This window comes from Gobio gobio (genome assembly GCF_949357685.1).
Source record: "Gobio gobio genome assembly, chromosome: 8".
Taxonomy (NCBI): domain Eukaryota; kingdom Metazoa; phylum Chordata; class Actinopteri; order Cypriniformes; family Gobionidae; genus Gobio; species Gobio gobio.
The window spans coordinates 28,117,735-28,189,823 of record NC_137114.1 but is presented as its reverse complement, the minus strand read 5'-3'; the positions used below and the strand labels follow the sequence as shown (position 1 = coordinate 28,189,823).

At 39.5% G+C, this 72,089-nt stretch overlaps 1 protein-coding gene across 1 annotated transcript; it reads right to left on the bottom strand.

The window, feature by feature from the left end:
• Positions 1-24,789: 24,789 nt before the first annotated feature.
• Positions 24,790-60,278, bottom strand: wscd1a (WSC domain containing 1a; the record flags this gene model as incomplete). Its single annotated transcript, XM_079823110.1, has 9 exons — positions 59,982-60,278; positions 41,979-42,707; positions 41,684-41,798; positions 38,903-39,087; positions 35,046-35,167; positions 34,459-34,630; positions 33,374-33,538; positions 28,476-28,676; positions 24,790-25,142 (listed from the first exon to the last, which is right to left on the bottom strand). Exons 2-9 carry the CDS (start codon positions 42,394-42,396, stop codon positions 24,790-24,792), a joined length of 1,731 nt encoding a protein of 576 aa, XP_079679236.1. The 5' UTR covers positions 42,397-42,707; positions 59,982-60,278.
• Between the last annotated feature and the right edge of the window lie 11,811 nt (positions 60,279-72,089).

Genomic DNA, 72,089 nt, shown 5'->3' with positions numbered 1-72,089 from the left:
GACGATGAAATCATATTTTGCAGATATGCTTTATAAATTAAATCTTTACAACGGAACTGAATCAACACTGAACTGACTTCAGCTGAACAACAGCCGAATTGCATCATTTTCCTGTTATCACTGAAAAGCTGCTTTGAAACAATCTGTATTGTATAAAGCACTATATAAATAAAGGTGGCTTGACTTGACTTGTAGAGTGATGAATCACAACGAAACATGAGTTGCATGGTGATGCACCAAAGTGGTGTCTATGGAAATCTGGTCAGAAATATAATAATACATTCAACCATAGTTGAAGCATAAAGGAAGAGGTATCGTTGTGTGGGGAGCCTTCTTGTATTGGTGAGCTGCTGGTATTGGTGAGGTACTTCACAGTGAAAAGTCATTTAATGCTTTGGAGTGCAGGAGAATATTGCAGAATGCCTTGATTCCCACAAGTGAAAAGTTGTTATCTAAAGAGGAATGATCATTATTTTTCAAAAAGACAATGTTCCTTCCCAAATTGCGAAGACAACCAAGTGGCTTGAGAACAAGTCCATCAGGCTCATGTTTTGGCCTGATTTAAACCCTATAGTGAATATTCAGTCTCACATTAAACTCATACTAACTGGGAGACATTTTTCAACTACGAATAAGTAAAAATAAGGTCTTATCTAGCCAAACGATCAGTTTCTGCGAGAAACCGAGCAGTATTAATGCTATTATTTTACCTTGTTTCAGGCGAGCGTTATCATCTCTGAGCTCAGCCATAACTTCCGCCAAGTGAGGTCAAATATGATTGTGGTCATAGATGTATACGTAGATGCCTCATTAGCGCCTGCACGGATCAGTAGAATGAGGCATCTACGGTCGATATACAGTGGCATGAAAAAGTATGTGAACCGCTTGCAGAATCTGTGAAAATGGGAATAATTTAAACTAAATAAGAGGGATCATAAAAAATGCATGTTATTTTTTATTTAGTACTGTCCTGAATAGGATATTTTACATACATTTTTTTTTACATATAGTCCACAAGACAAAAAAATTGCTGAATTTATTAAAATAACCCTGATAAAAAGTTTCTGAACCATTGATTCTCAGTGCTGTGTGTCGTTCCCTGGATGATCCACGGCTGTTTTTTTGTTTTGTGATGGTTGTTCATGAGTCCCTTGTTTGTCCTGAGCAGTTAAACTACCCAATGTTCTTCAGAAAAATCCTCCAGGTCCTGTACATTCTTCAGTTTTCCAGCATCTTTTTCATATTTGAACCCTCTCCAGCAGGGACTGTATGATTTTAAGATCCATCTTTTCACACTGAGGACAATTGAAGGAACTCAAACACAACTACTAAAAAAGGTTCAAACATTCACTGATGCTCCAGAAAGAAACACAATGCATTAAGAGCCGGGGGGTGAAAACTTTTGAACAGGATGAAGATGTCCAATTTTTTCTTATTTTGTTATATATTTTGCATAATTTGATATAAATTGTTTTCATTTACAACCCCAAATCAGAAAAAGTTGGGACAGTATGGAAAACGCAAAAAAAAAAAAGAGAAGAAATTATTTCTAAATTTACTTTGACTTGTATTTCATTGCAGACAATATAAAATACAAAATATTTAATGTTTTGTCTGGTCAACTTCATGTCATTTGTAAATGTGCATCCTTTCCTGTCATTCAGACCTGCAACACATTTAAAAAAAAAGTTGGGACAGGAGCAATTTAGGGTTAGTAATGAGGTAAAATGGTTAAATAATGATGTGATTTGAAACAGGTGATGTCAACAGGTGATTGTAATTATGATTTGGTACAAAAGCAGCATCCAAGAAAGGTCTAATCCTTTAGGAGCAAAGATGGGCAGAGGATCGCCAGTTTGCCAACAAATACGTGAGAAAATTGTTGAAATGTTTAAAAACAATGTTCCTCAAAGAAAGATAGGAAGAGATTTGGATATTTCACATTCAACAGTGTATAACATTGTAGTAACGTTTGTTCGTGTGGGAAGAAGGAGGCGGGAACTGGCGAACAATACAACAAACTTTAATCAAATAATACAAACAAACAAAGTGAAAGTAAAAGCGGCAGCGGCAGCGGAGAGAAAAAAAAAAAAATGGCCCGGTTCCCTGACACACTGCCGCTCGGTCCTCACCTGTCGAGGGCAGCCGGCAGCGAGTCCCGCGCGCTCCCTGCTCCTCCCCTACACGGCGGATGGACACAGGCTCCGGCCCACGGCGAACGCCGGCAACTCCTCCGCTCCCTCTAGGACGGCAGCCACCCCACCTCGACCCAGGGGCACGGCAGCGAGCTCTCCGTCCCACCGGATCTGCACTCGCTCCAGCACCACCGCCTCGGGCAGCCTCTCGCGGTCTTCTCTCTCCCGCACTGCCCGAACTCCTCAGCACCGCGATCCCCCTCAGCAGCGAGGGCTCTTCGACAGCATGTCTCTCCTTCCTCCCGGGCTTCGGCACCAATGTAGTAATGTTTGTTCGTGTGGGAAGAAGGAGGCGGGAACCGGCGAACAATACAACAACCTTTAATCAAATAATACAAACCCCCTCATGGACGACTGCCGCACACATACATAAACAAAACATAAATAAAATACAAATCATAGTCCAGGCCTGGTCCTCTCTCGTCCTTCACTGTCGTCGCTCCTCCTTTATACTCCCGTCACTCCTCCGTGAGACACGAGGCCGACGGCACGCAGCTGGCGATCATCATCACTAATGACCGCGGCCTCGTCCCGTTCTCACGGTCCCTCAGCCTCGCTGCTCGCCACAAACATAATTAAAAGATTCAAGGAATCTGGAGGAATTTCAGTGCGTACAGGACAAGGGCGCAAGCCTAAACTGAACAACCGTGATCTCCGATCCCTCAGGCGGCACTGCATCAAGAATCGTCATTCATCTATAAGCGATATCACCACATGGGCTCAGGACTACTTTGGAAAACCTTTGTCAAGTACCACAATACGTAGTTACATCCACAAATGCCAGTTAAAACTGTACTGTGCCAAAAGGAAGCCCTATGTTAACAGTGTCCAGAAGCGCCGTCGACTTCTCTGGGCTCGGAGGCATCTGGGATGGACCATCACACAGTGGAAACGTGTACTGTGGTCAGATGAATCAGTATTTCAGGTATTTTTTGGGAGGAATGGACGCCATGTGCTCCGGACCAAAGAAGAAAAGGATCATCCAGACTGTTACCAGCAACAAGTCAGTGCAGAGTAATCTCTGACGTTAATCACGCCATAAGTTTTAATGAAGTCTATGGAGACAGACAAAAAGGGAGTACACTTTAGAATAAACAATAAACAAATTAATAGCACAGGTAGGGCACCAACAGATAACAGAAACCCTTAACGAAACCTATCGTTGCAGGAGAGATCTTACCCGACAAAACAACAAACAGGTGAGTCTTCCGGGCCACTGCTTCCCTACGCTATTCTAAATAAATAACAAAAGTGAACAAAGAAAATGACCACTACCTGGCTTTAAAATAATAAAACAAAACTCAGGACATAACCAAAAAGGTCGCTCCAGCATGGTGAAGTGAAGCGAAGCCCAGCGCGTTCTCGCCACGAGGCAAGAAACCCCAGCTGACTCTGATCAGGAACAGAGGCGGAGACCGAGGCAGCCCGAGAGTCAGGAGATAACAGGAAGACCAGCGAGAGACCCGCCCTCACCACCGGACCGGCTTAAATGCAAGGATTCCCATGACGTCACTCATTCCGCAAATCAGGGAGAGCCTCATAACTCCACCTAAGAACTCAGATACAAGCAATCAATAACACACTCAACAGTTCAATACACACCCACGTAACACCTCACTTGGAGGAAGTTATGAGCTCAGAGATGATCATGCTCGTCTGAAAAGAGATAAAATAATAGCATAAATACTGCTCGGTTTCTTGCAGAAACTGATCGTTTGGCTAGATAAGACCCTTATTCATCGTTTGGTATCGTTTAAAGCCCTTTGAAGCTGTACTGAAACGGTCATTTGGACCTTGAACCGTTTGTGGCCCATTGAAGTGCATCATATGGAGGAAACCCCTGGAATGTTTTCCTCCAAAACCTTAATTTCTTTTCGACTGCAGAAAGAAAGACATGGACATCTTGGATGACATGGGGGTGAGTAAATTATCAGCAAAAGTTTATTTAAAAGTGAACTAATCCTTTAAGACCCTTAAAAGACCATCTAATATTTTGCCAATTTTGGCTTGCCACCGCCCCCTGGAATGTTTTTCACCACATAATTATATTAACTCAGTGTGTAGGATGTGTAGATTTAATAATTTTGTTGTCAGCAGTTCTTCTCATCAGGGTATTTGCACTTACCGCCTCTGCATATTTTTTATGTTACAGATAATTATCTTACTTCATCATTTTGTTTACTTAGAATGGCAATTTTCAGTTTATTATAGCATGAATTGATTTAAGTTAGGTGTGATATTGCTTTCCACTAAAAATACTGTAGTGTTTCAAAGAAGCACTCAGGCAAAAAGAAAATCACAGTTCATTTTGCTGGAATTTGAAAAGGAATTGAAGTAGAATTTACTGCATTACAATTCAGAGAGACTGAACAGGTAATGGAATTGTGGGAAATTAAGTGTGTATATATAAATTATGTACAAATGTGTGACATTTCAGACAAATATTTTTTTGTTTGTCTATAAGACTTTTGTCATGCCATCTTTTAAAGATTGTCTCGACAAACATCTTGTTAAAAAAGACATTTATTGCAGTTATGTAGGTCTTTTTATGTTTATTTTATTATAATTGTTCAACTTCATAATACTCTGATTGAATTTGTATTTAAAAGCATTCCCCATTCGATTCCGAATAGCACACAACCCCTTACCCTAATCCTGTGACAAAATTTTTTAAAAACTTGACACAAATTCAGATGCAACTTGAAAGAACTGGAAGGTAGTGAAACCATGTCTTAGTGTTTCAAAAAATATATATAAAAATCTTTCAATTCCAAACCAATGACTGTAGCACAAGTAAAAATCATCAAGACTTTTCTTTTTCAGTGTAGCTTTTTTCCACATGTAGCTTGTTTTTGACTTGTTTGGTCAATTCATGCTGAGGCCAAAAGGCAGTGGCATCTTTCCTGACCTCTGGGTTATAGCGTGGATCACATCTTCCAAACTGGCATAGGATAATACACCAAAATGCATGACTTCCACAACAATCTATGACTTATGTTCTTCATCTCTGCCATTAGCCTCACTGCTTCTATCCTCCTTGATCTTGAACTTTTCCTTTCTTACCATGACCTTATTTTCTGATTCAATGCCATCACTATCATCAATAAAACTTCATCAACAAAAAGGCTATTGTACTTCATGCTAGTAATGAACAATAGTGCCAGCTACACAGAAAATATGTATCCCCTAATGCCATGTTCACACACTAACGGATTTTAAGCCAGATTGGCCGACTCGGCATCATGTGGTGTCAAGTGTCACGATGAAGAAAAGTGTGGACACAAGAAATGGAGCAAAATTGAATTGAACTGTGGCAGGAGCCTTTATGTTGCAGCGCTAATTTATTCCAGACGTCCATTTTCAAATAAAAAACTTTCATCCGTTTTCGCATGTTTTTTTTTCGCAACGTTGTTGCGCGTCATTTCCCGTTCCACTTCTCGTGTGTATTTTCATGACAAACCGTGGTTTAGGGACCGGATAGAGTCATTGGGTGACAGTTTAGCATAGGGTGACCCTCTGTTGCGGATAATTTAGGCAGTGTCACATAGTGTGAACACCACAACGACTTCAAGACTCTTTATTACAGACAGCAAGTCATGTAGTCTGAACAGCACAGCGATCTGCAGATGTTTAAAGTCGTGTAAAAGGACTTTGTCATTTATGCATAACACACAGATTTTTTGGTCTTTGAGTTTTTTTTGAGATTTTACAAATTTTTTTAAAAAGTCTTTAAAAATGACCAAAAACTTCAGAAAACACATTTGGATGCACAATATTTTTTAAAACTGGAATTTATGAGTTTAAAATGAACTCACAATGGAGCCTTGACAGCATGTGACAGCTGAAGGGGATGTCATACTAAATTGTCATTTTTTTGGTTGAATATTATTAAAAAAATGTAAACGCAATTTTCTCTGCATTATTTATAAATTACGATACACCATAGAGAGCTAATATATAAATATCTACTTATTATTATCTATTTATGATCTAAGATATTCAATGCAGTTGTATTTCTGACATTTTGCCATGAAAAAAGCCAGAGGCCTTCCACCTATTAACTGTATTATATAGAATCTTTGTAACTGAAATCTTATCCAGCATTTGTGGTATGATTCATATCTGTAAGATCACCCAGGATCGCTTTGACCCCTTAAGCATAAATAACCTACCACACAGTAAAAAGAAACAGTCCCCATTGGGTTTCATCTGTTATCTACTTTGGAACTGAAACACGCACCACTTTTTTCTTCGCAGAGACGGTTGTGGCTGTATGCTTTGCTTAGGTGCCTTTGGGCGCCCGTGCTTGATCTTTAGTGGTTCACTGAGAACTTGTTATGACTGCACTTTGTTCCCCTGCCTCTCATTTGCCACATTTTCCCTCGGCAGCCTCGAAACTCACAGTAACGGCGGTGAAGGGCAAAGCCTCTTCACGAGATTTCCAATTCAAACCAATCCTATGTATTATGTTACCACTACCTCTCAAGCACTCTCTGAATTTAAATAAAGTTTCTAGGCAATTATTATTCATTGGATTGCAGGACATTTAAACATCTTATTAGAATGTGCATAAAATCAGACTCAAGGGAGAGTGCGGAAACGGTGTTATTTTACAGATTATGGAGCTGATTTAGCAGTTGTTGCAGGTATTGTGGTTAGACATGTCGGAGCATTTTGAACAATGCTCAATGATAGCATGCAGCTATTTCCATAACAATGACACATAAAACCTTCCTCCTGAGAAATCAGTTCATTTGTTCATCACTGTCTGACTTGATGCACGTTATGGGAGTGTTTTTCTGAAAGAAAGCAATGAAAGTGTCCCTTAACAAACCATAATAACACAATAAATAGAGACATTGGCTTATTACTTATGAAAAGTAGAACAAAAGACCTTTTAATTCCATAGGATTTTATTCATTGACCTTAAATGTTAATGTTGAATAAAAAACATCACCCATAGTATACATACATTTTTTTATTTAATTTAACATCAACATTTTAGATCAAAATTTCTGATTTCTGTATAGCTTAACTTTTAAAGCATTCAAAAGAATGTGATAGATTCTTAAAGCTGCAGTCCATAACTTTTTTTTGGTAAAAAATTATCCAATATAAATGTTTGAGCAAGTACATAACCAGCCAGTGTTCAAAACTATCTCCTTACCTTAACCCGATTCACAAAGGTAAGCTTGTAATAATGTGTTAAAATTTGTGGTACTGGTGGATTTCCACTGGAAATTTGAGCATGTCTTTGCGTCATTACGTCCCATCTGTATATATAAGAAGGAGTCCGGCTAGTAGTAGTATCGCATGTGAGGATGCTGCAGGTGGCGGATCATTTATAGCCTTTTCTCACAGCAGCTGGAATAATTAAATTTATCATTTTGATGGCAGATTTTAATCCAGAAAGGTCCAAATGACAGTCATCAGTGGAGATTCACCCATAGTCAAAAGTCACCGACGAATTGGGATCACTTCGGAAAACGCCACAGTTACTACCACTTCCAGCGCCCAGCGAAGAGCCCCTCAGACCCCATCTGTTCCGAGCGGGAAAACCCCAGCAGGGAGAGTCACTGCTGCTTTTCCGCAAGACCCACTCAGCAGACTATTGCGCTGGGAAAGAGTGCCCAGAGGGGCCGCTGAGGAACCCACATCATGCCCAGAGGGAGTTACCATGTGGAGAATACATGTATGGACTGGCTTTGGGCAGTACAACATACGGAAGTCCCAAGGGTGGCCCCGGCCTTGTACGCGGGGGAGCAACACCGCACTGAGACGGCAGAGGAAGCTCTGCCGAGGGAAAGACACGGGCTCGGCGTAGGGAGCCGTACCGTGGAAGAATACACATATGGGACCGCTGTGGGGGTCACAACATATGAAACCCAGTCTAACACAAGTTCCACCAATGCACACGTCCGACTGCCGCGGGTTGCGGGGGACTCGACAGGGTTTGCCGCCGCGGGTTGCGGGGGACTCGACAGGGTTCGCCGTTCTGGGGATCTCAACTGGAGCTGGTATCCGTTCCAAGTGGAAGGGAATGGCGCAGCAAGCCGACACTTAGAACGGGCACTTTGGTGTTACTGACTATGGGAAGTGAGCACATAGGAAGATACCGGCTCTACACAGAGGCTATAAACTATATCTAGCGAACGTGTTAGGTGTCGCCCAGCCCGCAGCTCTACAAATATCTGTCAGCGAGGCGCCACGAGCCAGTGCCCAGGAAGAAGCTACACCCCTGGTGGAGTGGGATCTTAACCAAAGCGGGCAGGGCACGTCTTGGGTTTCATACGCCAAGACGATGGCATCCACTATCCAGTGGGCCATCCTCTGCTTGGAGACAGCCTTTCCCTTCTGCTGGCCTCCGTAACAGACGAAGAGCTGCTCTGAGGTCCTGAAGCTTTGTGTTCTGTCCACGTAAGTCCACAGGGCACAGACGGGGCAGAGAAAAGCTAGGGCTGGGTCTGCCTCCTCTGAAGGCAGTGCTTGCAGGCTCACCACCTGGTCCCGGAAGGGAGTGATGGGAACCTTGGGCACATATCCAGGCCGGGGTCTCAGGATTACATGAGAGTTACCAGGCCCGAATTCCAGGCACAATTCGTCGACCAAAAATGCCTGCAGGTCCCCTACCCTCTTGATAGAGGCCAATGCAGTCAAGAGTACTGCCTTCAGAGACAGAATTTTTAACTCCGCTGACTGCAAAGGCTCAAAGGGCGCTCTCTGTAGTGCAGTTAGCACCAGAGTTAAGTCCTAAGAGGGTATAGAGGGGGGGTGAGGCGGATTTAGTCTCCTCACCCCCCTCAGGAACCTGACGATCAGAACGTGCTTACCTGAGAACATCTACCATGTCATGATTAGCAGCGATAGCGGCAACATAAACTTTGAGGGAGGAGGGAGACAGCCTTCGCTCCAACCCATCTTGTAGGAAGGAAAGCACAGAACTGATCGAACATCTTCGGGGTTCTTCTCGGCGAGAAGAGCACCAATCGACGAACAGGTTCCACTTCAACACATAGAGGCGCTTCGTAGAAGGGAGCTCTAGCGGAGGTGATGGTGTCTACCAGAACCTCTGCGTCCCATCAGGGACCAGACATGGAGTTTCCAGAGGTCCAGACGCAGGTGCCATAGGGTGCCCCAGGAGCCAAGAGGTCCTTCCTCAGAGGAATGGGCCAAGGAGGTGCTGTCGCGAGGAGCACTAGTGTCGGGAACCAAGTCTGGTTGGGCCAATACAGAACAACCAACAGGACTTGCTCCTCGTCCTCCCTGACGTTGCACAGTGTCTGTGCAAAAAGGCTCACTGGGGGAAAACGCACATCTGCATAGGTCCCGGGGCCAGCTGAGTGCCAGGGAATAAAACAACTGGCAACGGGTCGTATCCGGGGCGGCAAACAGGTCTACCTGTGCGGTCCCGAAACAACTCCAGATCAGCTGGACCACTTGGGGATGGAGTCTCCACTCTCCCGGGAGCACTGACTGTCGTGAGAGCTCGTCGGCTGCACGATTGAGCAGCCCCGGAGTGTGAATGGCACGAAGCGACCATCTCCAGAGGAGGAGATGGCGGGTGAGTTGTGACATGCGACAGAAGCGTAGACCATCCTGTTTGACGAACGCAACGGCCGCAGTGTTGTCCGTACGGACCAGAACGTGCTTGCCTAGTAGTAGCGTTTTGAAGCGGCCCAGCGCAAGACGAACTGCTAACAACTCCAGGCAATGATATGACGAATTGGGATCCCTTTGGAAAACGCCACAGTTACTACCACTTCCAGCGCCCAGCGAAGAGCCCCTCAGACCCCGTCTGTTCTGAGCGGGAAAATTCACGCAGGGAGAGTCACTGCTGGTTTTCCGCAAGACCCACTCAGCAGACTATTGCGCTGGGAAAGCGTGCCCAGAGGGGCCGCTGCGGAAGCCACATCATGCCCAGAGGGAGTTACCATGTGGAGAATACACGTATGGACTGGCTTTGGGCAGTACAACCCGTGTGTTTCTGGATGCCGTCGGTATCTATCTCCAGTTGACGGGCACGATCGCTGTCTCACGTGTTTGGGCGTTCAGCAAGCTGAAGCGGCTTTCGTGGATGACTCATGTTCGCACTGCGTGAACATGACCATCGCAGTATTATGGTCTAGGCTCCAATACCTCAAAAGGGGTGGAGTCCCATTGCGTATCCCCCGACCTAGTGGTCCTCCAGCTGCAAAGCAGAGGGCTGCTACTTTGGCTGATGCCTTTGGTGGAGACCTGAGGGTTACAGTGAGGGCACTCCCACCGGGTCAACAGGCTACTCGGGCCCCTCCCCCCTCCGCTGCGCCGCAAGAGCGCGCTGGTCCTTCCCTTGGGGGGCCAGCCGTTACTTTCGGGGTTCCGACTGAGGATATGCTATCGATAGCTGCATCGGGGGACGAGCTAATGGACTGCGTTACCCCCTTCGGGTGTGGTAGCGTTGTCTGAGTCTGATCCAGCTCACGGCTATGCGCTTCCCGGGCCGCCGCGAGTGTCGGGCTCGAGTGGAACCCTCCACCGTGTCCCGAACCCTCACGGATGGACGATTGGTATCTCGGGACGGACCGTGCTGGTTCTCAGCGCCCTGCCCCAGTACCTTTTCTACCCATTCTAGTGTCGGCTTGCAACGCCACTCCCACCCTCTGGGCCGGATACGTGCGTCTATTTTGCTCCAGTTGAGTTCCCCGGAAACGGCTAACCCTGTGAGTTCCTCCGCCACCCCTTCGGTGTCAGACGTTGCGGCCGTCTGACGCCAGGCCTGCACCCGTATGCTTGTGGAACGTGTGTGTAGGCTGGGTTCCATATGTAGCGGTCCCCTAACGGCTACCCCATATGTGTACTCTCCACGGTACCAGCTACCCTACTCGGCTAGCCCCGTGTCTTTCCCTCTGTCGTCTCTGGGTGTGTTCTTTCCCCCCTGGGACCAGGTTGGATCCACCCCAGAGACTTCCATATGTTGTACTACCCTGATAGGTTAGTCCTTATGCGTATTTCCACCTCTCCTTCCATTGAAGGATGTGGTCCGCAGCGTACCATCTCCCGAGACGGGCACGCTTTCCCAGCATTATCCAATAGTCATGCTGAGTGGGTCTTGCAGGAACAGCAGTGACCGTCCTTCCCTGCCAGGAGCCCTGACTTCCACTCTACCATAGAATGCGTGAACCGCATGCCAATATTTATTGGCTCGTTTCTATACACTCGAAGTAGATTGGTCTCTAAAAACAGATCCCAATTCGTCAGTCAGTTCCGACGTACGTCTCTGTTCCCTCCTTCAGGGAACGAGGGTTACATACGTAACCGAGAACCGTTTGTTTTATATATATATATATATATATATATATATATATATTTTTTTTTTTTATTATTAATACAACCTTTACTATTTTACTTGCTGTTATTATTGGGGTTATACTGACAAAAGACAAATAGTAAAATAAAGCCAAAAATAGTAAAACGAAGCAATTAATTTATTCATGCCACAATGCACTCTGGGAGTACACTTCCTCTATTAAGTTGACAACACTTAAACGGTTTAAGTAAGAACAACTTAATGCAATTAAGTAATGCTTACTTAATTGCATTAAGGCAACGAGTTTGCACAGTTTAATTAAGTAAACTGAACTAATTAGTTTGTACAGTGTGATACTCTATCTGAACCAATTATTATTGCCTCATTGTTATTACACCTATATATTTTTTGTCATTTTTCTGGTTATTGTTCACATAGGTCTATTTTTATTACTGTATCCAGTGTAGACAGCATCAGTGATTAATGGGTTTTATTTAATTTGATACGATGTGACCCTCACATCCAGTGTAGGCAAAAACTGTTAAGTCACTGAATGCCAGTGGCCGGAGCCTATATGGTGCGATGATATATAACTTTTCGTCAATGTCTGGCTCTGGAGGCAGTCATATGCAAATATATTTCATCACATGTGACCCCAATATGAAAACAAGCTGTTTTTCGAGCTTTATTAAATAAATGCTTTGTTTATAATGAGGAGGATGTTTAAAGCTATGAAACTTGAAGGATATGTTAATGGTAGCCTGCAAAGAAGACAAATGTTCCCCTTTAACTATTTCCCCGCCATTTGACGCAATGCTTACACACCATACGTTTTTCACACTGATACATGTTTTCACTGTTAAATGGTAAATGTGTAATTACACATCTTCTGAAATAGTACAGAATCTTCAGGATACAAAAACAAACTATCAAGGAAAAACAAGTAAGCTAATGAGATCATCAAACATTCAACATTGAAGGATACAAATCAAAACTGCTTAACTTTATTGAATAATGAAGAGGTATATGACTGCAAGCTTTGGAGGTGTTTATAGACACAAGTTACTCCATCTATGTTTTGATCACCGTTCTGAATCTAGACAAAGCCTTTGTTCAAAATGTTGCTTTTTTATGAAACGTGCCCCCATTCAAGCGTTGATTAAAAAAAAATGAAGCTAGAATAAAATGTTTTTTTTTTTTGTTTTAGTTTAAAAGCAGAGGCTCTTTTTTATATACTCTATGTTCAGATATTCAACAAAATATTATAGGCTGGGGGCCATGAAAGTTTTGTGAAAATTATCATAAATGCTAGCGCTGGCTGGCAAATAAAAAAAAAATGCTGGTGGGGTAAGAGTTAAAATTAGAATGACTGGAGTCATTGCCACATCTTATAATGACAATCATTAGAGTAGTATCATATGTACTCGGTTTGTGTGTAGTGTGACTGTGAGCCATATTTTATAAGGATATGCTTTTTTTGTCCCTCTATGCCCTTCAAAATGGCTGAAATATAAAAATATCACTTCATTGTAAAATAATTTCAAGGCTATGTCTGCACAAAAGTGTGTGTTTCTGCTGCTGCGTGATTGATGCTTTGTGCCCATTACAGTTCCGAGAAGATTACAAGTTAGTCATGGTCTACTGTTACAGCACCAAGGGCATGTACTGTAGTAGGACAAAATCCTTTTTCTAAGTCTTTTCCACTCCACAAAGATTATTTTCCTTTTTTAAGGGAAATGTCCTTGTGCTTATTCAGGAACTCTGCTGTAAATGTTATTAAAAACAGATGCAGCCAGCAGCTAAAGGGTGAGAGCTTTAAATATTCCATTAGGATAATGATAGAACAGCATATGAATTCTGGGTGTGCGCTATGCTATATGAGCCTGTTCGCTTTAAGATGCATAAGGCATGTTGGAAATGAAAGCCATTTCAATGCTAATGTGACGCAAAGTCTGGTGCGGAGGTAAAAATGCCATCTGTATGGCTTCATCAATATGCCTCTCAGTTTCAGCCTTGATGAAAGGGCGAAAATTCTTAAGGGTCCATCTGTTCTATCAGAGCAATTAGTTTATCTAAACTGACGTCACCTGGACATCAACATTACTTGTATATTCAAACCAGACTATATTCACACCAGACTGCGTCACTGGGTAGTTATCTAAAATATATTTTTTTTAAAAATTATCAACATCAAGATTTGAGATTACAGTTGAATGTCTAAGGGAAAGTTTATATTTTATCTCATTTTCATCATTTTTTAATCACCATTTTACCTAGTTTATTTTAAATTACTGCTGTGTGACAATACATATACAACCCCAAATCAGAAAAAGTTGGGACAGTATGGAAAACGCAAATAAAAAAAAAACAATGATTTCTAAAATTACTTTGACTTGTATTTCATTGCAGACAATATGAACACAAAATATTTCATGTTTTGTCTGGTCAACTTCATGTCATTTGTAAATATGCATCCTTTCCTGTCATTCAGACCTGCAACACATTTCAAAAAAAGTTGGGACAGTAAAGCATTTATCACTTTGTAATGTTGCCATTCCTTTTCACAACACTTAAAAGACGTTTAGGGACTGAAGACACCAAGTGATGAAGTGTTTCAGGTGTAATTTTGTCCCATTCTTCCTGCAAACAAGTCTTAAGGTGGGCAACAGTACGGGGTCTTCGTTGTCGCATTTTGAACATTCTCTATTGGAGACAGGTCGGGACTGCAGGCAGGCCAGTCAAGTACCCGTACCCTCTTCCTCTGCAGCCAGGACTTTGTAATGTGTGCAGAATGTGGTTTTGCATTGTCTTGTTGAAATATGCATGGACGTCCCTGGAAAAGATGTCTTCTTGAAGGCAGCATATAATGCTCCAAAATCTCTATGTACTTTTCAGCATTAATGGTGCCTTCACAGAAGTGCAAGTTACCTTTGGGCCAAGGGCACTGACACAACCCCATACCATGACAGACCCTGGCTTTTGGACTTGTTGCTGGTAACAGTCTGGATGATCCTTTTCTTCTTTGGTCCGGAGCACACGGCGTCCATTCCTCCCAAAAAATACCTCAAATACTGATTCATCTGACCACAGTACACGTTTCCACTGTGTGATGGTCCATCCCAGATGCCTCCGAGCCCAGAGAAGTCGACGGCGCTTCTGGACACTGTTAACATAGGCTTCCTTTTGGCACAGTACAGTTTTAACTGGTATTTGTGGATGTAACTACGTATTGTGGTACTTGACAAAGGTTTGCCAAAGTAGTCCTGAGCCCATGTGGTGATATTGCTTATAGATGAATGACGATTCTTGATGCAGTGCCGCCTGAGGGATCGGAGATCACGGTTGTTCAGCTTAGGCTTGCGCCCTTGTCCTTTACGCACTGAAATTCCTCCAGATTCCTTGAATCTTTTAATTATGTTATGCACTGTTGAATGTGAAATATCCAAATGTCTTCCTATCTTTCTTTGAGGAACATTGTTTTTAAACATTTCAACAATTTTCTCACGTATTTGTTGGCAAACTGGCGATCCTCGGCCCATCTTTGGGATTATAAGGATTAGACCTTTCTTGGATGCTGCTTTTTTACAAAATCATAATTACAATCACCTGTTGACATCACCTGTTTCAAATCACATCATTATTTAACCATTTTACCTCATTACTAGCCCTAAATTGCTCCTGTCCCAACTTTTTTTTAAATGTGTTGCAGGTCTAAATGACAGGAAAGGATGCATATTTACAAATGACATGAAGTTGACCAGACAAAACATTAAATATTTTGTGTTCATATTGTCTGCAATGAAATACAAGTCAAAGTAAATTTAGAAATCACTTCTTTTTTTTTTTTTTTTGCGTTTTCCATACTGTCCCAACTTTTTCTGATTTGGGGTTGTATACGTACATATATTAGGGCTGTCAGTTGATTAAAATATTTAATTGCGATTAATCATATGATTGTCGTGAGTTGACTCACGATTAATCACATTTTTATCAGTTTTAAATGTTCCTTAAATTAATACGTTTCAAGTTTTTAATACTCTAATCAACATGGGTATGGACAAATATGCATTCTTTATGCAAATGTATGTTTATTATTAGTGAAACCATACTCAACCGAGCATGAAGACTAGACATGTATCAAAGGTCATAGATGTTTTTCAAAGAACTTGTTCATGTCTCTTAAGTCTAAGCTTAAAAATTCAGAATAAGCTGTGATTTCTCTCGTTTTAAAAATAGAAATAAAGTGCATTTGTACACTGGCAGTTTAGTTCAGAACAGGGCACAGTTGGTATGAAAAATTGGTAATGTGAATGCTCTCATGCGGACCTGGGAGCGCACCTGGGTACCTGTTGAACTGCCTGCATTTTGTGTGCGCACTGCGCCTCGAGAACTCCCATGTGTGCAGATTATTTTCTGTTTTCTGTTGCTCACATTTAAAAAAGTATTTAGTCAGCCACCAATTGTGCAAGTTCTCCCACTCAAAAAGATGAGAGAGGCCTGTAATTTTCATCATGGGTACACTTCTACTATGAGAGACAGAATGAGAAAAAAAAATCCAGAAAATCACATTGTCTGATTTTTAAAGAATTGAAATACTTTTTTGCCCCACTGTAGTTATTTTGTTTAATTTAGTAGCTGTGGACGGAATGGAGTTTGTGATGCACTCTTGTGAGAGTTCGCAGGGAATAAAGTGCGAGCTGTTTAATGTCAATCACCTCCGTGTTTGCATTAACTCCAGTTAAGTGAGCTATCCCTATTTTTTTCATCCGGACACAATGCGTTACAAGGTGCTCTGGATTTGGTTGCACTCGAACTGTGCCATGGTTTAAGTGAATAGTGTGAGAAACACGGACTTGGACTGCAGCAAAAATGCCCTTTTCTTTTATTCCGACCAGGAGTTTAATAAAAGTTAAACAGAAAAAAATGGTAGCTTATGTAGGCTATAACTGCACTTGTTTCAGAATAGTAATGTTAATGTTAACCCTTTTCTTTCCCCATTTCTGTTTGCTGCTGCATCCTTTTCGTTTATGGCTGATCTCAATTTCTCCAACTACGGGCTAGGCCATGGATCAAACAGAAAATGCGCGCTACGTTAATCGCGCGTTAATAAAATTAGTGCCGTTAAAATTATTAACACGTTAATTTTGACAGCCCTAATATTAATGCTGTCAATCGATTACATTTTTTTAATTAAAGCTACAATTTTCTCTGTTACCTTTGTTCTTTGATTAACATTAATAATAGACATCACAACAACTGGTCTATTAGTCTGCTGTCACTTGCTGTCACACAAGATCTGCCGCTCACGAACATGACGTGGATGACGCTGAGAATACTGCATTTTGGCATAATTCTGTGTTATTGTTCTTGTATTGTTATTGTTGCATAAAGCGCAAAAGAGAACCTGATTCTGGAACCCGCATTCTCTCTTGTCTTGTTGCTCTTGAATGGTGTAAAAACATGTGCATGAATAAGAGCGTGGTCATATAATGTAATGCTAGCCAAAGGATGACAGAAAAAACGGATGCTGCGTTTATTGCGTTAAATATTTTTAACATGTTAAACTGAAAAAATGAATGCGCTAATTTTGGCAGCACTAATATACACTCCCCTGAAGGATTATTAGGAACAATATACTAATACTGTGTTTGACCCCCTTTCGCCTTCAGAACTGCCTTAATTCTACGTGGCATTGATTCAACAAGGTGCTGAAAGCATTCTTTAGAAATGTTGGCCCATATTGATAGAATAGCATCTTGCAGTTGATGGAGATTTGTGGGATGCTCTAGATGCTCTATTGGGTTGAAAGATGCTCTATTGGGTTGATATCTGGTGATTGTGGGGGCCATTTTAGTACAGTGAACTCATTGTCATGTTCAAGAAACCAATTTGAAATGAGTCGAGCTTTGTGAAATGGTGCATTATCCTGCTGGAAGTAGCCATCAGAGGATGGGTACATGGTGGTCATAAAGGGAGGGACATGGTCAGAAACAATCCTCAGGTAGGCCGTGACATTTAAACGATGCCCAATTGGCACTTAGGGGCCTAAAGTGTGCCAAGAAAACATCCCCCACACCATTACACCACCACCACCAGCCTGCACAGTGGTAACAAGGCATGATGGATCCATGTTCTCATTCTGTTTACGCCAAATTCTGACTCTACCATCTGAACGTCTCAACAGAAATCGAGTCTCATCAGACCAGGCAACATTTTTCCAGTCTTCAACTGTCCAATTTTGGTGAGCTCGTGCAAATTGTAGCCTTTTTTCCTATTTATAGTGGAGATGAGTGGTACCCGGTGGGGTCTTACATTTACATTTACATTTAGTCATTTAGCAGACGCTTTTATCCAAAGCGACTTACAAATGAGAGTTTACAAATGAGGGTCTTCTGCTGTTGTAGCCCATCCGCCTCAAGGTTTTGCGTGTTGTGGCTTCACAAATGCTTTGCTGCATACCTCGGTTGTAACGAGTGGTTATTTTAGTCAAAGTTGCTCTTCTATCAGCTTGAATCAGTCGGCCCATTCTCCTCTGACCTCTAGCATCAACAAGGCATTTTCGCCCACAGGACTGCCGCATACTGGATGTTTTTCCCTTTTCACACCATTCTTTGTAAACCATAGAAATGGTTGTGCATGAAAATCCAAGTTACTGAGCAGATTGTGAAATACTCAGACCGGCCCGTCTCGCACAAACAACCATGCCACATTCAAAATTGCTTAAATCACCTTTCTTTCCCATTCTGACATTCAGTTTGGAGTTCAGGAGATTGTCTTGACCAGGACCACACCCCTAAATGCATTGAAGCAACTGCCATGTGATTGGTTGATTAGATAATGGCATTAATGAGAAATTTAACAGGTGGTCCTAATAATCCTTTAGGTAAGTGTATATATATATATATATATATATATTAGGGATGCCACAATTCTCAATATAATATTGAACCGTTCGGTATGGCCTTCACAGTTCAATACGCGCCTGTGAATTGCGGTTTTTCGGTTTTGCATTTAATTAAGTATTTTTCTACAAATTCTATAATTTGCCTCCATCCCAATATACTGAACAACGCGACATACATTCACATCACACGTTAGTGGTGGAGTTATACTCACGGAACACTATAGTAATTCACAATCACGAAAGTTCATTATTTGCATGCGTTTTAAAGCTTTGCCGGCGTGTGCTTCTCCGAGCACGCGCACTAAACGCCTGTCAAACACGTGATTACTGGACTAAGTCGTCTTACCGCGCTAATACTGTCAAATACACACAAGGTTTACATAAACACAGTCGGTTATGTCTAAAGTGAAAGTAAAATCGGCGCGCGTCTGTATTAGATGCACACAGGTCTTACATTGACAGCAGGCAGCCTATTGAACACGCCGTCCTTAAAGGGACAGTTCACCAAAATTATGTCATTATTTACTCACTCTAATATTGTTCCAAACCTGTATTCATTTCTCATTTTTGAGTGAACTATCCATTTAATGTTAATAAAACAACAAAAGACAGAGAAAATAACTCACCGCTCTTGACTGAAGAACTTTAATACAGTAGCTTTAATAAGAATCAGTGTATATTTTATAGTGAAGTCTATAGTGTTTTATTTTTACATTTATTAATTCAATTTCATACTTAAATGCTGCTGTACAGCTCTGAGCTGCCAGTGTAAATCTTTATATATATATATATATATATATATATATATATATATATATATATATATATATATATATATATATATATATATATATATATATATATATATATATATATATATATATATATATATTTTATATTATACAATACACTAGGAATGTGTACAAATGTTTTTTTTAAGTAAAGTTTTAAGTTTAAGTAAGGTTTTTAAATTCTTTTAAGTAAAATAAAGAAAGAGTATTGCAATTAAAAAATAGTATTTTTTCTCCTTAACCTCTTGCTGTTCCTGTCTTAAGAATAGAATAGCAAAAAACTGATGTGACAAGCCATCAGAACCGAACCGAACCGAACCGAAAACCGTGGTTAAAAACCGAGGTATGTATTGTTGAACCGTGGACTAACTGTATTGTTGCATCCCTAATATATATATATATATATATATATATATATATATATATATATATATATATATATATATATATATATATATATATATATATATATATATATATATATAAGAATGTATGGGTAAATACAAATTGATAAATAATAGATCTATATGTATAAACAAAGACATGTATGTATACGTAAATCTATTTTGTAGTCGAAAGATATATTTTAGTCTATTCACATATTTTGTACATGGTATTCATTGTGTTTTGTGGTCAACTAAATGGTGTACTTAACATGTATTTTGTGGTTAACAGGCATGGCTAAGAGAAAGTAGCTGCCTGTCTGTTTGTGTATTTTATCACACAGGTATGTTAATATGAATTCCAGAAACACAGTAATGCTGTTTTGTATTATTAGTATATAAGAATGAGAGGGTTTTAAATGTATTATTATTATTTTTATAATTATGAATGTGTATTACTCATACTATCACTATTATATATAATGTGTAGGTGTGTGTGTGTGTTGCTCTTTCCTGCAATGACACTGGAGAGGAGAGGCATGGCTAAGATAAAGTTGCTGATAACAGTGCCTGTCTGTTTGTTTGTTTTATCACACAGGTGCTAAAATTAAATCGCCTTTGATAAACCAGATTTGTATGGAAAAATCCTTTTTATTATCATCATCATCATCATCAAAACTTAAACACAACGCAGAGGAACAACCGCTACAATAACAAAGTGGAAACAATTGTGAACAACAGCAACTCAGCCATGAAGTGGTAGGCCACGTAAAAATACAGAGCGGGGTCAGCGCATGCTGAGGTCCACAGTGTGCAGAAGTCGGCAACTTTCTGCAGAGTCAATAGCTACAGACCTCCAAACTTCATGTGGCCTTCAGATTAGCTCAAGAACAGTGCGTAGAGAGCTTCATGGAATGGGTTTCCATGGCCGCGCAAAGCGTCAGATGCAGTGTGTAAAGTACGCCACCACTGGACTCTATAACAGTGGAGACGTGTTCTCTGGAGTGACGATTCACGCTTCTCTGTCTGGCAATCTGATGGACGAGTCTGGGTTTGGTGGTTGCCAGGAGAACGGTACTTGCCTGACTGCATTGTGCCAAGTGCAGAGTTTGGTGGAGGGGGGGGATTATGGTGTGGGGTTGTTTTTCAGGGGTTGGGCTTGACCCCTTAGTTCCAGTGAAAGGAACTCTTAATGCTTCAGCATACCAAGACATTTTGGACAATTTCATGTTCCCAACTTTGTGGGAACAGTTCGGGGATGGCCCCTTCCTGTTCCAACATGACTGCGCACCAGTGCACAAAGCAAGGTCCATAAAGACATGGATGAGCGAGTTGTGTGTGGAGGAACTTGACTGGCCTGCACAGAGTCCTGACCTCAACCCGATAGAACACCTTTGGGATGAATTAGATGAATTAGCGCTTCTAGAAGAATGGTCAAAAAATCCCATAAACACACTCCTAAACCTTGTGAAAAGACTTCCCAGAAGAGTTGAAGCTGTTATAGCTGCAAAGGGTGGGCCAACTCCATATTAAACCCTTCGGAATAAAAATGGAATGTCATTAAAGTTCATGTGCATGTAAAGGCAGGCGTCCCAAAACTTTTGGCAATATAGTGTATGTAGGCTTCATGTTTTAATATTTAGACCACTATTATTGATTGCTATAGGATGTGAAGAGAGTTTCAACCAGTGTTTTGGTTTTTAGCTGAACATGTGACCTTTGATAAAATCACTGGAATTTTAGAAATTTGCTTTATCTTTGTAAAATTATGATTGGATTCATCACAAATACATATGGTTTAAAATCTACCAGCCTCTGTCACCATACAGAATATGTATTTTCATGCTTTGGCAAATACACCTTGCCACAGTTCTTCTCATCTCAGACATGTTTGAACTGTACATACACATGTGTTAGGGCAAGAGTCAGCTGCACTGAACTTCAGCAACCATGAGAGAGCCACGTAGCCATATTTAAAAGACAGATTGCCTGCAGCTTCAAATGACACAAGGGAATGAACAGCAAGGCCTTTTATTGTTTGCTGCGCTCTGAGGGGGCTCAAAGCAATGATCAAGCAGAGGGAACAAAAATATGATTAAAGAGTGATGCAAGACAGATGCAGGCACCCTGTCTTCTAAAAAAAGCAACAAAACATAGGAAAGGAAGCTTTTAAAGAACCGTTTTTGCCATGTTTAATCCTGAGGTTTGGATATTATGTTAGTTAATTCTTGTAGATTCAGTAAAGCAATGAATGCCTGCTCACATTGCTCAGTAAACGGTGAACAAATAATTCAGGATGTTTTAGTCTCCCGGGCATCTGTCAGATTTATTTTCCTCTGAATATTTTAAGCGCGAGTCTTTGAAACATTCAAGTGACTTAATATTCTCAAACAATCTTTTGTCACCACTTCTGAGAAGATGAAAAAAGACACCGGCTTGCATCATGAATTTTATTCATTGTGTTTTCACAACAGCAGTCAAACCTTGGGGGCCGGCCCCTCTCAATGGCATCCGCTCAAGTGAATAGCAGTCACAGAATCTGACCGATGTCAAGAGAGTTTATGAAAATCAAAAAAGACTTGAGCTCATTATGCCTCTTGTTCCTTTGCTCTAGGAGGGCAGAAATATAACCTATTTGCTTCTGTGGAAAGTTCAGTGAATACAATTAATGGAATGAGGCACCAGAACATGAACGTGAACATTCTGCGTGCACACACACACACACACACACACACACACACACACACACGCACACAAAAGGCATACACGTATCGATGTAGCGCATATGTGCACCATATACTGCAGTGTTGTGCATGGAAATAAAATTCTGTTTCATTCAGACATTAATCTGTCACAGTTCTCCAGGCAAGACACAATGACCTCAGCACCAAGCCTGCAGGAAATCACAGTGGGGGCGCAATGGAATTCATTTATAATTCATATCAGGCGCACAGCATTTTATTCTCCATGGCAGAGGCTTATAGAACAAACCTAAAGCGAAATCTGATATATTTCATTAAACCTCATATATGGCTCATTAATTATACTTGTGTTAAGCTTACTGATGTATATCTCTTTTTAAGAATCCTTTGGGGCCAAAATAATGTAACTTGTAGTTAATAAAGGCTTAAAGGGATAGTTCAACCACAAATTAAAATCTTTTATTCACCCTCACCCTCACTCCAAAATTTCTTTCATTGTATGGAACACACAACATGTGTTTCATTACACACACACACACACACACACGCACGCACGCACGCACGCACGCACGCACGCACGCACGCACACGCACGCACGCACGCACGCACGCACGCACACACACACAGTAAAGGTATTTCCAGTAATATTTTGGACCCCACTGACTAAACTGTGTGGACAAAAACGGTTGAACATTCCTTAAAAATGTCTTCTTTTGTGCTCTGGATAAGAAAGAAAGTCATGGCAGTTTGGAGCAGTGTTGTTAATGTTAACTAAAACTACATTTATTATGGTTTAAAAACATTCTAAAATGGTTTCCAGTAATTGAAATAAAGCTGAAATGTTTATATATATATATATATATATATATATATATATATATATATATATATATATATATATATATATATATATATATATATATATATATAAACTAAAATGAGAAATGATGCCTTGGCAACCTACTGAAATAAGTTGAAGTACTGAAAAAAAAAAATATATATATATAGTTCTATTTACCTTTATTTCCTTTTCAGTTTTAATAATTTTTTCAGTACTTCAGTATATATATATAAAACGCATGACGAAATTACTAAATTCCTAAAACGTAGCTAAAATTAAATCGAATTCAAAATTTAAATAAATACTATAACAGTACATTAATTAGTTTTTTTGGGGTGAATCAACAGCTTAGTTGATTCACCCAAAAAGTGTAAACAGCATGGCTATGGCACTATTAAACTGCTCTTTTTTTTTTTCCGAACAACCCAACCAGTCCAGCATAGCAACACTGACTCAACCAATGACGTGAGTTTGGGGGCGTTACTGTCTTTTTTTTAGACCAATGACAGATGAGAGAAGATTTTGTTTAAAGTTACATACTCCCGCTTTATGTAACCCTAATCACTGGTATTAAATAATGGATCAAACTCTAACAGTGAGAAATTTTGACTTAGCCTACACTGAATGGCGCTAACCGATTGATCTTTTGTGTCTCAATGAGCAACTCTACAGAAACAGACCCCCGGTGGGATTCCTGCCACCAGCACTACAGTGACATTGTCTGAATTTGCAGCTGATCCCAGTTTGGCAATGTGCAAAAGAGTATTACACCAGCGCTTAATCCAGACACATCTGGAGCATGCTGGCGGCGTGCTAATCAGCTCTGGGAGGATTAGCATCAGGCTAGCGTCATTCCGCAAGGCAAGTCTTGTCTAGTCCAGCTGAAGCTTCCTTTTCATTCTGAAGGAATCTAGCGGGATGGGGACAGTCACTACTCGTTTGACTTTGATGTATGCTAAGTCTGTTTTCCATGTCATATTTTCTTGATCTTGAAGGTTTGGAAGGAAAAAGTGTTTGTTATTCTTCTTCCTCATGACAGAGTATTCCGTTTCTCCCCTATCAGGGCCGTAACCACCATAAACACGTTGCTCTCAATATTCACATTTGGTTCACCAATGACTTATTCAATACTTGATTCTTCTCAGTTGATAACATTCGGTCCCCCCTGGTCTTCGATATGTGGTTAATTCCATGTCATCTGTTATGATAATAGATTACATCCATTGATATCAGCTCTGTAAATGGTCCCTACAAAAAAAAGTCACTGTATAGTAATAAAATGATAATGTTGTGATCGACATGTCATTATCGTCTGCAGTACATTTCAGATGTGTTCATAAGCAATTACATCTCTTGTTTATTAGGCCTCTTGTTGACTGTAGTTGTAGTGTGTAATTAAGCACTCGTGTTTCCTCCAAAAGGAGGAAGGAGAACTTATTTTGCTTCTGACTAGATATGTTTTTGAGCTTCAAATCTGCAGTTGTCAAACATAATCTTTATAATTATTCACCACGTTCTCAACACTGTTGAACTTTGTTCTCCTTTACAGATCACCGTTAAAACAAGGCAATCTCTAATTTCGACCTCAATATGTGAGGAAATAAACGTATCAAAACAACTCCTGGACATGGTAGTAGCATTGAAACTTGAGCAAGACGACAACTTCTGTACTCTAGTTCTGGGCTTATCATCTTGGAAGATACTCCCGTGGCAAGCCAGAATGGTTGCTGGCTCTGAGTGCCTGGTCCACAGTATTGATGTAACCATCAATCAGCCGTTTCATATCTGGGGTGAAGGGGTCAAAGGTGGGCCGTCGTGCACCTGAGCGCTTGAAGTGGCCATCCTTGTTGCACTCAGCACAGAGAAGACGCTCTTCACTGACACTGGTATTGAGGAAGGAAGTGATGGATCGTAATGTGGGCACCAATGCCTCCTGCAACTCCTCATGATGCACCACCAGAAGTGTCTTTCCATAACGAAGCCAGTCCAATACGTGAGAAGCCCACCAGGAGGCATAACTACCCACAAATTCTGGCCACTCTAGAAAGAGGAGAAAGTAGGATGGTGAGAATTACATAAAGGATTTGCGCTATATATTACCAGCCTAATATCAGGATATCTGCAGGTTTCACTAAGGGCGTTTTCACACCTACCTTGTTTGGTCCGGATTTTCGGACTTTTCAGTTTGGTCCGAATCAAAATTACAGGTGTGAAACCTCCCCCGTACCACGGTCCGGACCAAACAGACGAAATTTGGTCCGATGAAAAGAGGTAGTCTCGGTCCGGATCAAACTGAACAAAGGTTCGGTTCGTTTCTAGTGTGAAAGCATTTTCTGTATGGTTCGGACTTTCAGACCATTTACAGGAAGTTCCTGTTTATGTTTAAATATTATAATGTTATTTTTAAATTCAATCTAGACTACATTGATTATGAAAAGTGAAAATATGCGCAATATGTCAGAAGACAGAAAGTCAGAAATAATTTTGAACAAAATTTTGTATGATTTTGCTTAGAAAGCATTTCTTTAATGGGAATTTCGTTTTGTATAAATTGTATCTTAATTTTAATCAACGTTTAATCAGATAATTGCCTGGATTTAATAAATAAGAAGCAAATAGTCTATAGCAGACAATAATCGCGGGAGCGATCACATGCTTTACACATGAACTGGAGCGGGTCTCAAATAAACCCAAACTCAGCAGAACCTTGCCTCTCGAACATGAGAAATATGTGTATATAAAGCTTGAAATGTCCACTTTTAAACGTAACGAATAAAAAATAGTCAAGCAATGCGCACTGGCAATGATATGCGTCCATTCATTCATCTTGTCAAAGACGCTGACGTCAGACGCACGTCCGTTTACAAACCAATCAATGTCCAGATGCCGCCCACATAGATGATGACGAGTGGCATGTTAAGTTCTTTAGTGTGCTCACATAACTGCAATGTGAAACCAAACCAAAACTAACCGAATGTATAAAAAGTATCAAAACATGAACTTCGGTTCGGACCTTGGTGCGGACTTTCAGGTGTGAAAACGCCCTAAGTCATATTTAAGACTTTTTAAGACCATTATGAATTAAATTTAAGACCTATATCACGCAATAAAAAAAAGTAAAAAAAGGAAATGCAGAATCACAAAATTACTTGCAAAGCAAATTAATTTATTCAAATTGAACAAAGTATTAGTAAACTTGCACTTCCTTGTAGTTCAATCCCACCAGGATTTCACTGATATATGATATATATAATATTTGTTGTGATTTTTTTTATTTTTATCAAAATGACTGATTTTGTAGTGGTCATTTCCAGAAATATTTTTTCATAATTAGGATGTCACATTTACCATCAATAATCACACATGGCAATAAAAACAAACAAAATGCATGAGCAAAAAGAGGCTGGTCCAATGGTGTGCTATCTACCTTTAATAACATGATCGCTTAGGGTGGGAAATATGACCAAAATCCTACAAGTAAACCACAGCAATAAGCAGTTGCTTAATATAAGTAAAAAGTTCTCAAGTAAATAGTCAGTAATAAAATAAGAACTCATAAACAAATGACAATAGGACAAATAAATACAACATAAAGATACAGATACAAAGAGTGCTTTAAGTTTAGGTAGGCTACTTTTTGTTGTTTCCCCTGTTGTTGTTTTTTGTTTAACATTAACGACACAGACACTTGCTTTCACTTTAAGACCTACAAGTAATGCGCAGATCCAATACTGACACACGTCCCACACTTTTTTACACATGACATAACCGCCAATATGGACATAGGCATAATAATGTGTGTACTTGTTCATTCAAGGGCAATAAGCCTTGAAATAGAACACATTTGGTATACTCAGCCAGTCTGACAACGGTCTGTGTGTCAGTATCGAATTGAGTTTGTGGTTTACATCGCTTTTATTAACTCTTTTTTTAGTGCTATCAGGCAAATCATACTTTTATTTGGTCAAGAACTGGAGAACTGTTAGCTGAAGTATAAAATCCATTTTATGTGTCTGTGGTACAATCCAAAAGAGACTCGCGACAATAACACGAAAGCTGATAGCCTACAATATAAGATGATGCATGTTGGTCTCATTTGTAGTTGTAATACAGTGAACTATAGTTGGACTAGCGAAAGAAAGAACTACAACACCCCGGAATAAACACATACACACACACACTCTAAAGTGCTGTGAGAGCATTTCAATGAGCAATAGAGGTAGCGTTTCATGGACGTAGGAAAATTAAGACCTGTTTAAAATGATTTAAGTCCTAGAACTCAATACTTCAGTGAATGCGTTTTCACACCTACCTTGTTTGGTCCGGATTTTCGGACTTTTCAGTTTGGTCCGAATCAAAATTCAGGTGTGAAACCTCCCCCGTACCACAGTCCGGACCAAACAGACGAAATTTGGTCAGACGAAAAGAGGTAGTCTCGGTCCGGATCAAACTGAACAAAGGTTCGGTTCGTTTCTAGTGTGAAAGCCTTTTCTGTATGGTTCGGACTTTCAGACCATTTACAGGAAGTTCCTGTTTATGTTTAAATATTATAATGTTATTTTTAAATTCAATCTAGGCTACATTGATTATGAAAAGTGAAAATATGCGCAATATGTAAGTAGACAGAAATTTTGTATGATTTTGCTTAGAAAGCATTTCTTTAATGGGAATTTCGTTCTGTATAAATTGTATCTTAATTTTAATCAACGTTTAATCAGATAATTGTCTGGATTTAATAAATAAGAAGCAAATAGTCTATAGCAATAATCACGGGAGCAATCACATGCTTTGCACATGAACTGGAGCGCGTCTCAAATAAACCCAAACTCAGCAGGCTACTTGCCTCACAAACATGAGAAATATGTGTATATAAAGCTTGAAATGTCATTTTTTTTAAAGTAACGAATAAAAAAATAGTCAAGCAATGCGCACTGTTCAATAGTGGCAACGATATGCGTCCGTTCATTCAACTTGTCAAAGACGCTGACGTCAGACGCACGTCCGTTTACAAACCAATCAATGTCCAGATGCAGCCCACATAGATGATGACGAGTGGACGCAAGTGCGTCATGTAAAGTTCTTTAGTCCGCTCACATAATTGCAATGTGAAACCAAACCAAAACTAACCGAATATATAAAAAGTATCAAAACATGAACTTCGGTTCGGACCTTGGTGCGGACTTTCAGGTGTGAAAACGTCCTAAGACTTTTTAAGGCCTAAAATTTTGATTTTGAAATGTAAGACTTTTTAAGACCCTGCGGGAACCCTGTAATATTGTTTTTACAAGATTAATTGTACAAGCTTTTTGTTGTAAAAATACAGTAAAATGTGTGTCTCCAAGTCATAGACCCCTTATAATGTGCTGATAATACCTTTGCTCTTCCAGTGCTGATCAGAAGCGTAACCAAGATGCCCGGCGCACTTGCGGTTGAACTCAGCCATGAGTGAGCGGTAGGGGTTTCTTATCAACAGTATTGCTGAGTCATACATCTTTATATCCCGCTGGCCGCTCTCATGTGTCTTCACGCAGATGGTTCGTCCACTCTTCCAGTAATCTTTCTCACCCTTGAAGCCTGCACAGTTGGGAGGAGAAGAGGATTAGAATATACAGCCAACTGCATGTGGCGACCGCTCAGTGCCACCTCTGAATCCAAACATATACGTTCCAAAAACTGCATCAAAAAATACTGTTAGTCCAGGCATGAGCACCACGGCTCCCCTCAGGCAAATGTGTCAGGTTCTGTGATGGATTTGAAAAGGCACTGTGACTTTCAAGGCAGGTCAAGTTCTTTAATAATAGAACAAAAATATGCTCAATAAAGTTTGGCATTTGAAAGAGAACAGAAAGTCATCTGTGTCCAAATGCACAATACATAAACTACGTATATATAAGGACTTGAAACGAAGAAAAACGCCAAGAAACGTAAGAGGCTCTGATGAATTAATCTATAGCCCATGTCAAAATAGTTATATTTTACCTGAATTTGCATTCCAAATTGAATGTGATAAGATACAAATGCTGTGTAACACAAAATAATGGCAAGAACAGACATCTTTCCGTTATGCGAGCTGCGCTAAATAGCTTACAGCATTTAGTCAGATTCACAAACAAATGACTCTTAAAGGTCCCATGGCATGAAATTTTCATGTTATGAGGTTTTTCAACATTAATATGAGTTCCCCTAGCCTGAATATTGTCCCCAAGTGGCTAGAAATTTAGATCGGTGTAAACCAAGTTCTGGTTGTCTTTCTCTGCCTTTGAGAAAATGGCAGCCCAGATGAGCTGATCTTGAATTTTCCTGTTATGACGTCATAACAGGAATGGTTACCTCCCTTTCCTCCGCCCAGAGAATTTGGCACGCCCATCAAAGTGCTATTTTTGTCCTCGAGAGATCATGGCTTGTGAATGAGTGAATGCTGCCAGTTTCTCAGTGTTTGGATGTACAAATGAAAACAGAAATCTTTTTTCAGTTCCTTCTGATCTGTGATCAGGGATTTCTGATGTGTAGCTAATTATTCAAGTTCACACAGAACTTTATTATTCGTGCTGCGGCTTCTCTCTCTCCCGACAGAACGGTGTTTTCGTGTTTTCTATCTAGTGAGTCAGTGTTTTTGTACATCCTCGTTGCGTCTAGCTGTTCTTAAATGTGCATACAGTCGTGAGTTTCTGCTCAACATTGGAAAAGCCACATCTTTAGAGATAAACCTCACGCACGCCGAAGCTCGGGCTGCACTGACTGGTCGGCCTTCAACATCACCGACCCCCAGTACTGCATCTTGCCCACAGCGGAGGCGCCTTACGCGACGCGAGATTAAGCAGAAGGGGGGTAAGCGTGAGGGTATCCGGCTAGGCTAGCCAGCTATCCCCACAATAAAATGGATTACATTCGATTACTGCGCTGTTGTGTATTTGTTTGCGCTGTGCACGCGTCACTGACGCTTTTCATATGATAGGAAAATATCTAAATAATAATGCTATAATCAACACTTACTCGTAACTCGTTCATCTCGACAGCTGTAATGGTACATTACATGTGTTACAAAGTTGGCAGAATAAGGATGAAGACGGACTCGGTATGACTGGGACTTGAGTTCATTCAGAACTCTCAGATACAAACAAAATAAACTCGCGCTGACAGTGCTCTCACAACTCAGTATTTACTATAAATAACTTTGTTAGCAATTGCCAGACATGGGGACTTGTGACTTGGTGACTTGGACTCGAGTCGACTCGAGTCTCTATTTTTATGACTTGTGACTTGACTTGACAAAAAATTTAATACTTGAGACTTGACTCGGACTTGGAAGTTAAAGACTCGGGACTTGACTTGACTTGAGACACAATGACTTGAATGACTTGAGTGTTAATCACATCATGTTTTCAGTTTGAATATAAAATATATAAATTATTTTTTTAAATAAAGTTGACCCAGCTGGAGCGCAGGCTGAGAATAGCGTTGTCATGACTGGATCACGACACTATCATCAGTCATGCCCTCTTGTACGCACACCACGCCCACTTAGATCAGATATCACATCAACATGTCAGCCGGAGGGGTACCGAGGGTCATCGCTTTCGGCTTCAACAATTATTCGCAAGATGGCAAAAGACGAACAGCGTTGCAAGACATGCAACATAAAAATCACAGACAGCCAGACGACAACCTCCAATTTCGTCCGTCATTTGAAGAGCCATTCTGCCCAGTAAGTGCTTGTCAATTTGTTAATGTTATCTGGTTAGTTGGTAGTTAGCTAATGTAATAATAGCTAAAGTAGCCACTAGCCCAGGGGTCACCAACATGGTGCCCGCTGGCACCAGGTCGCCCGCAAGGACCACATGAGTTGACCGCGGGTCTGTTCTAAAAATAGCTCACCGTAGCAGCTGCGTTCAGTCGCTTCCGTGTTTATTTAAACGCAGGGCTCCAGACTGAAGCCGAATATATACGTTACTGGTGTCTGTAAATATTAAACTGCAAAATGCTCCTGCATGTTCTGCGTCTGTGTGGATGACGGGCGCCGCGCGCGCACTCGCTCTTGTAGTCTCTGCAGACACGAAAGCATAAACCGTCACTTCATGACAATTTACCGATTAATTTGAGAAAACTGGGTGCGTCTCATTCAGCTCCTGGTTCAGTAGTCAGGGCACTGATCAGGACACAAGTCAATGGGACTGAACTAGGGAGCTGATTGAGACGTGCACCCACTGTCATATCATGAACACAGACACTCAAAGGTATTCAATTCACGGCAACCCGTCAAAATAAAAGTTCGGTTTAACGTGAAGAAATTGACTACAGATTGTAGCCTACAGTAAATTTAGCTACGTCTCTATGTAATAATAATACATCTCTACTAATAATAATAATTATGAAATAAATAATATTAATTATATAATTATTAATGGTTGCTTATTTTTCACTTGATCTTTCATTTATAAACAATGTTTACTTTTAAACAGCATACAGCCTTTACATGTTTATGTATTATTTACTTATGATTATCATTATAAATAATAAACATTGATTTTTTAAAAATATTTAAATAAAATAATTTGCTGTGGTACCAAAATTGGTACAGAGTACCGTCAAATTTTTATGGTATTGGTACCGACTACTGGAACTACTACTACACTCTTTCAGGTGTAAAACAGTTCGGATAGCTGTTAATATGAGAATTATGATGCATTATTTAAGAGTTTTATATAACATGAGTAGCTCTCTGTGACTTTCATTTTTAAAAAGTAGCTCTCAAATGAAAAAAGGTTGGAGACCCTTGCTGTTATTTGTTTTATGGACTTAATGTTGAAAATGTAAAACATTTTACATTTAAATTTAAAACACTGTTGGCAGAAGTGAAAAATAATTATTTTTATGAAGTTACAATTTAGTTTGATTCCATGATGTATTTTACTGAACATGAGTATTTACAATGCAAATCCAAATTATTGTAATTTACTGACAGTTACTTATATCTTGTCTTTTCACTTTATTAAGATCAGATTCTGCAGGTAAGATTACAATAATAAGCTGACTTGACTTGGACTTGACTTGACCTACTACAGGACTTGACTTGACTTGACTTGACATAGCCTGTGACTTGACTTGACTTGACTTGCCCAAGAAAAAAATACTTGGGACTTGCTTGAGACTTGAAGGTTCAGACTTGAGACTTACTTGAGACTTGCACATGTGTGACTTGGTCCCATCTCTGGCAATTGCTCCGTCTCTTGTCCGTGATGTCCGGTTTGCGAACGAATCATTCTTTTGAACCGGTTCTTTTTAGTGAACCGGTCGAACCAGTTCACAAAATCGGACTGAATCGTTCTAAACGGTTCGCGTCTCGAGTCAGCGCTGATCCCTAATTTACTAAAGTTACTAACTTTCTGACATGAGTGACAGCCCCTCCGACTAGAAATAAACGAATAACCTGAAGTATATGCTAGTAACTACAACAGTTCACTGAACTGAGACGCGCTGAGAACTGATGTGAAGTGAACTCAGGTCCATCCGTTTCTCTGGCAGCAGCTCGTGCCTGCTCTTAGACCTCGTTAAACCACGCCCCCTCCGCTCATTTCAAATGCAAAGATGTCAGCCAATCACAACAGTGGGCGTTTTTACTGAAGTCTCGCAGCAGACACGTCCCTTGAAACAGGGCATTCAGCCACAGGGCAAACATCAGTATAGAAAAAATGCCTTTTATTTCTAAATTATGACATTTTATGATGTAAAAATCATACTAACAATATAGGTACACCTCAGGAAACATTATAAAATAATAGAAAAATGCCATGCCATGGGACCTTTAAGAGCGGGTCCTTATAATGAATCATTCCAAAAACCCACAAATCCTGGAGTTACTATTTGAATCAGACTGAATGGACTTACTGAATCCATTACAACTGAAATATTCCCAAATTAATAAAAATCATGGAATATAATTTGAATGGAATGGAATATCATTGATTTAAGAACTTGTAATTCTGACAATGGCAGTTGTGTGGTATGTGCTATATACCATGATGTTGCGGGGGCAGATTCAACTTTTGTTAAATGTCCAATTTCTATTAGAGACATCTTTTTTTGAGTCTCTGTTTATGTGCATGAGAGAAAAGATAGGATGCTATTATGATAAATGCATCTCATCCAGTGTCAGAGCAATAATATTTTTCAGAGTGGCTTGATTTGTGGGAAAGATTGCCTCAAGCAATGATGCATGCAGTCATTTAAAATGGTAAGATTTATTATCACTGATAGAGCTGTGATAGTGTTACCTCTATTGTAGAGGGTGCCATCAAAGTAGTAACTGCCTGTGTAGTAGCCTGTGGCAAGCTCGATCAGGTGCCTCACCCAGGTGTTCCCAGCACCAGGAAAACTGGACAAAGCCACTAGTGAGCTTGACTTCTCAGGTAGAAACTTCTTTTCTGTGCATCTGGAATCTGGACCAAAAATATATATATATATATATTTGGCACTTATAGAAGGTAAGTAACTATATGAACAAAACTGTTATTTTCTGCCAGACTTAAATGAATTATATTTGTCAAGTGTAAAGTGTCATTTTTGTTATTATGCAGTTCTTTTTCTGGTTGTGTGTAGGACCTACAGCTCTGCATAGCCTTATAACCTTTTAACAACAACTGTTTACAATTTCCTTTCTTGTCTTGACATATTTCCTATTGCAACTGGAAGTTGAGGAGAGCTCAATACAACCAAGTTGCTGCTATTTCTTCCTATTGCTAGTTGGTATTAGATAGAGGAAACATTTGATAAATGTAAAAAGTTTGTGATTTTTTTAACTTCAATTTAACAAGGATTCATTAAATTGGTAAAGACATTTGTAATATTACAAAAGTCTTCAATTCTGTTCTTTTGTACTTTCTGTTAATCAATGAATTCTGAACATTTATTTTAAATTGTATTAATATTTCACAATATTAATTTTACTGTATTTTTGATCAAATAAATGATTTTATTTATTCACTCATTCATTAATTTGTTCGCTCTTTCCCTTCACAAAATGTGCACTCAGCAGAAATCCTAACCCAATTTTTTTACTTTTTCATTTTTTAATCTTTACTTTTTTAGTCTTGCTTGTTATTTTTCAAGCAGTCTCAGTCTATTATGTGTTGTTGGAAAGTTTAGCATAACCAAGTTTACAGAAAAGGGTATTTACTTTTACATTGTTCCATGACCTCCCAAAGGAAAATCTTAAAATTGAAGGAGCAGGTGCCCTGTTTAATTCTAGCATACATCTCAAGGCTGAGCTCTAAGTGAGAAGAATACACTGCCCGAGTAGGGAAATGTGAGCACAGAGGTAATTATTAAGACCAATGAGAAGGTATCCACAGAGTCTTACCTTGAACAGGTGTTTGATAGACCTGGAGAAAGAGCTGATGAGAACTCTGGGTAGGCAGACTGCTGTTTTCCCCAACACAAAGCTCCTCTTTCATTGGCTCATGAAGAGTGAAGCGAGGGGTGGCATAGCCACAGAAACAGTCGGGCTTCCTGACCAGGGCCAGAGGAAACTCCTGATGAGAGAAAGTAAATATGTGTATGAATCACACCAAGAGCCGACCCCTACATCTCTCCATCCATACTTCAAATTAAAACTATTTTGAGTTAACGTTCTGAAAACGTTCTCAAGCACTGCAATTAGCTTCTCAGCTAAAGACGATGATAAATCAATTTAACATGTCGCTGGAGTGCAACAAAGCATGACCATCTGATAGAATGGGCTCAAATTATACCACAATCAAGGCGATAAAGTGGCGTAGAGGACTGATTATAGAGTGAATTTGTGCTCTTTAGGGACACATTAAAGGTTAAACAAGCAGATTGTGTTCAGAAGACTGTGGGAAAAATATCGGTGCACTTAGAAGAGAAACAACTGAAGTGGACCATATCCAATTCGAATGAATCTATATACAGTCAATAAAGTCAGACCTGATCCATGCAGGTCTCAATGCACCATTGGGAGGTGAGGTTGGGCTGGACAGCATGGGCCAGGGAAGCTGCTGTGGTCTTGTCAGGATTTTTGAAGCACCCCCGGTAGCGCACGTTCCTGTCTAAAGGCAGAGAAGAATAAAGAAGATTGCTGATTGACAGGAGAAAATTGTTTAGGAACAAGACTTTGTGCCAACACTCAAATCATTGCTCTAAGAACTGGAATGCTGCAGTGAATGCGTAATTAAGTATAATATAAAATAAGGAAAAGAAAACCTTATAGACCTTCAAAGAAATTTCAAATAGTTCAAGGAATGAGATAGTATGGGTAATGATGAGTGAACAGCAAAGAAGCCACATTTCACAGAAATAGGAAACTACGCTATCTAATATAAATAAATAATTGAAGTTGCTTCAGCTTTTTCCAAACCCTTTTCAGGCACAGCTGCATGTTTCTTTTAGCAGGTGCTTTTGAATCTAAGGAGAAGAATGAATTTGATAAAATTCAAAATGCTTTAAGATTTTATTTTTGTTTTTGATATGAAAAAAAGTATTTTATGCTCGCTAAGGCTGCATTTATTTGATTAAAAATAAAGTAAAACAGTAATATAGTGAAATAATATTACAATTTAAAATTGTAATTTAAAAGTTTTCTATTTGAATAAAAAAAGTTCTTTATTCCCATGATGGAAAGCTGAATTTTCAGCCTCATTATGTCCCAAAATATCCCCAGTGCTCCCCACAACTAACTTCCAGCCAGCAATGAAAGGGAAACCAGTGGAGAAACTGATTAAAAGCATGGACAAACACCGGATGCGAGTGGATACTGTGATTTAAGGCCTTCATGACACTTTGTCACCTTTGCAGAGTAAACAAGCACTCTGTAACCGAAACCCCAGGGCTTTTGTTTGCCTCTCCAAATAAATGAAGAGGCCCCGCAGACCGCCGTTTGCGTTTGAAGGGATCACAGGTTTCTTTGTGTGAGCCGTAAATGAGACACAGCTGCACGAAAACATCAAACAAAGCACTATTAAAACAGACTATAGCACAGCGAAGACCTGCAGGTCTCGTATGAGTCTCTGAACTAAGACAGGAGGTAGACTGTTCAGCTTTACCAAAAACAAGGCAGACCCAAGTCACTGATACAAGTGTGGAAAAGTGGTTCTGATTTTGCAGAATATTGTGCATAGAATATTCTTCACTCAAAAATATGCTATGCACTATAGGCTATAGTGCTCTTTTAGATTCATATTCAATAATAACTAACTTATATTTCAAATAAATGCTGTTCTTGTAAACGTTCTATTCATCAAAGAACCCTGAAAAGAATATATAAGGGTTTTTACAAAAAATATAAAGGGGCAAAACTGTTTGCAACATTGATTTCTTGAGCACCAAACAGGCATATTAAAATGATTTCTGACAGATCATGTGACACTAAAGACTGGAGTAATGATGCTGAAAATTCAGCTTTCCATCACAGGAATAAATTATATAATATTTCATAATATTTTAACAGTTTTTACTACATTTTTGATCACAAACATCAAAAACATTAAAAGAATTTACCATCCCCAAATGTTTGAACAGTAATGTATATTAACACTATATTAATATTATGTATAGTAATTATGTTTTTTCTCTTTTTGTCTGACTATACACTCACCTAAAGGATTATTAGGAACACCTGTTCAATTTCTCATTAATGCAATTATCTAATCAACCAATCACATGGCAGTTGCTTCAATGCATTTAGGGGTGTGGTCCTGGTCAAGACAATCTCCTGAACTCCAAACTGAATGTCAGAATGGGAAAGAAAGGTGATTTAAGCAATTTTGAGCGTGGCATGGTTGTTGGTGCCAGACGGGCCGGTCTGAGTATTTCACAATCTGCTCAGTTACTGGGATTTTCACGGTACCAAAATTTCAGCAGTCTATACCTATACCAGTACAATTTTGCGGTTCTCAGTACCAATTTCGGTATCAGAGCAAAAAAAAAACTGAATTAAGTAAAATTGTTGTCCCTGTTTTGTCTCATCCATTGGTTATCAGTGTCAATCGTCTCAGTTTCCGATTCAATCGTGCATTTAAATACGGCTGTCAATCCAGAAACTTTGCAGTGTTCTTAGCAGCATGAAAAACTAAACTTGTATTTAAGAGCTGTCTTATTTGTACAATGAATCTCCTATTTACATCATGTTTACACTTTGTTGGTTATAATGAAAGGATTCATGAATGTGCGGTTCACGTTAAACAAAACCTTGTGCGCTTTCTTACTGACTAGCACCTCTGATAGGCCAACAGATATGATTGTGATTGGCTACAATGCTCAACACTTCTAAAAACACAATGTAAATAGAAACCTTTGACAAAAGCCTTGTTTGAAAGCAGCGTCTATCAGCCGGCACCGAATATACCTGGTACTCTATACTCAGTACTGCAGAAAAGTACCAACTTCTACCGTTAATACCTTTACGTTTGACAACCCACTTTAGACAGCAGAAGAAAATTATACAATTATGAGGCAGAGATGGAACTTTACTGTGTCATAACTCTGAATGTCATTGAAGACATTTAAAGCGTTGCAACTGGTGTCTCCTTCACATTTACAATCTTTAGCAAAGTTAGCGTAACAATTAAACAATCATTCAGAGACCTCTTCATGGCTTTTCTGTTGCATTACATAAACATCTTAAAACCAACAGCCCGAACAATGCACAAATCCCTCTTAACAAGACATTATTTTCTGGTACAATGGATAGCATTTTCAATTTAGGCCACAAAACATATGGTCAGTGCTTAATAGCTGTGTCTGTGAGTGCTATGCTGGGCTGAATCCAGTTGGCCTGAAACTGCAGAGGGACATTGGGTCTGAACTCTGAGGTCCAACAGCATATGGAAGAGACTGATGAAGGAACCAGTTTCAAACATATGGCCACATCAAAGCTCCACTGCCAGACTGTGAATTACCTGCAGAAGCAGCACCGGGTAGGAACTGCAGATATGTGCATTGATATTTACATTTATTCAACTGGCAGATGCTTTGATCCAAATCCAAATATGCGTGTTCATATTTGCATTTATTCATTTGCAAGATGCTTTCACCAAAAGCAAGGTTATATACTTTTTCTTTTTTACAGTTTTTCTCAGTCGCTTTGGTACATTTATCGAATCATCCTCGACATTTGCAAAACAGTAAGTGCATTTCTCAAAACAATTTGTACTAATAGCAAAACACCATGGATTACCTGCAAAAGCCATTCTCAACGGATATCTTTAGAAAAAAAGTCTAATGGAAATGTATAGAAATATGCTTGACATATTATGACATCTTGTTCAACCATTTTGCATGTAAAGACTTGTGCTATGAACTAATGCCTAAATGTTGTGCGGGGTGAGACAATTCAACCCATTATAATAATCATTTTGATCAACATGACAAACTTGTTCAAAGAAATTAGAAACAGCTTTTTTGATGTGCTCAAGTGACACAATGATGTGAAGATTGAACAGGTAGTTTTGAGAATTTCAATTCTGATCTGAGAAATGTACCAAAGCGACTGAGGAAAACTGTAAATCAGTGCGTGTGTTTTCTAGGAATCTAATCCATGACCTTCATTGTCAAGACTATGTTCTTCCAGTTAAGCTGCATTTTTGTGCACATATTGCAGAGGCTTTTATCTGTTCCAGAGAGCTGCATGCTCATTTTTAAGACTTTGAGACGCATGTGTTTTTGCATGTTTGTATGACTAATGTTTAATATTCATTTTGTATGCTTCCCAATGCACTGGTAAAGCTACGCATGACAGGGTGGGAAGTTCTGTCCAGAGAATAAGTCAATTTATTTCAAGCACTCACATCTCCGCTGGCCAGGAAGAACCTCCTCCACCTTGTAAATGGACAGACGTGACACACCTCCACAGATTGAGCCCTTCTCGCCTTTGCAATCCAAGTTACACTCCTCCTCTTTCATCCGAGAGCTTGTGATGCGGTTGCCACAGTAACATTCGGTCCCATATTCAAGGCCAGCAAACTGGTACCCGCTGAGTAAAACAAAACATTGAAAATCTAATTATACTCACAAAAAGCGAGCCACCAAGGTTGGATAGCATGAATACTTATAGCGAAAACTATATTATATACAATTAATAAATGTATATATAATTTTTTTATGTTTCTAAAGGAATTCTCTTATGCTCACAATGGCAGCATTTAATAGATAAAAAATATTGAGAACTATTTTCTATTTGAATATATTTTAAAATGTAATTTATTCCTGTGATGGCAAAGCTGAATTTTACGCATCATTACTCCAGTCTTCAGTGTCACATGATCCTTCAGAAATCATTCTAACATGATGATTTGCATCTCAAGAAACATTTCCTAGTATTATCAATGCTGAAAACAGTTTTGTGTATATGTGTGTATTTTTCAAAAGTTTTGGGATTGTTCAAAAGTTACAGTAAGAACATTTATAATGTTACAAAATATTTCTATTTCAAAAACACTAGTCTTCCAGAAAAGCCGTACACAAGTAACTCACACTAAAACCCTTGAATGCAGCCTGGACCCAGTAGGGCTTCTGCTAAAGTCCAGCATCTCACTGTCCATCCCGGCCTGTGAGCCCAGGGGGTTACCAGCTGGTGATTCGCCAGCTTGCTGAGCCAAACATCTGTCTCACCATTTCCATATCCTGTGGTGCTAGACTAAGCCACTTTGTAGTGACATCCCATCTCAGGGTGCGATTGCAGAGCACCTGGCCAGCTATCTCACAGTAATGAGCTTGTCCATGAAGCTCCTGCATGCATCTCCAACTCAACTTTTAGATGGAACGATCATAATTTTGTTCTATTACATTGATAGCAAGTTGGCTAATGATCGTGTTAACCACAACAATCATGCTCCATCTCAAAGCTTTTGTCCTCTGGCCCTCTTGACTTTTTTTGGAGATTGCAAAAAGGCGCAGCACGATTCCATTCAAGCATGTTGGTGTAGGGCTCAACAGGTATTAGCCTGAGCCCCTCTGCAAATTGTTTCCCTGATCCTCTGCTTGAAACATGGCATTGGCACTGCCATGGCAACCTAGCCAGGGACATGCTCACTGTTAATCTGTGCTCTGAATTAATCGCTCAGTCTGAGCAGACATGTACCAGCAGACACAGAGCAGGAGAAGATTTTCTCCCTGTCACCTATCTGTAGATGATAATACTGAGCTGGGATGTCAGATCCTTCTCGATCTGAGCAGTCATAGAGTATTAAGGAAAATGTATTCTCAGATATAATTAACTTTTGGCAGGTTCCATAAATATGATGTCTTATTACATATTTTTAAAGCATTAGAGGCTGATCCCATGTTTTTTTATGTGATAACTTTTAGATATGTTTGATAAACTACCATTTAAAAGTATTAGTACTGCAAGGACACAGTAAAGACATTTACAGTATGTTATAAAATACTTGCTGTATTTTTGATCAAATAATTGCAGCCTTGGTGAGCAGAAGAGACTTCTTTAAAAGACATTTAAAAAAATCTTCCTGACCCCAAACTTTTGAGCTTTGTTTAGGCTTTTCAACCTTGTTTTGCATCATTGCATCATTGCATTCTTCTTTTCCTTTTATTTATTTTTTCCCCCCAATGTTTACTAAAAATTTTGGTAACACTTTACTATAAGGTTGTATTAGTTAATATTAGTTTGTGCATTAGTTAACATGAACTAACCATGAAGAACACCTCTGTTCAGCATTAGTTAATCTTTGTTAATGTTAGTTCATATAAATCCAGCTGTTCATGGTTTGTTCATGTTAGATCACAGTGCATTAACTAATGTTAACAAGATTTGAATAATGCATTAGTAAATGTTGAAATTAACATTAAAAAATATAAATAAATGCTTTATAAGTGCAGTTCATTGTTAGTTCATGTTAACTAATGATAGTTGATATATGATCGATGATATATATAATTGTAATTATTATTTTTTTCAAGTTTGTTCTTTGTTCAATTTACATAGACATTCTATCTAGCTGTAATGTAAGACCATAATATTACACAGGTCATGATATTGGAGGTAAAACGGAAGGTTTGGAGGTTTGCACTACCTTAAAGTTTTCAACACGGTTATTATTTTCTTCTTCATGTTGCAATGTCAACGTGAACAAAGAAAATCATCTCTAGCACATGTTAGGTTTCATGTTTTCTAATGGACTATTTGGATTCCCCCTGAACACTGCAAATGTCACCCAAGTAATTAAATAAGCTCTGAAACTTTGGGGGTAATTACAGGAGGTCAGTCTGCCTCACACTTGTTCTCTGGTGGTCAATTATCTATCGGCCTAAGAACTAGAGAAAGTGTATACTCCATCACGGCAGATAGATGTTTCTCCTCCAGCATTAGCGAAGCCCAGGTCCAGAGCCGCGCTCCTTTAATTGGGCCTGATCCAATTCCCAGCATGAGCTCTGCCAGCTGGCACAGGGATTCACACTGCATGTTCTTTTCCCTAAACACTGTTTCATTATTTCATGATTTAAGATGAGCACAAAGGAGCCTCTAGGCAACAGATGTCCATCTGCTTTTCGGTGGCTCTGCGATTACAACAAAAGCTGTGTGTATTTAACTATACTGTGTATTAATCACATACCTTTCCGTGCAGGTGTCCTGACACAAGGTGCTGGTCATTTTCCGGAAGTCATAGAACATCATCCCTTTGAGTGCCCGGTCCTTGGCGTCATCCAGAAAGCAGCCGATGTACGTGCCTGACCGAAGAATAGCAATCGCATCACAAATTCAGAACGTGACCTTTTTCCATTGCAAACAGATGGGAAGATTCTGCAGCACAGCTTGGAATCGAGATAATTGAGAAAATAAACCAATTATCATAAACAACCAATTTGTCATCCTGAAACATACACAGCTCATTTAGCACAGACTTTCACCTTTGTGTCGGATTTTTCTTTTCGGAAGAACTTTCTCCACTCTGGATGCTTCCTTTTCGGACATGAGGCTGTGGAACCAGCGGCGTCTCAGATGTCGGATTTCCTGGTTTCGTGAGGTCAGCCATTGTGGTCCAGCATTGTCGTTGGACAAAACGCTTTGGTATCCCACCCTCTTGCCGTTGAGCCGTGCACCCATTATTCCATAACTTGTCCGGAGGGCAGGCGCCTCCAGGGACTTGGGAGGAGATGGCAAAGACGGCAATGGAAAGTAACTGCTCGTTCCACGCTGTGACACCACTAATCCATGTCTCTGCAGAAGAAGAACACTTCCAGCCATAATGTATGCGACACCGAGGAAGAAGAAGAGCAGCTGAGTCCGTCGTAAAAAGCGCTGAAGCCTGTAGAAGGGCTTTGCCATGTTGCCCTCCTTCCAGGCGAAGTGAAGAAAAATGTATTCTACAGTTTCATGCTGCCATTGTTCCAACAAAAAAAAAAGGGTAGAGATCTATTCCAGGAGCTTCATTCTCTGGAAAGCTCTACCACTGATACCTTATTCACATTCTGTTTAAAAACTCTTTGAGCGCAAAATTCCTCCGGCAAAAATGTCCCGCCGTTTACCTGTGAGAGGATTAAGCGAAAACTCAAGTGTGGCGTTACATCCCCTTGATGACAGAAGTACTTGTGGCAGAATGTACTCTGAGCTCTTATGGCTCAAAGACTTGGGGGAACCTGGTGGGAAAATAGAAAGCAGTTAGACGCAAGTCGAAGCACATCTTTCACTTTTTTTATTCTCAGAGATAGACCGGAGTGCTAGAGACAAGAAAGAAATATAGAGAGTGTGTGGCAGTTATTCTGGTAGTTTGTCTCCATTAAGAGGAGAGAGCAGGGCTCGTTGGCTGGAGAAGCATTACCTGTTTGTGCTCCTGTCTGTCTTTATGAGTACACAACAAATGTGAAGAGTGTAAGAGCTAGGGTACACTACAGTCTCCCATTTGGGTGCAAATTATGGGGGGCTTGCTCTGACAACCCAAAGGTAGCATACACAAATAGTTGGAGATTTGTGTGTGTGTGTGTATATAACAAATGAAGTGAAGTACATGGAAATGTTTTTTTCGTAGAATCATTTTGATTATTAGATACATTTTCTCTCTTTTTTCCTTTGTAATATAATATAGTGCACTACCATTCAAACATTTGAGGTCAGAAAGTTTTTTTCAGCTAGGAAAAATGCATAAATTGATCGAAATTGACAGTAAAGACATTTATAATGTTACAAATAATGCTATTTCTATTTCTAATAAATGCTGTTCTTTTGCACATTCTAATAATCAAACAATTTAAAAAAAAAATATATATATATATATATATATATATATATTACGGTTTCCACAAAAATATTAAGCAGCACAACTGTTTTCAACATTGATAATATTAAGAAATGTTTCTTGATTTTAGAATGATTTCTGAAGGATCATGTGACACTAAAGACTGGAGAAATGACGCTGAAAATTCATCTGTGCCTTCACAGGAATAAATTAAATTTCTAAATATATTAAAACAGAAAAGTAGTTATTTTACACAGTATGTTTTTATTGTATGTTTGATCAAAGAAATGCAGCCTTGATGAGGTGTATGTGTGTGTGTGTGTATATATATATATATATATATATATATATATATATATATATATATATATATATATACACTCACCTAAAGGATTATTAGGAACACCATACTAATACTGTGTTTGACCCCTTTCGCCTTCAGAACTGCCTTAATTCTACGTGGCATTTATTCAACAAGGTGCTGAAAGCATTCTTTAGAAATGTTGGCCCATATTGATAGGATAGCATCTTGCAGTTGATGGAGATTTGTGGGATCCACATCCAGGGCACGAAGCTCCCGTTCCACAACATCCCAAAGATGCTCTATTGGGTTGAGATCTGGTGACTGTGGGGGCCATTTTAGTACAGTGAACTCATTGTCATGTTCAAGAAACCAATTTGAAATGAGTCGAGCTTTGTGACCTGGTGCATTATCCTGCTGGAAGTAGCCATCAGAGGATGGGTACATGGTGGTAATAAAGGGATAGACATGGTCAGAAACAATGCTCAGGTAGGCCATGGCATTTAAACGATGCCCAATTGGCACTTAGGGGCCTAAAGTGTGCCAAGAAAACATCCCCCACACCATTACACCACCACCACCAGCCTGCACAGTGGTAACAAGGCATGATGCATCCATGTTCTCATTCTGTTTACGCCAAATTCTGACTCTACCATCTGAACGTCTCAACAGAAATCGAGACTCATCAGACCAGGCAACATTTTTCCAGTCTTCAACTGTCCAACTTTGGTGAGCTTGTGCAAATTGTAGCCTCTTTTTCCTATTTGTTGTGGAGATGAGTGGTACCCGGTGGGGTCTTCTGCTGTTGTAGCCCATCCGCGTCAAGGTTCTGCGTGTTGTGGCTTCACAAATGCTTTGCTGCATACCTCGGTTGTAATGAGTGGTATTTCAGTCAAAGTTGCTCTTCTATCAGCTTGAATCAGTCGGCCCATTCTCCTCTGACCTCTAGCGTCAACAAGGCATTTTCGCCCACAGGACTGCCGCATACTGGATGTTTTTCCCTTTTCACACCATTCTTTGTAAACCCTAGAAATGGTTGTGCGTGAAAATCCTGAGCAGATTGTGAAATACTCTGACCGGCCCGTCTGGCACCAACAACCATGCCACGCTCAAAATTGCTTAAATCACCATGTGATTGGTTGATTAGATAATTGCATTAATGAGAAATTGAACATGTGTTCCTAATAATCCTTTAGGTGAGTGTATATGAACAACATTTTCAATGTTGACACAGATGAAAATGACAGAAATGATAGAAATCTGCCAGGGGTGATAAATCCCTCTTTCCATTCCTTATTTTCATTTCAATATTCTCAAATGCATTTTTCACACGCAGGATCATGTGACCCTAAAGACTGATGTAATGATGAAGAAAATGCCGGAATAAATTACATTTTAAAATATATTTATAACAACGTTTATAAATGAGGCCCTTGGTGAGCAGAAGAGTCTTCTTTTAAAAACAACAATCTTACTTACCCCAAATGTGTGAGCTTTATTTAGGCTTTGCAACCCTGTTTTGCATTCTTGACGAGTCCTTTTATTTCCTTTATCTTTCAATTTTAACTTTTTTTAAATGTATTTATTTATTTGACTAAATTATAAAAATTATAAAATCACACAATTTAGTTTAAACAGTATTTAGGCGTTGTGGTAACAGGACTACAAAATATTGCAAATCTTATAGACTATTAACAGAAAATAAATTATGGGGCTGACTATCAATATTTTCTGAACATTTTCTGTACCTCTGTTCATTTGTTCTTTGTTTAATGTACAGATACATTCTATCTAGCTGTAATGTAAGACCATAATATTGCACCGGTCATGATGTTGGAGTTAAAACGGGAAACAGGAATTTTGCACTACCTTAAAGTTTTCAACATGGTTAATTATGATTTTCTTCTTCATAGGAAGTTACAATGTCAACGTGAACAAAGAAAATCATCTCAAAATATTCTCAAACTCATTTTCATGTTTCTGATGTCTAAAATGTATTTCTTTAGTCATGGAACATGCACATTAGCTGACTGACTAACTGACTGAAATGAACAGCTAATCTAGTTTCTGGAATTTGCAGCACTTTTTCCCTTCCATTCACTTTAGACATTCTTGAAACTTTCAGCCCATTATTTCAGCTCCACTGAGAATCCTTTTGTGAGGCAAAAACTTGAAAAACAAACCTTGTAACAAGTCTAACTGAACACAGGGGTGGGCTGTCCCTCGCTTCCATTCATTCTTGCCAATCAAGCAAGTCTAGCTCTGCAGAGCCCACTGTGTGCCCCACATACTCTCCCAGTTTATTTGATCTGAAACATGTTTGGGTCCACAGAAGATGAAACCACAGGCTGAGCCACACACTAATAATTACTCATTAAATGCATGATCACCAGACTACACATGAATATGAATGTGGATTTGGTTTAATGCGTGATAATCTAAGCCCAGATGAAGAGTAAAAACTGAATATCTACAAATTGTATTCAAACTGGTCTTCAAGTCAAATTGGCCATATTTATTTTCTTAGTACATGTTTTTGTAATCAAATTGCGTTTTGTTTTTCCTCTAAAACGACTTTCCTTTTCAAACGACATCCCTTTGGATAATGTAAACCAACAGCTGTTTTCTTTCATCTTTAAGCTTCATACTTTGATGTAAAAATGTCATTATTTTTTATCTGAGTCAGATCTTAATCAGAGATAACTGGGCCTGATGCAGCTCTTAATACAAGCACAGCTTTGCTCACTGAACCCATTTTTTTTTGTCAGCAAGCCCCCGACTCATTCTTTTTAGGCCTAGTGCTGGAAAAAGTCCTAGATTTGCATAAACGCTTGAGATGCAAGGGCGGATGTCCTCGCCAGCACCAGAGGAAACCATAACTATGCGGCGGCTGAGAATGTCAATCAGCCTGAGGGCTCATTATTCTTCTAGCTATGAACAGTGAGTGACTGGCGTCTGCCAGTGCACAGGGCAACTTCTAACAAATCTCTCCTTTACAAGATAGAGTCTGCAATCAAAATAACACACACTGCATCTGCAATTCTGCACCGCTATTTATCTTATTTTTTAAAAATCAGTTTTAGACAGTTCCAGTACTGCAAGGTGTGGGGAAAATATTAAAAAAACTGATGTTCTAATAAATCGTGTCATATTTAGCTTTATTGTATGAATCTGTTCATTGGAATTATTTGCAGCAACATGGTCTCATGAACAATTTTCTTTCCATGTATACATAATTCATAGCTTTTGAATAATACAAATATGAAAAGCTGCTTACTTGTATATGAACCAGATTTACACAGAGCTGAGAGCATAGATTAAGGAGTTGTTCACACAAGATATGTTCTAGTCATACACAGGCGCGTTGGACATAAGAATGTTATCGCCATGATGAAATTATATATTGGGTTATGTTTTTGCCATTATGAAGTGTGATTCTCAATTTAATCAGCCAGCATAATTTTATTTGCATCTATTTAATTTTTATATTTACGCTATTTAGACACGTTTGAACTACAGACTGTAAATAAATATGGACATAGTGTCCGTGACGTCACCCATAGGTTTCTGAAGAGCATTTTTGAAGCCTAAAGTCGACCGTTGCCATCTGGGCAATGCGTCACCACGTGTCATTCCCGGATAACAGAAAATGGGCAAAGAGGCGGGACGTGGCTGGAGCTGAGGTGACGTCATGACTAACAGACAGCAGACAAACGGCAATCCACCGGTCACTCAAAGTGGCCACGCCCTTAATTATGCAGAAATGTAATGCTTAATATAATTTAAACGAATGAGTTATAAAAAAATTCACCCCCCTCACAGTTGTCATGAAGGGCAAAATTAGCCGTATAGACCAAAACCACAATTTGTACCAGGCTGTAAACAGGTTTTTTTCTGCTGTAAAGTTGGGCATTTTAACATGGGGCTCAATGAGATTCTGTCTCTAGTGGCCAGTCGATGAATTGCAGTTTAAGTCACTTCCGTATTGGCTTCAAGAGAAACTGGGGGAGGTTGCCGCTTTGTTTGAACATGTCACCCAACCCCATCCCTAAACCTACCCATTTGTGTATTATATGATATAAAATACAGGATATAACAGGCAGATACGACTGCAGGCACAAGATTTATTTAAAAAGTACAAATATTACAAGTGTTGCGAGGCCAAACGATTGATTTGTGTGAAGAAAATCCCCAAAAGGAATCAGCTTCTCCATCCATCAAAGATCATGCACACATTCAAAAATTGCCGCCTACATAAAAGTTATATCAGCTTTGATAGTGAAATTGCATTGGCTCTTGTATGTCTCGTGACCAATTGTGTCATTACATCAGCTTTGATGGAAAATGTAATTGGCTCTCATGTGTCTCGTGATCGATTGCATCATGCTAAAGAGATGGGTGTATCTTTTGAATGAAATATGACTGAGAGCGTGCGTGCGTTCACGGAGCGATTAAAACATTGAGATCAACACTGTTCTTTACATAAAGATATCGTATGTTCCCTTTCGAGGGAACTCGCACTGCGTCCAATAGGACTGCTCTAGGAATGCCCCCAGCGTGATAGCGTCTGATGCACGTATGTCAACTTAGCCAATGGTGAGAATGAACGTCACGGGTGGGTGACATCATGACCAGAAAAGGATAAATACACATCCGGTCCGACCGGCTTCAGCTAAACTGCCGAAGCAAATTGACCAGGGATGCAGGGAGTATGGAAAAGGGACACAGTGTCTCGTTCCCTTCTCAGAGAACTATGGTTATAGTCATAACATGAGATGTTCCCTTTCGAGGGAACTCGCACTGCGTCCAATAGGACTGCTCTGGGAACGATATACCAAAACGCCGTAAATCCAAAAGTCGTGTGAAACTGTGGCACATTCAGGACAGAAGCACTGAGAACCTGGAGCTGCGTCCAGGTTACGGTTATAGTACCTTACAAACGTAAGAGGCGAGGTAAGAGGCGAGGACCAAGCGGCCACATCGCAGACTTCTTTTAGGGAAACCCCCGAAACCAAGGCCTTGGAGGCCGCCATACTCCTAGTAGAGTGAGCTCTGACAGCTAAAGGGCATTGCTGGCCAGAAGACTCATAAGCTGTGAAATAGCCTCGACTATCCACTTGCTCATTGCCTGTTTGGACGCAGGGCGACCCCTGTTATGCGACCCAAAACAGACAAAAAGTTGATCTGCTTTTCTCCACAGGGCAGCTCTGTAAGCACATATAAGGTTAAATTTTTCCAGGCCCGAGTCAAATGGAGGAGGACAGAGAGCCTGCAGCACTATTGGCCGTGCAACATTGGTTAGCACCTTCGGAACATGCCCTACATGTCCTATTGGACGCAGTCTCGTTCAGGGAACTATGGTTATAGTCATAACCTGAGACGATTTTAGAAGACTTTGAATGCAACATGAGTTAATACTTTTATACTGTTTTTGGTCAGTTTTTGCAATATATACCTGTGACTGTACTTTTAATGTTACGTGTTTTATATTGTTGAGAAGTGGGTAGGTTTAGGGTAGGAGTGGGGTTAGTTGTTCCAAAATATAAAAGCCTATAAATAATTATAAAATCATGTCAACTTTTATAAATACAAAGATTTAAATGCGTCTTGATCTGATGCATTCTTTTGAAATGAAAACAATTTAAATCAATGGAGTACCCTGCGTGTCGAAAAATTGCGTTAAAGGATTACCCTGTGCGTTAAAAAATGACGCCGAGGGGTCCTGACCAAGTGTTTATAACGTGTTTCGCGAAAACAGGCTTCAAAGAGCACGTTTTTTGAAAACGATATGGATTTATCATCTCTGTGTAAATTACAAAAACACGAATTTGTGAAAATGGTGACGTCATGCGTATACATGTTCAGTATATAAGTACGTAGTGTTTCTTTACAAAGTGACATCGCCAACTACTGGCCTACAGCATTTTTAGCCGTTCTTGCGGATCCGTGTGAACAGGGACGTTTTGGGAAAACCCAAAGGAAATACTTTTCCATTTTTAGTCCATCATTGCTGTGTAAACATACCCTTAGAATCTGAACTGCACGCTAAAAAATGTGGCACTCATGGCATGAGATGCTAAAAAAACAACTTTTAAACTATTACATTTCTTCCCCACAGCAAATATTGATATGGACCCAATGCAAATCATTTTAATTTATGCAATCAGTTCCATTACTATTTTTAATTGATTGACATCCCCTAGATGAGCTATTGAATATATAAATATATACAGTACATATTGAAAGAAACAGGTACGTAGAGCTTGTGTTTTGCCTTAGGGCAAATTTCATGTTTTTGTATAGGCTCTTAGTGGGAATTTAATGTCAAAGCCTATTGACATTAATTATTATTTCTGTTCCTCTTTCATCTCTGTCGAAAGTAATCAAATACGTATTACAATTTCTAACATTAGGCATAATGAAATCAAGGTACTACAATTATCTACAGCCAGTATTAGGTGCAACTAGATACTAATTTAATTACTGTAATTTAATAAATTTTCACTTGAAAAAGTAAAGTAAGGGATTACTCTTATTTTCTCTGTAATTTAATTACAGTTACTTCTGATGTAATTGAACTAAATACTGTAGAACAATTATATACAGTACAATAGTGGAATTAACATCAAAATGTAAGGTCTAACTTTAAAATGCATGTATTCACTGAGCATCAGCTATCAGTAATGTACCATATAATGAACCCTAAAACAAACCCAAAAAAGCAGCAAAGCTAAAAAATAAATAAATAAAATAAATATTGTTTGGTAATTTACTCTCAAAAAGTAATGAATTACTAGTTACTAATTACATCTTCAATAGTGTAATTAGATTACTGTAATAATTAATTTCTCCAAAAAGTATTTAATTACTTATTACTTTCTAAATCCTTTATCAACCTTGACTAGTTAAAGGAACACGCCGACTTTAGCTTTTCACCGTATCCCCCAGAGTTAGATAAGTCCATACATTCCATTTTCATTTCCGTGCGTGCCATATGAAAAGTTTGCAATGATGAAAATAGGCTAACTTCCGTCAACATAACCAACGTGACAACTGGGGACTATTTTCAGGCTCTGCGTAATGTCATTGCGCCGCTGCACCCATGGTACGGCAGCAAAGTTCAACAAAGCAGGAATGAGAGAATAGTTCCTAGCCATATCGGTCTAAAAAATCACAACTTTTCATTTTCCGTCGGTCTTAGTACACGATGTAACTATACACATCACAACATGTAAATAGAAAAATGTTGCCGTTATTTTGTCACGTATTGAGAAGTAGGCTAGCTGGAGCCATTTACCTCCAGTCTTTGTGCTAAGCTAGGCTAGTGGTGGATGCGTCAGACAGAGTTATGGCACGGAGATGAAAATGGTATGTATGGACCTGGGGGATACGGTGAATAAGCTAAAGTCCCAAAAAGTCAGCGTGTTCCTTTAAGTAATTCAAGGATAGACATGAACAAAGTATTACAAATGTCAGAAGGATACATTAAAAATACCTGTTCTATGAAATCATCTCAAACAGGTGATATGCATTCACTGTTTTGAAGTGAAGGCATGAATCCTACTCAAGGATTTTTCACTATTCAGTTGAAAATCACCTTTAAAAAAATGAACCTGCAATGAGGCCACGGTATGTTTATGAGAGATGAGTTTCTCAACATATTGGTATACCGGAGCATTTGGCAGTAGTCCCAAGTTTTTTTTTGTTTTTTTTTGTGTGAATATTATTCAATTTAAATAACTGTAATTAATGGAGCCAAAGGGAGGCGGCTCGATTAATTATAAGGATGGTCCGTTAATGAATGTTATAGCAGTGAGATGCGTGGGACACATAATTCATCTTATTTTATCTTTCCTTTTTGCCCCGTTGTGTGCTTTCTGGTAAATGGTATTGCACTTCACACAGAAACAAATGCATTTATGAATAATAATGCAGAGCCAAGGTCATTTCCATTTCCGTTCAGAGAAGTCTGACGACTCTACGGCACATATCAGAGGGCATTACGTTCGAAATCAAATGTTATTCGCCTTTATTTATTAGACTATTTTGCTGTTGCTCTAGTGGCATATGCCTCAAAACTCTTGAGCTGTAATAGCACTGGTCTGAGTCTTCATTGCTGTCGGTGGACAGCGGCGAGCGGGTGCTGTATGTCCAGACTGGTGCACTCATTTGTCTTCATCTGCTTTCTCAGCGTGTTATCATCTCACTTACAGCAGGGCAGCCACACTTCCATCTCAGAGGCTGATAGGACTGACCCTGGAGCTCAGATACTGCTCAGGAAAGCTCTCTTTTCTCTCATTTAAGCATCTCTGGCCAGCTGGCTGTTATGTGCTTCTCTTTAGTATCTTTGAATGACGCATTTCAGTAAAAAATGTTTAAGCGAAGAAGGTTTCCACAGTCATAATCTTTCTTCTAAAGAGTGTCACAGTGGGGCGGCAGACATATGACAGGTGGCCCGCTGTTCCCCTGGCCCGCAGTGACCTCAATCTGTCCTCCTTTAATATATATTCAAGGCCAAATCCAAGAAACGAGGGGAAAAGAAACATTTTATATTACACTTATAATGTAAAGAACTGTAAAAAAGTGATAACTTGCAATTGTTACTGTAAGGAGCTATTTCTACCTGATATCGCCTTTACATGTAGTTTGGCTACTGTAACCTAATGTATTTAGGTTGATTCAGTGATGTTAAATAATATTTTGCCTTGTTTAATTTGACATTTAATTTAGATGTTACCACATGAAGCACATTTTTAGATCACGTTTTACTCTATACTGCAGTGCGAATGAAATCTCAAAATTAGTTAGTAATGTATGAGGGGCCGTATAGGCCATAATTATTGAAAAGCCTCTAGTGCCACAAACAGTGAAATGAACACATAACTGAAAAGCCTCTCACAAACACTAGTGAAACACATTGAACAACATCATGGAAATTCATTCATATGCATAACTGAAAAACCTCTTACAAACAAGAGTGAAATTAAAAACATTGATCAACCTTAGTGAAATGTATTCATACACATTACTGAAATTAGAAAAGATTTCAGTAGTTGATGAGAGCTAATTTCACTTTAAAAAGGAAGCTGTATCCGCACTTCCGTTTATTTGGCGCGTGTTTTTAAAAACTCTTTTAGGCAATGGCGGTTAGTCGTTGTTTAGGAAGACAAACATACCTAAAGTTTATGGGAAGCCATTCACATCTAAAGTGGGACGAAACGGAGCGATTACAGAGTTCGCGCAGAGCTGATTGGTGCGGCTCAACATCACAGGGATTATCCTACTTATTTGCTAGCACGTAGCGCCACCGAACAGACAGCGCAGCGCAAACTAATCTCACCAGCGCGACGCTGACCACATTATGCTTATTATTTCTCATTAGATATTAGTACATGAAAATTCTTCATTGCCTGTCAAACATGTGATGTCGAGTTGGTAGCGCGGCTTGGTCCGTTGAGACGATGACATGTCAGCGCTGCGCCGCAAGCTCTGTGCCCGCGCGTTTCGTCCCACTTTGTTGTGAATGGCTTCCTATACAACTTGACTAACCGCCGTTGCCTAAAATAGTTTGTGAGACACGCGCCAAATTAAAAGGAAGTGCGGACACAGCTTCCTTTTCAAGTGAAATAAGCATTTCAGTTATGCATATGAATGAATTTCACTAAGGTCGATCAACGTTTTTCATTTCACTAGTGTTTGTAAGATTTCAGTTATGCATATGAATGAATTTCACTAATGTTGATCAATGTTTTTCGTTTCACTAGTGTTTGTAAGAGGTTTTTCAGTTATGAGTGTGAAAGAATTTGACTAAGGTTGATAAATGTGTTCGTTTCACGAGTGTTTGTAAGAGGCTTTTCAACAATTATGGCCTATACGGCCCCTCATAGTAATGTGTGCTTCATATATTCTGTAATATGTTCTGGGAAATAATCTTGCTCAGCATCACACATCAGGGTTGAATCATCTAATCAAAGAGATTTAAAGACACATTTCCAACAGTTCGCTGATTGGCAGTCTGTCAGCGAATTTAAAATAATGTATGCAAAGATCCCAAGAGGAATCATGATGACTAATTAAGAGTTCACTTATCAAAATTGCACTTGATTTAGCATAGTATTAGTTTAAAGGAAAGGAAAATAAACCAAAAATGATACACCATGCTATTCAGTTGAGTGTATTTCATATCAAATGATTATACTGCCTATATTTTGGCGAAGGTGTCCATCTGATTTGAAACGCAAAGCTTAAATGACTAAAAACATGATGTAATATTTAATCCAAATCCTCTGAAGAAAGAGGAACCTCCAGCTGTGAGCTGAACTGCAGGTGATTGTCAATCACTTTATTTGCTGCCTACTCAAACTATTGATCATCCACTGCAGGGATTGATTTCACTGCAGTGTCCAAGAGCTCCACAAAAACTGAACTGTTATTTGTTGTTAATTTGGTCCGATTTTGCTTTTGATCCAACTGAGCTTTTGGTTAAAACACACAAAGCCTGTTGCAAAGTAAGTCACACACATTGTGTATTACTCATTATTTTTGATACGTTTCAAACATGTTCCATTTCACTGGTTCACGTCCAGTATTTACTAGACACTTACAGCGGCAAGAGAGCAAAGGAGATAAATTAGACAATGCATTCAAATTTTGTTTGGGATAGTCTGTCTTTGATTATTTATGCTTTGTGTTGCTTGAGGCACATTTACATTTGGAGATTTATAGCTCAGCCATAAACAAGGCACTATAACTAAAATTCGCTCAATAAATGCTGGCTGAAAAGATGGCGACTGCTGGCCCCTGGACACCGGTTTATTGACCACTAAACTACAACGGATGCGTGCACGAAGCGGTGTAGTCGAAGTACTGACACTGGAGCACTTTAACACCCACAGACCACAGACAAGTAAGTGTGATCATTCTGTGGCCTCTTCTGGGAGATAAAGCAAGTCCTGGCAAACCGCATCACACATGCATATATGGTAGACCTCGCTGACACAAACTGACAAGACTGCAGCATTATTTCCATGTATTTTGCAGGAACTCATCACCGTCAACTGCAGAGGATGACACTGCATTCCAAGAAACATAGCCCTCTCTTTCTCGACTATAACGTCTTCATTTTTTTCAGCTGCTGGAGTAAGTAAATGTAGTGGTTTCTCATCACGAATGGACTGTGAAATCTTTCATCTGTGCAGACTCTGGTTCCTGGTTCTGTACAATGAAATTTAACAAGCTGCATTATCACTATCCTTTCCCCACTTTTGGAAGTTCCCAAACCAACAGTAAAGGAAATATATAAGCCCTTAAACAAAAAATGTATCGTGACCTCTCTTTAATCTCTGATGATATGTATTTTTATAATCGCGGGAATTAAGAATCTTTTTCTATCATTTTGCTAGCAAAGATGGAGTGGGTGATGAAGAAAACTGTCGCGTCACAGAAATGTTTTACCTAAAACGTAAGCCCGTGGATATCACACATGCAATCTGCAAACTTTGCATGAGAGTTATGCCAGTGAAGAAGTCTCAAACCACAGACAATTATTTCCTCAGAGTGAAAGCAAAAACTGACCAAGCTTTTAGCATCTGTCGCTGCTTTAACGACGCATTCTCTCAGAGATGACGACGAGATAAACATAAGCTGGCGGAATATTAACTCTCTTTTTTTTTTGGCTTAGTAATAATAAAAAATGAAAAGAAGTGGGAGAGCAGAGAGAGTGGGAGAAAGAGAGTATGTTTATTTATTCATTTGTATGTGCTTTCAGTACATGATAAAATTTAATTTTGTGGCAAAAAAAAAACATGGAAATAATTTGTTGTTTGTATCCTATTGTTTACTTCATTTCTTTGCTTGGTGAGTATCGCTGTGGGGTTTGGTTATATTGCTGTTGTTGGCTGTAAAACTGAAATCATTTGGCGAAGTGATATGGAACTGTAATGCGGTCAAGTCCTGCCTGGAACTACTTTAGCCGTGCGTTTCCCTGAAAATAATTGCACACCTTAGAAAGTTCGCCAACCAATCAGATTCAAGATTCAGATTCATTCAACAGTCCTGTAGTATAAAATCAGGGCTCGACATTAACGCTTGTCCGCTTGTCCGGGACAAGTGGATTTTTTGAAGGGGCAAGTGAAAAAAATGTTTACTTGCCCGACGGACAAGTATCCTGAGTAAAATGTCAAAACAAAAAATAACTAGGGAATCACCAAAGTGCAATAATGATTCTGCATTCAGTTAGCGTAAGTGGCGATCAATAGTGGATAATAATATAAAACGAACTGACAAGGTTGTGCTGTTGAGGCTCACGCAGCCTCTCTAGGACGAAAACAAATGAGCGCCGCTCATACAAAGAAACTCAGTTAACATACACGGTTAAAATTGTGTAGTTTTTATATTTATAACATATGATACAGTTAAGCAACATCACACTAACAAGAGTGTTGTTTTCCTGAATACCATCACGACAGAAAATGATTTCATACGCCAGTTCCATAAACAATTAATTAACATGAAGTCACTTGCATTTTAGATGCAATATGGACTGTTTTTGTTCTATTTCAGCAGCGAAAATAGTTCCAAACAAATATCACAGCAGAACCGTAACGCATCTCACAGCAACAGCGTGTTACTGAATGATTCAGCGTTTTAATGAATCGGTTGAATCAAACATTCAATGACCTATTCGTAAACGACCGCCACTGAATTGACTCAATGACTCGCTCATTAAGACGGGCACATGCTGCCACCTACTGGTGGTTTAGTTTCATCTTTCCAACATTTCTTATTTGTATATTCAAAAATATTTAAAATAATCTCATAACATTATTTAATGCAGTTGTAATTTTTCAGTGTAAATGATTTAATTTGATTGGTAACAGCCTATAGTGTCTTATTCTAATTTAATTTATAGATCAAATTTAAGAATATAAAAGGAAAGCTGAAGCATATGCTATATTTAATAAGATTATGGAAAAACGCCCTTTATAAAAAGGTAAAAATATAACAAATATGCATATTTAAATATGTCAAAGCTGATTGAACACTGGTGAGAATATTGCTTCAGAATAGATTATATTTACAAAACATTTTTGTTACATTTTTTACTCGGACAAGTGAATCACAGAAGGACAAGCGTGTGAACAGGCTTAATGTCGAGCCCTGATAAAATAATAATAATTGAATACATTAATAGAAAACAAGGTAATTATCGTCTTGATATCATCAAAGGCATCAGCCATCGGCGATATCTCTCACTCTAGTTGATACACGATGCTATCGTCTATCGTCACAACCCTATTAACTGGTGCAATTTATGTTTTAAAAAGACATTTACATGCACTTTTATTCATGGGGGATCATGGCATCCCCAAATACTCTGCACAGAACGAACACCAGAGCCAAAGCCCCACAGGGAGTCTGACTAGGTGTGTGAGCCGGCAACATCATCCGTCTGCTCGTACGAGGCCATGGAGGAAAGCCTCGTCAATACTCATGCCGCTGAGGGTATGCTGAGTTTGGCCGTTGCAGTTTAGTATGAAGATTTGCAAGAAAATAATTCCCTGAATCTCCCATCCCCACTGGTCCAGTCCAGCTCCAAGTTACCTGCGTCTCAGCCTATCCCACCCAGCTCTAAGTCTCCTGTGTCTCCAGAGATCTCACCCAGCCTCCCTCTCCCGCCTCCAAAGCCCGCCAGTCTGTCAGCCTCGCCTCCACTGTTTACCTTTAGCTCTTCAGCTCCTCCTCTGACTCCACCCTACTGTGTGAATTTGCCTCAGAACTTCCGGTCACCAGCCCTGGCCTTGGCAAGAGAATCCCCTGGATCCGCCTCCAGCCGGAGAGTCCATTACTCCACCTCGGCTCGTTGACCAGTCGATTCCACCTGGGACCATCGTCCTTACGGCTCCACCGGGCTCCCTTGCCTGGCTCCCCCTTGGTCAGACGTTGCTCTGCCTGCACCATGGACTTCCTGGCCTTCAGCTGTGCTTCACCCCTTTGGCTCTGTTGGCCTCTTCCTTCCCTCCGGCTTCACCTTGGTCCTCAGTCCCACCAGCTCCACCTCAGTCTTCTGGCACCCTGGCTCAACCTTGGACGCTAGTCGGTGCGGCTCCGCATGCTCGGTCTCTGTCAGTCCTCCCCCTGGTTTAGTTATCCAAGTCTCCACCATAGCTCCTCCAACCCTCGACTCTGCTATGGGCTTTTGATCATCGCTGTACTCTGGGTCCCCATCTGGCCCCATCCTGCTCTCCTCCCTTGCTCCTCCCACCATCATCACCACCATCCCCCCCTTCCTCCTCAGTTGGACTATTATGGCACGTGTATGTTCTGTTTTGGTTTTGTTTTTACTGTGTTTTCTGAGCTCGTTTTTCCTGAGTTCCCAGTCATCGTTAATTTCCTTGGTTGTTAATTAGTTTCTGAACCTGTTTTGTTTTACCTTGATTAGTCTCCTTGTGTATTTAAGCCCTCAGTTCATTGTTCAGTGTCATCTTTATAGTTAAGTGGTTATGTGTTTTCTCCCCGTTATCTTCAATCATCATGCAATTCATTACAGCCACACTTTTGCGTGACAAGATGATGAAGAAGAGTGTTATAATATCACATATCCAGATGCATCGTGTAGGAAAACACACTTTTCGTATTTTAAAAAAGGATTCAAGAGTAGATCAAGGTAGACGCAAATAAATTATGATATCAGGTTATTTTTTGTGATTTTCCCTAGTTTTAATTATATAAAAAGAGCAGTAAATAATGTAGACAAACGTTTTAAAATCAAAGCTGTGCAGGGTTTAACTGGTTTCCAAACCTCCTGCTAGTTATTTTACAGCCCAAAATCAAAATTAAAACATGGTTCAATGACTTTCCAAAATATGCCAATAAATATTAATGGCCATGGCAAAAACAGTCAGTTCAATCTATTTAGAATGCTTTGGTCAGTTTTGTGAGACCACAGGAGACGGAAGGGAAATAAGACTGTCCCTTGCAAACAGTGCTAGAAAAAAGGCCAGAAAAAAAAAAATCCAGAAGCATAATCAACCCCCCTCCGTGCATGCATTCATTATTTAGAATAGGTTTTAGCGAGGCTGGAGAACACTGCAGTCGCCAGCGGTTGGTCAAACCATGGGAAATCAAAAGGGGAAAATACAGCCCAATCAAAAATAAATATAAGGATATTTATTTGAATTGAGACCTGGTTCAAGGCTGAATAATCACTTTATCTGACTGCTTCAGTTAGCTTAAAGTAAGTCTCGCTGTAATTATTATTCAGAGACTTGACCTTGTAGCCGGAGATGCAATCACAAGCTAAAAACAAACCCCTTTGAGCACTTTTTTCCGAAACATGTAAAGGTCTGCCATTACTTTCATAGCATATGCAGCTACTGGAAATATATATTCATAATTGAGGCACAAGTTAACAATTTTTTTGGGGAGCAGGGAGAAAAATTAACAAAAGGGACACTATGATATACAGTAAAAGCACACTGATGCAATGCAATCATGAAGGGTTATGTATTCATACATAATTCTATGGCAGATGCCTCTCTAGAGATGAGGGGGTTTGCCCCATAGGCGGTAAATGTATGCTGCTGAAAGGTCAACCATGACAAAATGATCTTGATTGAGCCTGTGAGACATGAATGCTGAAGACCGACTCATTTACAGTCAGTCTGGATATATTCCTTTTTCATGACCATAAAGAACCGATATAATGATGAAGGATGAGGGAAGGAAACACTAATGAAATCTATGGCATCTGGGCACACTCAAAAGACACATGTTAGTGCGGTTCATCAGATAATTCAGCTCTTATGGACAAATCCTATCACTGGGCACATCATATCTATACACAGAACTCCATAGGACCTAGTGTATAACAGTTATGTGTTGTAGCACAAAGCAAACACATGCTTATCAATGGGCAATAAGAAAAATATTGCTAAATATATATAAATTGATCCATGGTCCCTGGTTCTATATTTGTATAAGCTGTTGTTCACTTCTGAGAGGTTGGTTTTAACCAATTACACTAAAACAACCATTGCTTTGAATCTAAAACACTATTTCTACTTTGTCGACTATAAAGGAGTAGTAGCTACAGAATGCATACACATAGGCACAATATTCATGAATTTGAGCACAAATCCTCAAAGCAGAAACGGCGAGATCAGTCACATCAGCCATAAACACTTGTTTGCATTCATTTTCACAAAACTGCCCATGACTTGAATATATATGGTGTATAAAAGTGATGGCTTATAATTTACACAAACTTTGGAATGCATTTAGTCTAAAGCAATACAACATGTTGGACTAGAAAAATACTTTTGTTGGGATAAAATCTTTTTTTGCTTTCTTTTTTAAAAGCCCACGAAATTCTCTTACCTTCATCAACTACCCCTCGGCAGTGAAGAATAAAAATCTTGAAGCATATTAAATGTATTTCAGCGATTTCCTTGGTTTGAATGTCTCTTCATGAACACGGGCATCTCTTTCATCTCTGAGGCGAGCCGCATCTCGCTTTCTCACTCTGTTTTGCTATTTTGCTCCACTTGATGTGTGTCACTAATCCTCTTGCATTTTCTTATTTTGCATAGCTGTGAAACCACTATAACAGCGATAATCCTTATCTAAATCCGTTGCCGTGTCCCCTTCCCTTTGCAGTCCCACGTTTCTCTGTGTGAACGCACGTAAGAGACCAGCTGTTTTTAAGTCGGACAGTACTGCCCGTGTGCGCATGCGTCAAAGAAAAGAGCGAGCACCAGACCACACCAGGAGGAGAGACTTGGGACCAGAGCATCAGCAGCACTTTCAAGGAATCCGTTACTCAAGAAAACGTACATGTAGAGGCAGACCGTAAATTGTGTAACACAGGGTGAGTTGTAACATCACTAGTTGAACCAATTAGAAATGAGCTACGGGGTGACATCACTATCATACATGAGCACCACCTTCCTGAGGTGACAGTAGATGTGTTATGCAAAACACTGAAACATTAACAGAACATTAAAAACAATTTTAAAGGTAATTTCACATTGGGCATATGTTTGATTTGTGATGATCGGAAGCAGCATGTTTTTATTTTTGTCTTTAAACGATAGATGGCACAAAATCTCGTCTCACCGCATTTAATGAAACTCTTCTTAATTTTGTCATTTAATCTGATAATCTATATTTGTGAGATTTAGTGAGACAAAACAGTTTTATCATGTGTATGCATATGTTCAATGCCAAAGGTTTTTGTTAATTAGTGTTATTATTGTAATTCATGGGTTTATTTGATCAGTAATTCTATTTCTGTTCATTTCACTTATTCATAACACATTCGCTGATGCATCATCATTCTGCACATGCTAAACGTATATCTAGAGAAACATTTAAAGTAAGTTGTTCTTAAAGGGGGTCATTTCCCCATCATAAAAATAAATGTGAAATGATATGAATTCATACCCTACTGAAACATATACACAAGCTCAAAATCAAAGTTAGACCATTTCTGGCTAAAAAATTATACTATAAATATACTAAAATATATTATAAACACTGTTGGAAATGTAATAGGTTACAGATTACAAGTTACCCTATTTAAAATGTAATAAGTAGTTTAGCTATTTTAACTGATTACATTTGATTAATAATAATATTAATAATTCGTTACATTTATATAGTGCTTTTCTGGGTACTCAAAGAGATTACATTTAGATTATTCTCTGAATTTCTAAAGCTTTCAGTGGCAACGTGGATCGATGTAATTGGCAGACGTGGTGTGCTGTAAATTCAAACAAGAGAACCAATCAAAAGCATCAGAACAGCATCGTTTTACTAAACAGCCTTTAAATGGCAGGAGGCATTGTGCACATCAAAAACAGGCAAAGCAGCATATTAATATTATTCAACATATCCTAGCTTTTTACTGAAAATATTCAGAAATAACCCCCTTTGTTATCCGTTAACATTTTCATAAGTAACTGTAATTTAATTACACATTTTTCTCAGTAACTGTATGGATTAGTTACATTTATTTTATAATTAAATTACGTAACGGCGTTACATGTAACTCCCCAACACTGACTATAAATAATGATACTATTTCCTCACGGATTGAGAAAAGTCAGTATATAAAATAACATACATCATATTCTCCCATATGATCTTTCCTTCATACTTTATATCATCTTTTCTGATTTAGACATTAGCCCGTAATAACAAAGCACGGCCATAACATCCATAGACATTGTAGAGGAAAGTTAGTCCCCAACATTTCATTATACCCTTGTCTAACTGAGTTTTTTTTTCCTTTCAAAGTTAATGAGGCTTGAAATGTGATGCACTTATATATATATATATATATATATATATATATATATATATATATATATAATGAGAGGAAATTTGATTCTTTCCTTTTCATTCAGTTCATATCAGATAAAGTGTAGGTTGAATACTCGATCCATAATTATTAACATAAGTGTTGATAACACAATAAGCCCTCTCGTCAGATTTATGGTCTGTTGTTTGAGAGTGTAAGTCACTGTATGCTTCTGAAGAAAGTACCAACATATTTATCAGCTCTAAAAAACACTGCCGCCTGTGTAGTGCCTCTGTAATTTTCACAAGTGTACACAAATCCCCGCACACACACACACACACACACACACACACACACACACACACACACACACACACACACACACACACACACACACACACACACACACACACACACACACACACACACACACACACACACACACACACACACACACACACACACACACACACACACACACACACACACACACACACACACACACACACACACATAAATCCACACAGATGCAAAATAAATAAATAATGAATGAATAAATAAACAGTGGCTGAGAGAGGAAAGAAAAGAAATAAATCTGATGTTGTAAATTAATGATTATGGAAATCACAAATGTGTCTGTGCAACTCACAGATGCAGCACATACATTTACACTTATATAATGAAATAAACATATAAATAAATGGCAGCCAAAAAAGCAGAGTGCAGAAAGGCGAAACAACTGTTGGTATAACTTAATGACTGGATTTAGTTGCAAAGCACAAAATGGATGAGGGCCCGTTTACCGCAGATCTGAATACAGCAGCATTTAACATAAACATTTAGCATATTCTGAAATCCCAGCTCCCTCAACAACATTTAGATAGAAAGCAAGATCCGATGACTGCCCAGATGTCTAGCGGTTTACATTGGCAGCCTCTTTTGTCCCCTAGCACACATGCAAAGCCATTTGGAGGTCTTGAATTGAAGTCCCCTAAAATGAGAATGAAAGCACTGCATAGGTTTCTGGTGCTCGTGCGTCCTTCGTGCTGCGACAGTGCTTGACTGGGTGTGGGAAGATAAATTGTATGCAAATTGATTGTGACGCTGATGAATGCAGTCTAATGCAAGGATGGTGGAAAGGGTTGCCAAACAATGTTGAGTAGACTTTTTCTAACACCAGATATGTAAAGTGCGTTGTGGCCACTTGATTGCTAAATAGGTTTGTAAAGCGAACATTACAGCATTACAATGTCTCTGAAATCATTACTGCTGCCATTTGCATAGACTGCATTCATGTAAATTACACATGGGAAGATATATGACAGATGTACAATAACCAGAACGCAATTATTTTATTATGTTTGCGAGGATAATTGGAGAGAGCCTAGATACTTATTCTTCAACCAAAGTGGGCACCACTGCATTCATTGCCGTTAATTTAATTTTTCATAAATAATTCTTGTTTAAGACAAATGATCCTTGCCTCAAACATAAAAGTCGGTTTCACACCAAACAATAAGCATATTAGCATTCGGAGGCCTGTTTGTGATATCATTTACATTTTTATTAAGTTAAGATAAGCATTGCCATAAATCTCTTCATACCCATGATGCCTATCTCAACCCTTTTGTTTAGCACATCAAAATTTTATACACATCATCGCTGTTTCCCTGTGTAAGGAAATGTTCACTGGTATTCAGACTATAGGCTTTTTTGTTTTGTGTGTTCCTCGGGAAATAGACCAGCAATAGATGATATGCTTGTGGATTAATGGATTAATATGAATTAGAATGCTTACCCCCAAAAGAGACCACTGCAAGATAACGTGATTTTTCATATTTTAACAAAAGAGGCAAATTGGATAATCGCAAGTTACACAGGAGACGAAGATACTGACAACTGAACTAATTGGACTTTATTAACCTTCTTGTTAGTCGCTTTTGTCTGAACATGTCAGACTTCAAAATGTTGATGAGTGTATTTATATTTTTGGATATTTAATCATCAAATGGATGTGTCTGTGACAGCCAAACTCTTCCATCCTGTTTCCAAATGTATTGTGCTTTCTTCAGCCTCTTATATAGGTTCACGTCTGAACAAAAGGGACATTGTCCATGTGCAAATCAAAGCCAAACATTAGCACAGCCTTCTGATTATCAAGGTCTTTGCAAATCCATTTAGTTCTGCCATTTCCCTCAGTTCCAGTGCTGAACTAAAAGGAGAGTGAAGCATGATTACTGGCGCAGCTTCATTTTCATAATGTTCTCGTCAAACAACAACTCGAGCCACCAAGGTTTTTGTAAAATGCGCCTGTGCACATTCCATGTTTGAATACAATTGCAGGCAATATAAATCTTTATTTTAGTCATTTCTTCTGGTTCTTTTTCTTCCTCCTCATTTTATGCCGGGTTGCAATGAGCATAAAAGGGTGCAACCCCAAAATGTTTTGCCTCATGGCTTCTTATACTAAATTCTATCAGCCAATAATAATTGTTTAGATATCTTTTGTAGTTTATCTCCTATTTCTAGTGCATTCTCTTCCTGTTTTGGATATTGCTTCTGGATATTTTGATTATGAGAAATAATGCATTGTTTATTCCAGTGTCCCTGTCATATGTCTGTCTTGTCTTGTGTAAGCACATGTTTTGTATTTTGTCATTTCTGGTTATGTGCTTGTCATGTCTCCTGTCTATTGTCTAACCCCACCCTTCTTGTTACCTGATCATTGATTAATTTGTCCCACCTGTTCTCCATCATCACCTGCCTTGTTTGTTACCTATTTAGGCCCCGTCCACATGAAGCCAGAGCTTTCCCTATCCAATCTTATGAATAAATAATAATAATAATGAATGGGATCATGTAGCTTTGTCGCTGTGTTTCTCTGACTATGTGAACCGGGCTTAAGGCTTTTGAGTGACATGAGAGTAAGTAAATTGTGAACATTTTATTTTTTACCCTCAGAATTTGAAGGACTCGACAGTGTAGACCAATGATATGTTTGTTCTGAACTGAGAAAAATAGACTTTCGATGAAGCTGTATGATGTATGACTGAAAGAGAACGGCAACACTCAATTCCACTAGGGTTCGCCATGCATTGATGGCCAGTCTTCAGGACTCTGCTTCTGTCAGTCAGTGAACCCCTATCTTCATTCAACACCTTCCAATCACAATAGCCCTCAGAGGCAAAGAAAGAGCACAGTTCAAACAACACACCCAAATCTTTTATGAAATACTTCAGTCCCATCGGGCTTGATTTCAGAAAAGCTGTTTCAATGAACCGCTATGATGTATTCCACGAGGGAAAAAATGCACACATGAGAGAGACGAAACCAAGCTGCCATAGATATGATGCATGTATTCATCCAAACCTCTCACAGCCTTGGAGTGCAATTAATCTGGGATTAGGTGGGACAAAGCCCAGAGTAAAATCCCCTTCTCTCTTTAAGTGTCAGGACCCCATCATAACTGAAATTCCCAGCCCATGGCTTTGATAGGGAGGGTGTCATGTTTTAATAGCTTTTGGATGGTGGTTATTTACACAGGTGCTTTGACTGATGTGTGACAGGAAAGATGAGCAGAGGGAGTCTGTCTTATATTGATCTGGAACCTTGTATGACAGATCGTGGAAGAGAGGTGGCATACTTATGACTACATGTTTTCAACATTGTGTGGCGGTGAGTAGTATAGGTTGAGGTTTAATTTTAGGGTGAACTAACCCTTTAAGCCTGTTTTCGTGGTGCAGTGATATTATTGATTTATCTCCGCTGAGACAGTTATTGAACTGAACTGAATCTATACTGAACTGAATTGAGCCTAATAATTGAACTTGTTTAAAAACGGATGAACTTTGCAGAGCCCAGTGACGTCCCCAGCCAGCGACGAGTGTCCAGAGAGGGCTTCAGCCTGCGACCAGAGTCCAGAGTGGACTCCGCCTTCCGTCTCCAGTCCAGAGTGGACTCCGCCTTCCGTCTCCAGTCCAGAGTGGACTCCGCCTTCCGTCTCCAGTCCAGAGTGGACTCCGCCTTCCGTCTCCAGTCCAGAGTGGACTCCGCCTTCCGTCTCCAGTCCAGAGTGGACTCCGCCTTCCGTCTCCAGTCCAGAGTGGACTCCACCTCCCGTCCCGAGTCCAGAGAAGACTTCTTTCTCTGTCCAGAGTCCCGAGAAGATTTCTTCTTTCGTCCCGAGTCCAGAGAGGACTTCTTCTTCCGTCCCGAGTCCAGAGAGGACTTCTTCCCCCGTCCAGAGTCCAGTGAAGGCACCAGTACCACCAGAGTGTCTTGGACTCCCAGCCAGCCTCCCTCTCTCACCTCCTCCCATCTACACCTTATCCTCACCTCCGCCACTTCCTGTCGACCCATCAGCTCACCCTCAGTCCACCATCGGAGAGGTGTGTTCGTCGTGGGTCCGCCAGTCGTCGGATACATCATGGCAGGTGGATCCAAGTTTTCCACCTCCGCCCTCAGAGACCAAGATCCCACCTCAGCCCGTTGAGCCACCAGCGCTACCCTGGCTCTCACCTCCCTCAGCACCACCGTGGCCCATCAGCCCACCAGCAACAACGGTCTCTCTCACCCCTCCTATGTTGCCTTGGTCGCATTGTCTGGCCCAGCCGGATCTTCAGTCTCATCATGGCTCATTGGCTCTACAGCGACACCCTGGCCTCCACCGACACTTGCTCCGCCTTTGTCACTCGGGCCCCTGAAACCATCTGTCCTTTCTCCTCCATTGTCCCTCCCTCCTTCAGCTCCGCCCTGGTTCCTCCTGCCTCCTCCTTGGTTCCTCCCTCCATCAGCTCCGCCCTGGTCCCTCCTGTGTCTTCTGCTAGCCCCTCACCTGCACATCGTCCTTATCCAAAGCCTCCTAAGGTCCCCCGTTACGGGGTCGCGCCTTGTTGGAGGGGGCGTAATGTCACAGCCACATTCTGTTTTGTTCATGGACTTTCAATATTTTTTCATTTGTCACATGGTTATTTGTTCTGTTTCCAGCCACTCATCAGTTCCCATGGTTACCATTGTTAGTCTAGTTCTGTTCAGCTGTGTCTTGTTCATTATCTCGTTTCCGTTTGCTATATAGTTCTACCCTTTCTCTCAGTCCTTGTCCGATCTCCATAGTGTAACGTGTGTACCTGCCTGTTCCTGTGATTAAACTCCATTTTGAACTTCCGTCATCTTCCTACCTGCACACAGCCTTGACACCCGGAGAAGGGGAACGAGACACTGTGTCTTAGATTGACGCTATGGGAACATTAGTGTGACTGGTGTCTGAAGCATGTGTGAACATGTGTGAATCTCCCTCACAGGCTATTGTAGCCCTAAAGGAAGAGCTCTAAGGAATAGAATGGCTCAGCTGTGATAGCCTTTTTCTACTTGATTCCCTCTTATACAAAGGCTGCTGTACAAGAATGGCAAATATTCTTAGATGCAAAATATTCTTGACAATACATCAAGACAATAAGGGAAGAGCACTCACACCCTGCTTGCATTCTTCCCAGAATCCAGGCAGATTCCCAACACTTTATTAAGAAAAATAACACAGAGGACCACTTATTTAGTGCATCTGGTTGTTAGGTTCCTAACATAAATGGGGTTTAAAAAGTGGAGCAAGGGACCCTTCTTTAATACCCAAGACAGTTGCAGAGGGAACTGTGAGAGGGAAGATAAAAAGAGTTGATACAGTGTATCATGGGCACCCTCTTATACTTCTGGGCGCGCCGTTAATGATGTAACGGACTGTCTCCAGCCAATGAAGACACCGGTCACACTGATGTCATTGCCCATAGCATCAATCCAAGATGCAGTGTTGCGTTCCACTTCGAAAAAATCCAAAAAAGATAGATAGAAAGAAAAAAATATTCAAAGTTTGCACTATCCAAATGTGTAAATTTGATTAGGCCCAAAACATTAAAGCTACACTGTGTGATATTTTCCCCCATCTAGTGGTGAAAAGGTATATGACCATCCAGTGAATTTTAGTTTCTGTTCCTCTCAATTCCGATTTCGTTTCAACTCCTACGGTGGCCGATTTAGTCCAAGATTAACATGGCTTCCAGTTCGACCTCGTCCACATTCGACACGGTGCCTGTGGGATATTCTGTGCGCAGTGGGATGGTTGGAACTCAACTGGCCTAATTATTCGGCTAGAAAGAACTGCAGCTAATCCAGAGTGAACTTTGATGATAGTAATGTTTATTCAGTCATCCAATTGCAAGGCATAAAGGTTTGCGTGGATATGTACATAAATGTGGATTCTGTGAGAGAACAAATAAGGATGGTAGATATACATGATAATGACATGACAGAAGATACACAGTTAAGAACTGTATAACTATACTTATAAGTTACATTTGTATAATGTAACCGTAAACCAGAGCTTATTGTACCATATATAGGCGCTAAATGCAGCTGCAGCTGGAGCGGAGCTGCTGCTGCTGCTGCTGCTGCTAACAAGTGGTGTCCGGTTACAAAAGTGTGTGCGCCGCTTTAACGTTAGCACTGCAGTGCGCTCTGTATAACAATTGTTAATATGCCGATCTGACCTGATACATATTTCCATCAACATACATTACAAGCAAATATTTTATAAAAACGAATAAACATTGTTGATAACAAAATAACTGAATGATTATTCAAATAGGTGAGCATTACGCTATTGGATGTTGACACAAAAATACTTCTGAGGTGACATCAACTGAATTACGCGATGACACACTCTGAAACACATCTACAATGACAATAACTATTATTACTTACAGAGTTATTAACGCACAGAAATACCACACAAGGAAAAACAGACTTTTGAGGAATAAACAAGCCAGGAAAACTCCGTATAACTCTGTTACTGGACGCTGCTGAGATGAAAACTCTCTGCACATGCACCAGACAAGTCTGAACAAGTTGACGCGCACATGCGTGAGGCAGAGAATTTTGTACAGTGCCATCGAGTATTAAAACCGGTTAAAAACGCGAAAGGCGAAGCTTGAATTTACGGGTATGTGCCTCTTTGGCTAATGTACTTTCAAGATGGAGGGGCAACATGGCGACCACCGTTAGATCCCATTACCTTATGTATTTTCAATGGCATATTATAAACTTACGAGAATACTTTATTACTTGAAAGAAGTAAATATACATTAATGAGCACATATATTTTTGAAAGAACTAAGTGTTTTTAGCTAAGAATAGACTAAAAAAGTTACACAGTGTAGCTTTAAGAAGCTAATCTGTGTAGAACAATTGCCTTCGCCGTTAGTTTTCTGTCTTTCTCTTTCAGGTTAACTGTATGTTGTTGATAGATTTCTGTGACATTTATATTTTATTTATATCATGCAGGTTATCGTGCAAGTATATTTCTTATGCTAGAATATTTGATGTGCATCTTATTAAATTCTAATTCTGATTATTTAAGTGCATTGCTGTTTAACTTGCATAATGATATTGCAATTTATTTACTTTTTTTAATTGTATCCAAATTCTATGTATATTACATTATATATTTACTTCTTTTGTGAACTCTCTTCCAGTGTAGTTCATGCAGCAGTGAAGTGTATATCCGGCTTTAGCGCGGCTTTTGAAATCAGTCAATGACTGTAAATTGTTCTAATGATGTGCTCGCCATGCACCCTCCCTCAGGTGCTTCTCCAGTCTCACTCCTCACATCCGTTCTGACGGCCCTGTTTTTCCCCCTCTCCTCCTCATTCTCTTCCTCTCATCTCCTCCTGTGTGCTCTTCAGTGTCAGCGGAGTGTGGGCTAACAGTGAAACAAGGCTTTTGATGTACAAAGAGCTATGTTTTCCGCTACAATAAAGATGGAGGAATACACCCACTCTTTTACGCACAAACATCAAACACACATCAGCAGATATAGAATAAGAGAGCGGTGCGCGTGAGACTGACAGCTCCAGATCAGAAGTGGGAGGTGTCAGAAAACATGGCCATATTTCTCTAGCCTGTATCATCTGCGTGGACATCATTTCTTCAATTGATGCCAGAATAGCTTTGAACTTCATAGAAGCAATTGTTGAATGACAGATGATTGGCCCCTAGTATTATAATGTGCATTGTCTTGCTGTTCAATGTTAGCACTTTATGCATGACTGATATGGCCATTATTCATTTCATAAGTGGGGCAATAAATGCTTGATTCGTTTAACAAAGCAGTACTTATAAAATGTTCATTCTGATTTGTGAAATTGTTTTCAATGTGTTTTTTTTAATGTTTATTTTACATTTGTTGAAACAATCTGTTTAAGTAGCCCGTACTCATTAGAATTTGTATAGGTATTCAAACATCACATTTACTCAAACATTTATTAAACATAATATATGCTGAAATGTACAATATGGACATATTGACAGTATTTAAAACACTACTTATATAATGCACAACTTTTGAAGTGTAAAAATTATTATATATTGATATGTTTGAGCCCCTAACACCACCCCTATCCTAAACCTAACCACTTCTTAACCATGTGCAGTTACAATATTTTGAGTTAAAATATATCAATATACTGTATAGATCATTTTAAAGGAAATAAGACATGTTTATGACCATTTTATGGTAAATTTGTAAAAAAATTTAGCCGCAGCTCTGAAAACAAAAAAAAACTTAAATGATGCATTTTAACATTTTAAAGCTTGGGCTTGAGGAAACATGCAATCTTTGGAAATGAGTTTAATGGAACTGCAGAACAAATCACCCAGAACAAAATGATAATTATAAGGCAAAAGGTCATGGCTTTCATTGATTAAATACAATTATAAAATGGATATTTCCTGTCCTTGTTAAACGTAAATGTTTTTTTTCTGGTACTGTATGTTCATTGAGTTATTCTGTATAATGACACTTCTTAGGCAAACTCGTGTTGTGCAGCAAGCATGGTTTAAAGCGCATGAGAACAATTTCTAGTCTCTGTTTTTATTTGTGCTACATCAGATGAGACATTACATCTAGGAAGTAGCATTCTCTTGCAGTTTACTGTCGCTGTCGGGACTATTTTTATAGCAGAATAATGGAATTTACTCCATTTCACATAGTGCCAAACAACACCCTTCAGACGTGACTATTCACGATACAGCATACCTTATTGTTTACTTAAAGGTAGGGTAGGTAATTTTCAGAGAGGCTAGCAATAGCGAGCGAGCTAGTTTCCATCTCTAAATTACGGTAGTTATGTCGTGCCGTGAACGCAGCATAAGCTCATTGTTTTGGTTTAGGAGGAACCATGGCTGCTGTCTTGGTTGCAGTGCTTGGTGACTGACGTCTGTCTAACTCTGAGAACACGGAGATATAGAAATGCATATGCTGACAGGCTGGAAGGACATGGTATGATTGGACGAACATTTTATGGTCCTACACCTTCCACAGACGAGATATTTAGACCGATTAATTTAGTGATTGCTATCTAGACATTAAACCAGCATAACAAAAAATGTTTCTGGCACAAATCGCCTGCCCTGTTTTTAAATCAATGTTTTAAATTCATAAAATGAATATCATATTAACCTATAAGGATTCATAAACATATGTCTCTACCTCTAAATGTTATGTTTTAGATGCTGTCAGGTCTACGTTTCAGGGTCTATGCAAGCATAAATGCGTTTTTAAACCGGTTCCCGAACAATCTCCCGGTCTGCCAATAATTAGACAAATAAGTAGTCCTATCCAAAACATAATGAATGAATAATATAAATATTTTATAGAATATATTTCAATTGTAGCATATCTGAAACGCTTCCAATTCTCATCCAATATGCCTCCCCTCTCTCACTCGTTTTATTTGCTCCGGAGTCCGGATGAATATTGTCGGTGTTACAGGGCTTGTATACCTAATATACCAGCTGCCAAGTTATGAGATAATTAAAAAAATATCTAAATGGCAGTTTTCCCCCATGGTATCGATGTCAAAATTGTGGCCATTGCTGAGTGGCTAGTAACTTTGGAAAACCACTAGCCACAGTGGTTGGTGATCAAAAAAGTTTATGTCAACCTTATAAATATGAGATTGGTTACCTGTGCTTTGGCACGGAAATATCGAATGATTTCTCCTGGAATACAGACAGAGACATGTCTTCCTTACTGTGAACCCCAGAGCTGAAAATAGCCTGTGTGATGGGCCGATGACACCAGGTCTGGACGATGAGCGTAATTGACAGAATTCTAGTGTGATTACTGCTGAAACTGC